Source organism: Eptesicus fuscus, chromosome 3 (assembly GCF_027574615.1).
Source record: "Eptesicus fuscus isolate TK198812 chromosome 3, DD_ASM_mEF_20220401, whole genome shotgun sequence".
Classification (NCBI taxonomy): domain Eukaryota; kingdom Metazoa; phylum Chordata; class Mammalia; order Chiroptera; family Vespertilionidae; genus Eptesicus; species Eptesicus fuscus.
Window position 1 is genome coordinate 22,859,012 of NC_072475.1, and position 71,051 is coordinate 22,930,062.

Here is a 71,051-nt window from a genome sequence, read left to right on the forward strand (position 1 = left end):
GGAACTGTGACCTGTTGAAGACTTGCACTCGAGAGGCACCTTAGAAGACAATACCCCAAACAGGAGAGCCTTTGTGTTATTTGTCTAAAGAAACCATGTTATTTATATAAAAGGCCACACATTTTTATTTTCAGGGCTTTTTAACGATATGGCTTATATTTAAACTCCTCTCTTCTTGAATAGGGAAGGCAATTAGCCTTTTACAGAAATACTTTCATATTTGTATTATTAAATTAATTAAACATTAGTTTGAGGCGGCTTTAATGCCTTAGTAGCCCCTGAGAGCAAAGCAAAACCTGAGCCTGCAAGGCCTTAAGGCTAAGAAATTGAAACCTAAACACAAACAGGCTTTCCCAAATAAGACAACTGCTTAAGCCGAAACCGTTTTGGCTCAGTGGATAGAGCTGCGGACTGAAGGGTCCCAGGTTCGATTCCGGTCAAGGGCATGTACCTTGGTTGCGGACACATCCCCTGTGCAGGAGGCGGCTGATCGATGTTTCTCTCTCATCGATGTTTCTAGCTCTCTATCCCTCTCCCTTCCTCTCTGTAAAAAATCAATAAAATATATTAAAAAAAAAAAAAAAGACAACTGCTTAAACTATTGCCAATCAGTGAACCTCCTTGCTTTGCTTCTGCCTCCTCTTTTAAGTCTTTCCCCTAGCTCAGTGGTCGGCAAACTACAGCTCTGTTGACTAATGAGTTTGCCGACCACTGGATAGGGTCTTAATCACAAGGAACAACAACAGCCTGTAATTATTGGAATCAAGAATCTAGGTCAGTGGTTGGCAAACTCAATAGTCAACAAAGTGGCAAACCAAGCTCCAAAACACTTCCAGAGTGACACTGCACTATTGGAATCGATTTTGCTCAAACAAAATTCTCGCTATGCCTCAGTTTATCTTTTAACAGTATACAGATGGCTCTAGCTAAATTTTAGCTAGAACTTTAGTTTTCCAAATCCTCATTTAACTTCTCAAAACTTTAGAAATGTTAAATTGATCTTTAGATATTTGGACAATTTCTAAGTAAAAGTGATACAAAGTTTTGGCTACTGAAGATAGTTTCAATTTATCTTTATTTTTATACATTATAAAATGACTGAATTAACACTATGTTCAAATATTTTGGAATATATATATATATATATACACTGAGTGGCCAGATTATTATGATCTCTGAACACATAATAATCTGGCCACTCTGTGTATATCCTATATAATAAAAGGCTAATATGCAAATTGTCCCTTGGACCAGGAGTTCGACCAGCAGGCAGGCCGGCCAACGGCCCTTGTCCCCTCCCCCTGGCCAGGCTGGCCGGACCTCCACCCATGCACAAAATTCATGCACCAGGCCTCGAATATGTGTGTGTGTGTGTGTGGCTGTGTGTGAATGTGTGTGTGTGTGTGTGTGTGTACACACACACACACTGAGTGGCCAGATTGTTATGTGTTCAGAGATCATAATAATCTGGCCACTCAGGGTGCCAATTTAAAACCTAACATACCACTTTAAAACCTAACAAAGGCAATTGTATGTACTCATAAAAATTGAGCTAAATAGTGCTTGGTTTTCCATGTTTCAGTTTTCTATGTTAACAAAACAAAGTTGATTACTTTGGCTACAAGTGGTATTAATAAAAATAAGAATATACTTGGTTTAATTACAGAAAAATAATATATATACACACAAGATAATGAGTATGCATTTTTAGTGAAGGAAATTTTGTTAAAGTGGTAATAGATACACTTTTATTTAACACTAGTGGCCCAGTACATGAATTTGTGCACATTGAAAGGAAATTAAGTAGAAGAAATATTTTAATATCGATATTCGCCCTTTATAACAGAAGTATCAACCAAACTTACAATTAACAATAACAGATCGAAACACACGTGTGTGATTGGCACCAGCGAGAGCTTTATATGTATCGCGCATGTGTGAGTCATCTTAGCCTTTTATAGATATAGAATAAACTTACTTAGACCTGCTTTCTGATGTAGCTAAGCTTTTTCCAGCCCAGTGAAGCACCCCAACTTTTCTTTCAGGTAATTGTCAGCAACACAGCAGTAAATATCAACATGAAGCAGATTATTATTGTAGATCATGCAGGGAGAACAAAGGATAAAATATTTAACTGCAGCAGTGTTTGACTATATTCTGCGCAGTGAAAAAACCTGAAGTCATTTTCAAGGTCCACCATTTCTTTTCAGTTGGGTCAAGTTTCTAAACTTTCTAAATCTCCATTTTCCAGCTAAGGAAAAAGAAAAGAGGATTCCACCAAATCTATTATCTACCTACTCCAGGAGTTCTGTGAGGATCAAATGAGATGAGGCATGGGAAAACACTTCACAGATATTTGGTTAAAGTGTAAAATGTTTGCACCTGACTATAAAGCAAGTCATGTTTCTGGGCTGAAGAAACTCCAAGGGAGAGGAAGTCACTAGGGAGAGGAAGCTGGGCATTGCTACATGACATCATTATCCAGCACCCACAGCGACTGTTTCTGGGCTGGGCTGTGGGCCACATTTTGCTCCATGGGGTCTCGGCAGCATCAGCTGCAACTTGGTGGACTGTCGCTCTGGGGTGGTGGCAGGGCCTGTGTCCCACTTGGGGGAAGCCAAGTATTGCTTTGTGGGTGCCAGGTCCGTGGTGGTGTTTCTCTGTAAATGGCCAGTGTGCATCATGGAAGCTCCTGCGTTGAGTGTCTGCCCCCTGGTGGTCAGTGAGCGTCATAGTGACCAGTTGGACGGTCAGACACTTAGCATATTAGCCTTTTATATACAGAGAAGAGATAATTATCTTAAAATTAAAAACCTTAATTTTATTACCACTTACAAAATTATATATTTTAACATATATTTTAGCCAAATATAAAAGCTTATAAAGACTAAATTTTTAAAGTCTATAAATGAAAAAGTTTATTTAAAGATATATTCAATTTTAATGAATTTATCAAAGCAGCTTACAAATCATTTATTGTAAATTAATACATAGATGGCATGCAAAAAAATAGGTTCAAAATTCATCATTGAGTCTGATTTCTTTTGTCCTTGTAATTTATTTCTATTTGACCTGATTCATTCATTCATTTTAACAAATACTTATTGAACATCTAGTACATACAAGGTTTCAGCAACTAACAAATCCAAATCACTGTCCTTATGGAATTGGTATTCCCATTGGTAGCCAGACAATAAATAGGTATGTCAAATATCTGGATATATCTAAAGTGCTCTGCAGGCAAATGAAGCAGCATGAGAAATGGAAAGGGAGGAGCTTGCTGTTTTAGAAGAGTTCGTCAGGGAGCATCTCACTGCTGGAGGCTCTTGGAACTGACAGAAGAAAGTACGGGAAAGAGGCACGCTGCTATCTGGGGAGGAACGAGGACCCTGGTCATGTGAGGGTAAGCGAAGAGGCCCATGTGGCTGGGGAGTAGAGCTGCGTTGGCCTAGCAGCTCCAGCGGGGCCGTGGGTGCTTACCCTGACAGGGAGGGGATGCCATTACACTTAAAAAAAAAAAGTTATGAGAAATTTCAAATTACACAAAAGTACAGATAACAGCAACGATGATGAATTCACTGGATGGAGTGTTTGCAGCAGGAAATGACATGACCTGGCGTGGTTCCTGCGTTGAGAATAGACAGCTATCTCCTGCAGTCTTTCTGTCGAGGTGGCAGTGCTGGAGAGGGGGGGAGAAGCGGCAGCTTCGGGTCTATTTTTGAAGGCAGTGCCTATAGCATATGTTGACAGATTAAGGGTGTCAAAGAGTGGTGTCAGAGTGACGAACATTGGTGATATGGGCAACTCAGCGGAGTTTCCATTTTTACAATGAAGACTGCGGAAGGGTTTGGGAGGAAGATCAGGAGCTCGGTTTTGGGCGCTAAGTCTGAGATGCCTCGAAGAGATTCACGTGGAATCATCAAGGACACTGTGCTCCTTGGACTGGACATATAACATTGTTTAATTAACAACAAACAATGGCGGGACATCTCGAAATGAGAAAACGCACAAATAATTGATAGTTCTTATCTTTCCTTGTTCCCTCCAGGTCATGTTTTTCAGATAATTATTTTTTTATGTTTGTTACAGCATAGATAAAAAGTTTGCATCTTTTTCACTTACATTCTGTTATAAACATGTCTCCACATTGCTATACGGGGAAAACTTGCACGTTTAAAGGCTTGCATCTTTCTGGGAATACGCAAAAGCTTGATTAGAGCCGCAAAGCGGTTGCACTTTCTCTTCCAACCCGGCAGAGGGCGCCCGGTCAGCGGAGGGCGCTGCTCTGCTCTGAGGTCCGGAAGCCCCGCCCTCTTTCCCTTCTGTGCCCCCTCGCGTCCTTCGCCCCGGAAGTGCTCCTCCGGCCCTGGTCGCCGGCGTGACTTTGAACGCTCCGGCTGCGGTGCGGGTGGCGGAGCGGACCCGGAGCCGCGGGACCTTCGTACTTGTTCTGTGTTTGCCATGAGGCTGCTGGGGGCAGCCTTCGCCACGGCTGTGGGCCGCGGGCCGCTCCCGCGGGTCCCGGCCGCCCTGGGCTGGCAGGGGAAGCAGGTATCAGTGCCCGGCGAGGCGAGCCCGAACAGGGGAACGTCCCTGGGACCTTGCGGCCCTCCGGGGCCGGGTGGGTGCTGACACCCCTTCCCTCCCTGGCGCCTCCTCACTCACTGTGCTGACGGCTGCTCGTGCCCTGGGAGGTTGGGCGTGCCTCCATGTATGATGGAGCCTCTTCTCTTTGCTGTACCTTCCAGAGGAGACGTGCCTGGAGGGAAGGGCCAGTCAGCTGAACAAGGAGTGTGTCCAAGGCTCGAACCCAGGGCCTCCGCCTCTTTATCAAGTGCTCTTTTCACTCGCGTGTGGCGGGGCCGACCGCCCCCTCTCAGCCTGCCCTGGGGGGTTTGACCAGGCGCGCGAGCCTCCGGGTACTTCCCTGCGGTCTGGTTGCTGCCTTTTGCCGGGGGCGCAGAATGAAGTAGGGTTGGGCAGGAGTTGAGCCCTTCCCGTCACGCAGACCTGCTCTGCTTTGCTCCCTGGTGTCCCTGGGGTTGACTCAACTACGCGCCTGTCACCCAGATTCCACCTAATACTTGACCCGCCTTTTCCAAGGCCTTCTGCTTTCCTTTCCCCAAAGGTGGCTGCAGTGCATTTTGGATGTGCAGTCCTATAGGAAGAGGTTTATATTGTGTCTTGATTCCACGCATGCAAGATTTGACCCCCCTTCCCCGATTAATATAAAGTGGGTTTTTGTTTTTTTAATGTCATTGTTTGGGGGGTAGAAGGAATTGGAAACTTTTTGTAGGCTGCCTGGGAGCTCTTGGCACCAGCGCATAGAGCACAGAAGGCCTCGAACATTCTTGCTTGCTGTGAACCGCAATACAGGTGGGGTGGGGTGGGGTGGGGTGGGGTGGGGTGGGGTGGGGTGGGGGAATCAAAGTAAAATTTAAACTAAAAGCTGTTTCCTAGTAAAGTAGCTGTTGGGAACTGTCTTTCTGATTTTATCAGCCCCAGTGTATGTTTTCAAACTTGTTTAATTAATTTAATACATCGTTTTTTGATTTAATTCTTTTTGAGAATATATATTTTCTGTCCTTTCTTGCATTCTCTCCTTTGATTGCAAGAGTTGCAGGTTGACACATTTACTCTTCCTTTCCCGATTATCTCAGATGATGTTTTGTGTCCATTGAGATTCCTTGGAGGAAAGATGTCCACCAACCCATTTTAATTGCCTGTTGTTACCTTGTAAAATGTGCAATGAATTGGGCTTTTTTTTTTTTTTTTCTCTCTCCAGGTTAATTGGAAGGTCTGCAGATGGTGTTCATCAGGGAAGATTCCTAATGAAAGGATAAGAAATATTGGAATCTCAGCTCACATCGATTCTGGGAAAACGACATTAACAGAACGAGTGCTTTACTACACTGGCAGAATTGCAAAGATGCATGAGGTATGTGGTTTGTGTTGATTCCGATGAGTTAGAGCTTGGTTTTAATTGTTTTGTGGTTATGATTTAACAAACTTTACAAAACCTGAAAGGTTTAACCTTTTTCACTCAGATGTCGAGTGTGACTCGACACGGTTAGCATTAGAATAAAGGAATCGAGGAAAAAGCAAGCGAGTGCAAAGGGTTAAAGAATGGTAGCAGTGGATCTTTAATCAAAATCATATTACACAGTGGATAGCTCGAGTCGGCTTGAAATATTGCTCTGAGGAATCGATCTAGTGATCATGATTGTGGGTATACTGAGTAGGTGGTCTTTTGAGAATGTTAAATTACGTAATGTGATGTATCCTTAAGCAGCCATTAAAATAGTATTGACATAATTTTTTTAATGTTACGGAGAGATGTTTATAATGTTAAGTGGGAAAAAAAAGATTTAAAATGATGCATAGTATGAGCTTAATACAGTCCGTACTCGGGTTACGTTGGACTCGACGTATGTCATTTCGTGGTTACGTCGCCATCTTCCATTTATTTATTAAAAAAAAAAAAGTTCTGTCATTTCAACATATGTACTTATGGCTTTATGTTTTTTATTATTTACTATATTTACCACAAGTAAAGGTCAGGTATTGTTACCTTTCTTTTAAATTTTTTTACTGTTTCACTTCATTACTGCTGTGCATGTGCTCCATGTGAGTGACGTAGGTGCTTATGTAGGTGGGTTCTGACTTACTACGGTGCCGTAGGAACAGATCTCCGACGTAACCTGAGGACCTGCTGTAGTTTAAAAACTATCTGTATCAGGAAAAAAAATTTTAAAGAAAATCTCGAAACTCTCCTGAAGAAATTACATATCAATGAGTAACAACTCTCCATTCAAAAATATTTCTTCAGATGAAGATCATCTTCTTAAATCGCATACTTTAAAAGCTGAATCCTCCCCTCCTGGGCCTCAAAATCCACATATAGCAGAGCAGGCAAAGCTGTTCTCTGAACATCTCCGCACAGACCAGCAGAGGGCTGGCGGGCAGGAGCAGTGCCGAAGGAGCAAGGATGGCTCCAAGGATGGGTGACTGCTCTATGGCAGTAGTTGCTGAGAACGGATGAAAAAAGGGTTAGGCAGGTAATGGAGGGCAAAATCTGTGTCAGCTTTCTATTTCATGAGATGATATGGTTTGACAAATGAGACTTCTCTGCTAATTGCATCATTTAACCACCTGTGCTCTGGTTCCATCTCTGTAAAAATGTCTCTGCTTCTTGGAATGCAGGGACAGAGAACTCTGAATTGCTGTCCTTGTGTCTAGGTGAAAGGTAAAGATGGAGTTGGTGCTGTCATGGACTCCATGGAACTAGAGAGACAACGAGGAATCACTATTCAGTCAGCGGCCACCTATACCATGTGGAAAGATGTCAACATCAACATTATAGATACTCCTGGTGAGGTTTCTGTTTTATTGCAGCTTGTTTGGGCAGAAGCACAGTGAGCTCTTTCCTCTACTGTGACACAGCTTATATTATATTTGAGTATCAAATAACTAGAGGCCCAGTGCACGAAATTCATGCACGAGGGTGGGGGGGGTGTCCCTCAGCCCAGCCTGCACCCTCTCCAATCTGGGACTCCTCGAGGGATGTCCGACTGCCCTCTCACAATCCAGGACTGCTGGCTCCCAACTGCTCGCCTGCCTGCCTTCCTGATTACCCCTAACCACTTCTGCCTGCCTGCCTGATCACCCCCTAACCACTCCCCTGCCAGTCTGATTGATGCTTAACTGCTTCCCTGCCAGCCTGATTGCCTCTAACTGCCCTCCCCTGCAGGCCTGGTCACCCTAACTGCCCTCCCCTGCAGGCCTGGTCACCCCTAACTGCCCTCCCCTGCAGGCCTGGTCCCCCCAACTGCTTTCCCCTGCAGGCCTGGATCCCGCCCCCCTCCCCCCCCAGTTGCCCTTCCCTGCAGGCCCGGTCGCCCCCAACTGCCCTCCCTTGCAGGCCTTGTCCCTCCCAATTGCCCTCCCCTGCTGGCCTGATCGCCCACAACTGCCCTCCCTTGCAGACCTGGTCCCTCCCAACTGCCCTCCCCTGCTGGCCATCTTGTGGTGGCCATCTTGTGTCCACATGGGGGCAGCCATCTTGTGTGTTTGTAGTGACAGTCAATTTGCATATTACTCTTTTATTAGATAGGATACTCAGAGGTGTAACTGAGTCTCTGTTAGAGAAGTTTGACTTGGGGCCTAGCGTGCCTCCCTCATCCTTTCGTGATTTCCCTGAAAAATAGTGCTAATAAATGGTGAGTAGGAAGATTCGTGCCTTTTGCATGTTGTAGCTGATTCCAGAGGTTCACATGCCCATGTATCTTTTTGAAGTGATCTTGTTGGGCCCCTGGACCTTATGGTGAGTGAATGGTATTGGTGATTTTAAAAATTTCATTCTAATTAGAAGCCTTATGTGATGAGCAGAGATACAGAAACTTTTAATTGTGCATGTTACAAAACTTCAGGCTGCTCTTTAAGACCCTCACACACTTGTCTCATTTAGGGCATGTGGACTTCACAATAGAAGTTGAAAGGGCCCTGAGAGTGTTGGACGGCGCGATCCTTGTTGTCTGTGCGGTCGGAGGGGTGCAGTGCCAGACCATGACTGTGAATCGGCAGATGAAGCGCTACAATGTTCCATTTCTCACTTTCATTAACAAACTGGACCGATTGGGCTCCAACCCCGCCAGGGCGCTGCAGCAGATGAGGTACTGATTCTTAGAAGAACAGAGGGGTGTGATGATCTGCATGATAAACTTGATATCCAGAACAACTAGTGTCATTAAGCTTTATCCTTACATCCCCTCACCCCTTTATTTAATTTATTGAGTGATTTAGTAAATGGAGCATTAAAGTCAGTAGTTTGGTTTTGGTTTATGGTGTGATCTCATCAACTGCCTTCTCTCTAAAATGGGGAAAATATTACTTGAATTGTAGGGATGCTGAAGGTGAAGTCAGAAAATAATCTGGCAATTTAAGCTGTTTTGCTATAATTAGAGAAGTTATAATCTAAAGTAGATTCTAAAAGTACTTTGTGTTTATTTAGAAAAATCTAGAGGATCCCCTTTAGTTTAACCTTTACTTGAGGAATTTAAAATATATTTTATTGATTTTTTTACAGAGAGGAAGAGAGAGGGATAGAGAGTTAGAAACATCGATGAGAGAGAAACATCGATCAGCTGCCTCTTGCACAACCCCTACTGGGGATGTGCCCACAACCAAGGTACATGCCCTTGACCGGAATCGAACCTGGGACCTTTCAGTCTGCAGGCCGACGCTCTATCCACTGAGCCAAACCGGTTTCGGCTACTTGAGGAATTTAATTAATGCCCTGAAGTAGTATGCTGTATTTCCTTGCTCTCATGGTCAAATACCTGCTAAGATAACGGGAACACTTCTGCTCTGTACCAGGGGTAACCCAGTGGTATTTGTAGTGTGCTGCATTGCACAGTTATGTATTTCAGATAGCCTTTGAAAAGAGTCTGTCTCACTTTTCACCGCTTGTGGATGTGTAAGTGGAGCTCATTTCACAAGAGAGAGCTGATAGACACAAGAGAGACATAGGCAGCAGAGTTCGTGATAAGGGAAAGACTAAGAGTGATGTGTCTGATGACAAAAGATCCGGTGTTGAGGAACTTTAAGTGACCGTATTGCTGTGTGCACTTTGATAAAAGTGATGTATTTGAGAATATGAGAGTGAAATTTGTCCTTTATGGATACCTGTAAAATTTTCTTGGTAAAATGAAACATTTTTACTTTTCATCTTTATTACTATATTTTAATTGTGGTTGGCAATATAGGGACTCTTTCTACTAAGTCTCTTTCTGAATTTTAGGAATATTCTCTTCTAGCATCTATTTGGCTAGTTTGGTTTGCTTCACTCCCTTTTTACCTGTTTTCTCATTTTGTAACTCCCATTAAACAGATTTTGAAACTTGTGCATCTGGTGTCTGTGTTTTTAACTTCTGCATCTGGTCTCTCTGCCATACTTTCTGTCTCTGTTTTGGACTGGGTAATGAGCTAATGCTTGAGGTCAGTCTTCTAGTTCGCTAATCTGCTATTCATCTGCATCCCTTCAGTTATTTAGCCTGTTTGTTCTTTTTAATTTCGGCAATTATATATAGTTAATTTCCATAAACTTTCTCTTTTATTGGAATATTTTTATTAATAGAGATAGTTACTTCTCAGAGCTTTACATTTTATTTTCTTCTAGTATCTCTCTCCTTGGAAGTTAGTACTATTTCTTGAGCTTATACCTCTCTTTCAAGCTATTTATTGGTTTCCTTCAAATATTTGGTGATTCCTAGTTATCTAGCCATAATCATAGATGGGCACATAGAATCTAGGTAGCTAGAACATATTTCTCCTTAAGTGAGAATCCCTGTCTATGAGTAATTTTTATTCAGTAGATGTGGCTGATGGAGTTACAGGCTGATAATAAGGGTCTGATTTTAACACCTGCTCTGAGAGTTTTCTTCCAAGAACTTCTCTTCAGGTAGCTATACTCTGTTTCGCTAGAGTCAGCTGATTCAAGAATGATATGTGGACATAGTTATCCTACTATCCTTTTAGAGTTCTTTTTATTGCCTAAATAGGGTTGTAGCTTCGTGAGCATGATGAGTTTGGCTGTCAGTCTGTTCTCAACTGCTTTATATCGTCTGTTCTGACTGCTGATGACACCCTCCCAGAGCTACAGCATCTGCCCATTGATTTCTTCTTACTTTTTTTTTTTTTTTGTAATTTCAAAGGGATTTGGGGAGAAAAAAGGATTTAAGTATATGTATTTTTATTTTTCAGGTCTAAACTAAATCATAATGCAGCATTTGTGCAGATACCCATTGGTTTGGAGGGTGACTTTAAAGGTATTATAGATCTTATTGAGGAACGAGCCATCTATTTTGATGGAGACTTTGGGTAAGTATTAAAAACATACCGTTAAATAACTCTTACATTTTAGAAAGTATTGAAGAGAAGGAAAAGGATGAGTTATTTAAATAAACAACTTTTTGAAATGTGGCTGGAAGAATAGCCTTTAAGATGATTTTGTTTTAGTGCCTTTAATCCTAGTTGCTTCCCATTTTGCTTATTCCAAGGGAGAGTATGTTACTTGTTGGGTAATATATTTGCATCGTATTATGACCTGCATGGTGTGGTGGAAGGAGGCCTTCAGCCTCAGCTAGTAATGTAATGTTGCATTCATTCATCCATTCATTCATTCTGCAGACTTTTGGGGGAGCAACTACATCATGGATATTGAGATAAAAACTAGGAAGAAAATAGGCATCATAAATATTCCCTCTACCTACTTCATGGCATTGCAAGGATAAAAAGATTAATATGTAAAAAGCAGTTACAGATTGTACAGATGTGGTTTAGGCAATACAAGAAGCAAATTGGTAACTGATATGGTATTTGGTTCATCAATCAACTTTTGAGTGACTTTCACATACAAATCACTATAGTTTCTTAGTGATTATCAAACCTTGGCATTCAGGAAAATCACCTGGAGAGCTTTAACAAACACCTATTCTTGTATCCACCTCCAGAGATTCTGATTCAGTAGATCTTAGGGTGGGGCCTGCCATGTGCATTCTGGAAAGCTCCCAAAGACGCTGATGTTGCAGGTCTACAGACCACTTGAGTGGCACTAATCTCGACAGTGTGGGGGAGTCATAAAGGATCCTTGTTCTGAGGAGTGGCCTCAGCAGCCTGGCAGTTTTTCCAGAGGTACTTCTTGGGGGTTTCCTTCCTTTGCTATGGAACTAGGATTGCTGATCTGGCGGGTAGGTAAAGGGTGTCGTGATCAGTTAAATACAGAATTTATCTGGATCAGCCATCTTGTGGGCAGGAAAAAGATGGGAGCTGTCCAGCAGATGAAGGGTTTCTCACACTTCTTGTGTGACAACTGAGTAATGACTGCAAGTTTGTCTATTATTCCTTACAATGTAAGGCTCAAGAGCACAGGGATTTTTATCAACTTTATTCATTGCTATTTTCCCCAGCCCTAGAGGTGTCTGGTATATAATAGGGACTCAAAAAATGTTGGTAAATAAACAAACAAATCCACTTCCCCAGAGTTACCAGGGCACAAGTTTCTGTCTTCTAAATTAGAGGCTTTTAAACTAGTTGTACATCAGAACCACAGGTGTAACTTCTTAATATACCTGCCCCCTTTCCCAGCGCTGGACTACTGGGTTTGTATATTTTGTTTCTGACATAAAAGTCTAAGCACTAAAGAGCTTAACAGAAAGGAAGAAATTAAGTTCTAAAGACTATTGAAGAACATTCTTTAGAAGTATTTGCAATTGGCTTTTGCTTTTTCATTTAGGTACATGTTTTCTGAAAAGATTACTATTTTTTTGACATTAGTTTCAATTTTAAAGATACTTTGAGAACTTTCATACTAATATTTCTAAATATCAAGTATATTCACTTCTTGGTTGTATATATTTTATCTGTGTCTCTTACCTATTTGGCCTCTATTAAGGAATGGATAACTGGGGCTAAGGTTGAAGAGTCTGTCGTATTTAGTAAACTTTTTTTTTTTTTAGTATTTTTTTCCCTTTATTGATTAAGGTATTACATATGTGTCCTTATCACCCCATTGTCCCCCCCACCCCCCAACCCCCACCCCCCACTCATGCCCTCAACCCCACTGGTGTCTGTGTCCGTTGGTTAGGCTTATATACATGCACACAAGTCCTTTGGTTGATTTCTCCCCCTTACCCCCGCCCTCCCCTACCTTCCCTCTGAGGTTTGATGGTCTGATCAATGCTTCTCTGTCTCTGGACCTGTTTTTTGTTCATCAGTTTATGTTGTTCATTATATTCCACAAATGAGTGAGATCATGTGATATTTATCTTTCTCTGACTGGCTTATTACGCTTAGCACCGTGGTCGGCAAACTGCGGCTTGTGAGCCACATGCGGCTCTTTGGTCCCTTGAATGTGGCTCTTCCACAAAATACCACGGCCTGAGCAAGTCTATTTTGAAGAAGTGGCGTTAGAAGAAGTTTAAGTTTAAAAAATTTGGCTCTCAAAAGAAATTTCAATCGTTGTACTGTTGATATTTGGCTCTGTTGACTAATGAGTTTGCCGACCACTGGCTTAGCATAATGCTCTCCGGTTCCATCCATGCTGTAGCAAATGCTAAGAATTTCTTCTTTTTTTACTGCAGTGTAGTATTCCATTGTGTAGATGTATCATAGTTTTTTAATCCATTCATCTGCTGATGGCCACTTAGGCTGTTTCCAAATTTTAGCTATGGTAAATTGTGCTGCTATGAACATTAGGGGTGCATATATCCTTTCTGATTGGTGTTTCTAGTTTCTTGGGATACAGTCCTAGAAGTGGGATCACTGGGTCAAATGGGAGTTCCATTTTTAGTTTTTTGAGGAAACTCCATACTGTTCTCCACAGTGGCTGCATCAGTCTGCATTTCCACTAGCGTGCACGAGGGTTCCTTTTTCTCCACATCCTCGCCAGCACTAGTCGTTTGTTGATTTGTTGATGATAGCCATTCTGACAGGTGTGAGATGGTACCTCATTGTTGTTTTGATTTGTATCTCTCGGATGATTAGTGACTTTGAGCTTGTTTCATATGTCTCTTGGCCTTCCTTATGTCCTCTTTCAAAAAGGATCTATTTAGGTCCATTGCCCATGTTTTGATTGGGTTGTTTATCTTCCTTTGGTTAAGTTGTATGAGTTCCCTGTAAATGTTAGAGATTAAACCCTTATTGGAGATAACATTGGCAAATATGTTCTCCCATGCAGTGGGCTCTCTTGTTTTGCTGATGGTTTCTTTTGCTGAGCAGAAGCTTTTTATTTTGATATAGTCCCATTTGTTTATTTTCTCTTTAGTTTTCATTGCTCTAGGAGCTGTATCAGTTGAAGATACTGCTTCGACATATGTCTGAGATTTTGCTGCCTGTGGATTCCTCTAATATTTTTATGGTTTCTCGTCTTATGTTTAAGTCCTTTATATCCATTTTGAGTTTATTTTTGTGTATGGTGTAAGTTGGTGGTCTAGTTTCATTTTTTGCATGTATCTGTCCAATTTTCCCAACACCATTTATTGGAGAGACTGCCTTGACTCCATTGTATGTTCTTGCCTCCTTTGTCAAATATTAGTAAACTTTTTTTTTTTACTACAAAATTGAGTATTCTGTGTTAAAATTGTGTGATTGGGTTTTTACTTTGGGAAGGTATAATTGGGTCTCTAATCCTGCCTGTAAGAGACTGATGTTTGGAATAATTTGGTTAATAGAATTTTCAGGTGCTCACATGAAGCCAGGTTGGCTCTGCATCTTGGCTCTTCTGTTTACTAATAGTACAATCTGGAGCAATTTGCTTTGCCTGTTTTGCCCATTATCTGTCTGAATTTTAAAGATATCCATTAGTACTATTTGCCATATTAATACAAATATGTCATAGCTCTTTCTCACTAAAAAGGTATTTTAGCTATTAGTTTAACATTTTCATTGGTGCTTTATATATTTAATTGTACATCCTTAAAGTAACAATATAAACATTTCTTAGTCAGATTGTTCGCTATGGGGAAATTCCAGCGGAATTCAGGGCTGCAGCAGCTGACCACCGCCAGGAGCTGATTGAAAGTATTGCTAATTCAGATGAGCAGCTTGGTGAGATGTTCCTGGAAGAAAAGATCCCCTCAATTTCTGATTTAAAGGCAAGTGCTCTCAAAATAAGTCATATGTGTATGTGTGTGTGTGTATGTATGTTTGTGTGTGTGTGTATATATATATATATATATTCTTTTGATTAATTCTCACTCAATATTTTTCCATTGATTTTTAGAGAGAGTGGAAGGGATGGGGAGAGACAAGAGAGAGAAACATCGGATGTGAGGGAGACACATCCATTTGTTGCCTCCCGCAAGTGCCCTTACCAGGGCCAGGAATTGAGCCTGCAACCGAGGTACATGCCCTTGACCGCATGCATCCCAACTGGAGATCAAACCCGCAACCGGAACATGTGCCTTAACTGGAATTCCAATCAAGTGACCTTTCAGTCCATGGGATGATGCTCAGCCCCAAGTCACACCAGCCAGCGTTGTATATACGTTTTTTTTTACCAAATTAAAAGTTAGTGACATTTCAAGAGTGTTAAAAGCAGCTTCCTAGGCCTGAAAAAGGAACTGTTTTGTTTTTTCTCCTTTGTTTTGAATTTTGACCTTAAGTTATAGAGGACCTACCTGATCCTAGTCTCCACTAGAGCCAATACTCCAAAGAATATTACCGTATTTTCCGGCGTATAAGACGACTGGGAGTATAGAAGATTTTCCTGGGTTAAAAAGTCATCTTATACGCCGGAAAATATGGTAATTCATTCATTTGTTGGTTTGTAATTGATCTGAAACACAGATGTAATTTTTAAGAATGACTAATCTTTACATTATTTTTCTTTTGTAGCTTGCAATCCGCAGAGCTACTTTAAGCAGGTCATTTACTCCTGTCTTTTTGGGAAGTGCCTTGAAGAACAAAGGAGTTCAGCCTCTTTTAGATGCTGTTTTAGACTACCTCCCAAATCCATCTGAAGTCCAGAATTATGCTATGCTCAAGCAGGATGAGTAAGTCTTGGAAACTGATTCTTAGTTTATGCAGAAATACCTTTAACATTTGAGCACTATGAAAGAATGTAAGAATGATTCTTCTAGTTATGTTGTATTTGTGTTATTTTTCATAATTTATAAAAACAATCACCATTTCTATTTGGGTAACAATTTTGGCATATACAAAAATATTTATTATACCACTTCCCATATTATATTTTATTTGTGAGTTAGAAGTGTGATATATTATCCCTCAAGATGTAAATCTTCAGAAAATTCTCTACCAGACCATTTCTGTGTGGTTTTTTCCCGTTTCCTCTGATCCTATCACAATGTAGTAACTGGTGTGCTTTTTCTCAGATAATACTCTGATGAAACAAATTGATATAAAAGAAATATTAGTTGTTACATCTCACAATTATATTTCTTTTATTTTAAGTGACTCAAAAGAGAAAACCAAAATCTTAATGAACTCCAACAGAGACAATTCCCACTCATTTGTAGGCCTGGCTTTTAAACTGGAGGTAAGTTGCTTGCTAATGTATTTAACTGCTATATATAGAAATTTTCTTTTAGGCTTTTATTCCTATTACTAACTGACTCTTCTGACAGATTTGACTATAAGTTTCTCCACTATTACTCTTTTTCCCCCCTTTCCATACTGACTTTTTAGAAGGAAGTTAACTATGCACATCTCATGCTCTACCTCCTTGAGGGAGCAGTATCTACTTCTTTGATACTAGAGGCTCGGTGCACGAATTTGTGCACCAGTGAGGTCCCTCGGCCTGGCCTGCGGGATCGGGCTGAAACTCACTTTCCAACATCCCCCAAGGGGTCCCGGATTGCGAGAGGGCACAGGCCAGGCTGAGGGACCCCACTGGTGCATGATCGGGGCTGGGGAGGGACACGGGAGGTTGGCCAGCCAGGAAGGGACCACAGGAGGGCTCCAGGGCATGTCCGGCCTGTCTCATCCAGTCCCGATCGGCCAGACCCCAGCAGCAAGCTAACCTACTGGTTGGAGCATCTTCCCCTGGTGTTCAGTGTGCGTCATAGCTACCAGTCGAATGGTTGAACGGTCACTTAGGCTTTTATATATATAGATATCAGTATGAGCTTATGGGTATTTATTTTTTACTTTGAGTTACAGTCAAGTAGTATGTTAGTTATTTTGGTGCCTAGATTGACTGATTTGGCCATTGCTGCTCTTTCACTTGGCTCCTGAGTCTCTGATTCTCCAGTGTTTGCTTTCTGACTACTTTCTCACTTCCTGGCACTACAGGATGCTCCAGGCTTATCTGATATATTCCCTGCCCCAGCCCTAGAATCAGCCATTTCTTTAGGGGTCCTGGTTCCTTTTAAGAGAGAATGGTTTTAGAAACCAAGATTTGATCACTGGGTGTGCTTTTTGTTGGGGTATTGTTGCTTCTGTTCATAATATTTTATGTGAGAAAATAGGCAGAAAAGTTGGAAGTATTAACAGTGGTATAGATGGAATTATATTTTGGGGGCTTTTTCCTAGATTTTTATTTTTAAAACTTTACAATATACTTCTTATTACCTCTAAAATGAGGAAAAAGTAATTTTAAATTAATAAGTACAAGTAACATTGCAGTGACAATTGTGCATAAAGCTTTTAAAAATGTATTTAGGAATATTTTCTTAGGATCCCTAGACAAGCGATTATAGAATTAAAGGCATGGAATATATTAATATCTAATGATTTGTATTGCCACATTGTTTTCATACTTCTCAGAATTAATGTATTGGATTATTTCAGTGAATCTTTATTAGCAATAAATATTATTTATTAAAAGTTATTACTGACTTCATAAATGAAAATATTTCATCTTAATTCCTAATGATAGAGAATATTTTTTCATATACTGTTTTTATTATGCAGTTGTATTTTCTCTTTTGTAATTGTCTATTTCTTTTTCTAAAATGAGGATCAAAGTATTTTACTTATTTGTATAAACTTTCTCTAATAAACATGATTTGTCAAAAACAATTTGAACTTTAAAATTTATATAGTCAAGTCTATCAGTCTTTGTCCTTAGTCATTCTCTTATTTTTAACCTTAGAAACCCTCTTTTTAAAATATATTTAATAAATATTTATTTTTATTTTTCTAGTTTTTTTTATGGTGGGATTTTTTTTTCATTGTTAATCTAACTGGAATTTGATTTGCTGTGTGCTGTGAAGCAGGATCCAAGTGTTTCTCCAATCCAAGAACAGTTGTCCAGTTACCAGTTTTGAACAATACTTTTCCATTGACTGTCATGCTTTCTTTATCATTATTGATAAATGAATTAAACATTTAGACATTTGTACTATATTCTATGGGTTGTTTAGTCTAATTTGTGCTAGTTCTATACTTTTCAAGTTTTGGATTATTTAATATGTTTTTATATCAGTCTTAGTTTCTTTTCATTACCATAGTTTTTCAAAACTTTTTATTTTTATCCATTCTTCTAAATGACTTTTAAAATCACGAATTAAATGTTTAAGATTTTATCTTGGGATTTTGATTACTATTGTGTTAAATTAATATGGGAGGCATTGGCAACCTTTAAATACATACCTTGTTGAAATTGATCCTTAATTATTCATTTTATATTCAGTCACTTTACAAAACCCTTAATTGTGTAGCTTTCCAGGTGATTATCAAAGTATTTTAAATGTCTTGCTATTTCTAATGATGTTTTTGTTGTCTTTACAATCATTATACCTTATTTTTATATCTATGTTAAACTGAACTTACAAAATAGTATTCGAAGACAAAAGGATAATTCCTTACATAAGTAATTTTAAAATTTTTTCTAATAACTTTTGCTTCAGAGGAAGCACAAGTAGTATCTTGGATTGTGATACCAAAAAGAATAACACAATCGTTCAACTTACCTGTGTTGAAAACTTCTAAAATTGATAAGGGAATGTTTGGAGATAGTTGTGAAGTTTTCCTCCTGATTTTGGTTTCTTTTTTATTCTTTCTGCCCTTACCCAATCTTGACTTCTAGGCAGGTCGATTTGGACAATTGACTTATATTCGCAGTTATCAAGGAGAGTTGAAGAAAGGGGACACCATCTGCAACACGAGAACAGGAAAGAAAGTGCGGGTGCAACGGCTGGTTCGCATGCATGCTGACATGATGGAGGCAAGTGCCTGGTCACTGAGAGGTCAGAAATTCTCTAGGCAGGTGAAATAGATCTACCTTCTTGGTATTCTGGGCCCCACAAGAAAAGCACTTCTAGTTGAATGTGTTTTCTTAGCTTCTTCCTTTTTAGTTAGGTGTGCTGCAGTTTTGATGTAGGATTTTAGTTTAGGCTAAATTAGTAGATGTTAAGAACACAGTTTATATCATTATTTGTGAGTTAGCTGTATTTCCTCAATGGCCAAGGTTAAGGAGAAAGGGCAATTAGTTCCCTATAACTCAGAACCACAAATTCAACATTTTTCTCAAGAGCCATCATTACAAAGAGGATAATAGGTTTCTGGACAGTGGAACTGTGCTTCTCAAAGGTAAGTGAGAGTAGTAAACTCACATATAATTTCACACATTGTTCAGTGAATTTACTTTCTAAAATATGGCAGGTCTGAAAGTTCTGTTTAACACTAAAGCTTTATATTTGTAGAACCAACCCCAAGAAGGGCCATAATGGTGTTAGACTCCATCCGAAGATTTAAAACCTTCCAAGGTCTGGTCTGGGAGATAAATTTTGGCTTGAATTCTTGAATTGGCTCTGAATCTGTCCTAGCTTTCTGTGGTCCACAGGGTGATTAGGCCTTGGTAGGAAACTGAGTGTGCAAGGTTGTCTCCTACTCTCATCCTTTCCCAATTCAGCTCTGTATTGCTGGGAAATTTATTAATCTGAGCAGAATCTTAATATGTTCAGTAATTTTTGGTGGCCATAACCTTTGTATCTCCTGAAAGATGAATAAGCAGTCTTTCAAAATTGGACAGAATTACTGTTTTGAGAGGTAGGCAGTAGGGGGCAGCCAGAGGGATTAGGGATTGTCACAGCTGTTATATGGGCCAGAAGCTAGGAGAATTGTACAGCTGTATAACCATTAAAGTACGACACACACATACTTGCTCATTCACAGCCGCAGCTGTTATGAATGAACTGTTCATATAAAGGACAAAAACAAGGAAGTTTAGAGGTACAATGCTTTGTTCTTTGATTTCCTGTTTTTTTAACTGCTTGAATCTATAAGAAATTAAGATTATTTTAAGTAAAGTGGGCTCCATTCTCCTGCCTTTGTTTTCAAAACTTCCTTTGTAGGTTTTTCTTGTACACCTTTGTCATACACATCTCATTGTTGGACTGTGGCAACATACAATACATGCTTTAAAAAAAAAAATACCGTATTTTCCGGCCTATAAGACAACCCCCAACTTTTCCAGTTAAAATACAGAGTTTGGGATATACCCGCCCTATAAGATGACACCCAGCGTATAAGACGACCCCCGACTTTTGAGAAGATTTTCCTGGGTTAAAAAGTCATCTTATACACCGGAAAATACGGTATATTTTTTTTATTAATTTCGGAGAGGAAGGGAGAGGAAGAGAGAAACATCAATGATGAGAGAGAGTCATTTATCGGCTGCCTCCTGCACGCCCCCAACTGAGGATTGAGCCTGCAACCTGGGCATATGCCCTGACCGGGAATCAAACCATGACCTCTTAGTTCATAGGTCAATGCTCCACCACTGAGCCACACTCATTGGGCTATAGTGCATGCTTTTTAATTCCATAGAAATAACTTTAGAACTGTGAGACTCTGTTCTGTCAGTACTGCAGATACTCCAAGTAATGATGCCATAACTCAGTTTCCGTTTAAAGTAAAATCTTGTCTATTGAGAGGTGGCTTAAATAAGGGCCCAGTTTAAGGTCTGTCTTGCTGTGGTTGATAGTTGATGTTGCATTGGTGTGGCTAATTCATTCTTTATAAAATCCATGGTAAGATTCTGCCATATTTATTTATGTGCAATGTGTTTATTGTCAAGTACTCTTTAGTCACCCTGTTCTGAATTGTATTACTTGTAAGTATCATTTTTGTGTTATTTCTTTATTTAGGATGTTGAGGAAGTATTTGCTGGAGACATCTATGCATTATTTGGCATTGACTGTGCTAGTGGAGACACATTCACAAACAAAGATAATAGTGGACTTTCTATGGTAAGTCATTTCAAAGCTGTGTTTCAGTTGAGTCTCAAAGTCTGTGTTTTTTGTGATACATTTAACATTTCAGAAAAACAACCACAAAAGTTTTCACTGAGTAGTGCTGCAGGCATCAAGTATAGATTGGTTGTGGCTCTTTAAATGTCAGGTGAACAGGTGTTCTGTGTAAACTAACTTATCTGGGTGTTTTTTAGTAAAGTCATTCCATGATTCTTCAACATTTAGTGTGGAGGGAAAATCTCCACTAGATGCACCTGACTATGTAGCTCTGACTCTACACTGAGATCTTTTCCCATTGTGGGTACTTCTCTAATTTCTATCACCATCGTCAGGCTGGTCCCTGTGGGATGTTCCTTCCTTAGTAACTCAGCAGCCAGAGTAGACCATTCGCTCAAGAATTGTAAGACCAGACTAACATTTAGGCAGGCGTGGGGGTCACATAACAGAAGGGCACCAAATGCAACTAGACAGTCTTGACTTACTGCAGACAACCTGCTCTGTGGAACTCATAGGTCCCTTTTCATCACTGAGGGACCCTGAAGGGAAGAGCATGCTCTTAATACATGTAGACCCTAGGAAAAGCCCTGACATTGAAAATCTACCTCTGTACATGGAGAGCAGAGAAAAACTGAAGAAAGAGGCAGGCCACTCCATTCTGGCAACTAACAGAGTTCCTTAAGGGAACCTTACATAGGAGGTACTTCTTGGGCAGCTGCAAGATGAAGTGAACAATCTCCACCCTCCTGACAGGACCCAGAAAATTATCATATGGGGTCAAAAGGGGGGAATAGTCACAGTTACTAGTACATGAGTGTTACCTGGTGTGGAAATTACTTAACATGCATGACCAGGTCAGGACAACAACCTGTTCCGGGAACCAGCTCATTGCTTATTTATGTCAGAGTGAACATTAATTACCATTAGATAGTCTCTAAGGCGGGTTTGCGGTCAAGCAATCTCCGTTCTGGCCCAGTTCAGCTCGTGGTCCAGACAGTGGTCACATCATGGAATAGTCTGTCCTCCACACATGCTTAAGCAGTTCTGGCCTTTGAATTCCCTCACTTTCCATTTGTGCCCCTTTAGGAAAGCAGGCTGTGCTATAGTAAGACCCTCTACTGAATTCAGTAAAGAAAGAATATACTGTATGAGTACTTAGGGGATAGGTAACTTGCAGTGAACAAATTCACAATGGGTCATTTATGTAAGAATTGGACCATTTATTTAAGAACAGGTACACATTATAATGTTTCCTAGATCATATGACATGACAAATCCATAATTTTATAATTTAGTGTTTTTGCATAAAATATTCTCTAATGTCTGGTTTTAATGTTGATTTAAGACACTATAGAAATCATAAATCTGTACAGGCTTTTGGGGTTGTACATAAGAGGAATGCTTTATGAGTATGATTATAAGGTTTTCTCTCCAGGCTTGTCATGAGCAATCATAAGGGACTGGAGGCTGTGGGAAGTACTGAGGCTTTGAAGCAAGTAGACCCTGGTTAGAGTCTCACCTCTGCTATATATTACCCACTAGCCTTTGGTCACATTACTTTATATTCTTTCCATGCCTTTAATATTTTATTTGTATAGTGGAGGTAATATCTGCCTCTCAGAGTTGTGGTTGATTAAATGAGGTATCACATATAAAGAGTCTAGTGCCCTTTTTCTGTTTCTCTTATCAGTGATCATAATAAATTTGATTAAATAACTTACCAGAAGATACCAACAGTAAATGTAGCTGCCAGCTGATAAGAATTCCACATCTCAGCATTTGGATTTATTAAATGATTATGTTAAACTGAAAGTGTCAATAAACTTAAGGGTCTTAAACAGTTAAGTAAATAAATAAATACTTTATTTTTGTTGTTTTGGGAGGGAGGAGATCACCTTTATTAAAATATTATATTAATATATTCATTTACTTAATGCAGAGAGACCAAGATATATATATATATTGTCTAGCCTAAAGATATTTAGTGCTTTTGTTCTTTGTAAAGTAGAACATTAAAATTAATCCATCCCTGCCGAAACCGGTTTGGCTCAGTGGATAGAGCGTCGGCCTGCGGACTGAAAGGTCCCAGGTTTGATTCCGGTCAAGGGCATGTACATTGGTTGCGGGCACATCCCCGGTAGGGAGTGTGCAGGAGGCAGCTGGTCGATGTTTCTCTCTCATCGATGTTTCTAGCTCTCTATCCCTCTCCCTTCCTCTCTGTAAAAAATCAATAAAATATATTTTTTTAAAAAATCCATCCTTGACCCTGACCCATAGAGTGCTATATTTGAATTCTTCTCTTTTTTTTAAACAATATTTTAGGAGTCAATTCATGTTCCTGATCCTGTCATTTCAATAGCAATGAAGCCTTCTAACAAGGTAGGAGTTTGATTTAACACTCAGTATATCACAGTAAAGACTTGAGCTCTTTTTCATCTGTCTCCACAATGCACATGGTACCTTGTGATAACCAGCAATCTTATGGTCTCTATTTCCTCTTTTGGTGTGGGGAAGCATGGGACTTGGTTAGAAAGTCTGTAAGGAGGATTCTCCAAAAGGTCGGGGGCTTCTGGGGGGACCTTGCTGAAGGCAGCAGCCTCTACCTTGACTTTTCCAAACAAGTCCAAGCCCCCTGGTATTTTGCTGGAATCTTTATGTTTAGTCTTTAAGACCCGACCTTGTAGAAGCATGAGCTTTCTCAAGGATACTTACCCTGCTGGTTGTGTCTAGAGGTTAATTTTAGTTCAAGCTGTTGTTACAATAAAAGCCTAACGAGGCAGGCAATTGGGGCAGTTTTGGTTCCTAAAGTCAAACAAGCCCCTTAGCCTTCTCTTTCACAGAAATGAGTGTCAGAGTAATCTATTCATCCGTCGTTCACGGTCTGCTGGTCAGCCCCGGCATTTTGGTATTGAGATCACCTTTTATATAAAATTTGCCAGTCAATCAGTAGTAATTACTCCTCAGTATTTTGAAGAATTAATGGTACTAAAGAATTTACCAGACTGTGCTTAATAACACTTTACTAAGTAAAGGTATAACATTTGCTCCAGAATGGTAAGTTAACTTCCCAGATTCAGATCATAAAGGGATGGAAGAGGGGAAATGGGCATTTGTCCTAAGTTGTAGAAAAACCTCACTTTAAAGTACTTTAGAATATTGCATAGATTAACTGCCTCATGGATTATAATGCTTCTCTAAATTTGTGGTAGTTATAAAATAAATGCCTGATTATAACATGGAGAGCCTGCAAATAAGACTGTTTTTCTCACTTTCATAGCAAGTTTATGATTGAATTTGATGTCGTTTAGCTTTTTCCAAAGTCAAGATGACTTGAATAAGTTCTGTATTCCCATTAGCTTGCCCTTAGAATTAGTCCTGATCTTGAACTGGAATCATTTAGTTCTTAATGAATGATTTGGATATGTCTTAGTTTTGACATTTATAGCAATCATGTTAATATGGTGTATTGAAATGAACTCATTCATGCATTGAGTGAACATTTATGACCTCTTGTCATCTGGGAAATGTCATTTACAGAACATACTCTGGTTTGTCTTATAGATGCATTAACAGCTTCTACTTTTATTTTGAGGAACTTGAGGTTTTACAGAAACTTTTCATTGTAGAAAGGAGAATGTTGAGGTGGCAAGAAACATTAAATTACTCCATCTCAGAAATCTGAGGAAAGGCAAGTCTTATACCTGATGCCACAGTTTGTTCTGAGTGCTTTGTTAAATTGTTTGTTTTTCCCTTCAGAATATACAGGGCTAGAAGGTAAAGATGTAATGCTCTTCATTCCTAAATTCAGAGTTTATATGAGACTTTTGTCTTGATAGTTATAATAATGGAGGGAAATCAAATGTATCAATATCCAAAAGGTGGTTTTGGTTTGTTTGGTTGGCTTTTTTGGTGTCTCAGGATTATCTGCTTGCTGGAGTAAATTAAGTTAAAGGAAGAAATCACTGCACAAAGCTGAGAATCTCAGTAGTGGAGGCAGGGATGATCTAGTAAGTTGAGATAGCCTGCAGGCGAGTGCAGGGAAAGGGAAAAGGACTTTGGAGATAGACTAACCCAGGATTCATTCTCAGCTTTGCCATGCACTGTCTGTGTAGCCTTGAGCAAGTCAGTTATCTGTACCTACTTTCCTCACCTGTAAAATGTGGATAATTCTATCTTGCAGCATTGTGGTTAGAATTTGAGGTAACATATACAAAATACATGACACACAGCTCCAGGCATATGTAATATCTTAATGCTGGTGATTCAAGGGTGTGTTAGTTTTCTGTTGCTGCTGTAAAAAATTACCACAAACTTAGTGGCTTAAAACATCACAAATGTATTATTTTATAGTTGTGTAGGTGACAAATCTGATATGGTTCTTAATGGGCTAAAATCAAGATATTGGCAGGGTTCCTTTCTGCAGGCTCTAGGGGACAATTTATTTCCTTGTTTACTCAGATTGCGGGAAGAATTCAGCTCCTTGTGGTTGCAGGACTGGGGTTCCCATTCCTTGCTGTCACCTGAGGGCTGTTCCTAGCTCCTAGAGACTGGCCCCCTTCTCCTGTCTTCAGTGCCAGCAACAGTGAAATGAGTCTTGTGCTTCAGATATTTCCTGCCTTTTTCCCTCTTCACATCTCTTTCACCTACCCTTCTGCATTCCTCTTTCATTTTTAAAAAAAGCCAATGTGATTACATTGGGCCCACCCAAATTATTCATGTCTGTGACCTCAATCACATCTGCAAAGTCCCCTTTACTATGTAAAGTAGCATTCACAGGTTTGGGAGGGATTAGGGCATATCCTTAGAGGACCATTATTCTGCTTACCACATGAGGAGATTACATCTAAGGAGAATAAAGATGCATGAAACCACATCCAAGCAGATTGTTTTTAAAGTCTCAATGCAGCATTTGCCTTACTGTTGGTCTTAATTGTCCTCTTGAGTCTACAATAGAATCTTGGTAAACATGCTGATTCCTTTGATTATGTAACAGTAACATATTCTACTTTCTACTCTATGGGCAATTTTCCACAAAGGGACAGTTTTTGTCAATATAATAGGAAAGGGCATAGAGTTAAGTCTTGGATTCTTATATCTTGGTATGGAAAGAAAATGCTATCAGCTAGCAGTATCCTCCCTGTTCGCTGTGTGGTGTCCAAGTTCACATATTCAGAGGGTATGGCCTAGGAATTAGATGGCAGAGTACCTTTACTTCTTCACTACGTATGTATTTAATTTCATTCAGGACAGTTCTTTCAACATCTCATTGCATATCACGATTAGTAAAATATGTAATGACTTTCTTTTTTTAAAGAATGATCTGGAGAAATTTTCAAAAGGTATTGGCAGGTTTACAAGAGAAGATCCCACATTTAAAGTCCACTTTGACACCGAGAGCAAAGAGACAATTGTATCTGGAATGGGAGAATTACACCTGGAAATCTATGCTCAGGTAATGAATAGCATGGAAGTTAAATTAAGTTCACTTTATGTCTGTGCTTTGTTAAGAACAAAAGTCAATAATTCTAATGTCCATAACTAATAGCGGTTGTTCAAGCTCACTTTTGTTTATATCCAGATGTGGTATACTGCTTCCTCTACCAAGTATTACAAATTAAGTATTTTTGGTCTCTAAATCTTTTTATTTGTAAAACATGGCAGACTTCCAGAATCAAGGACAGGGGACTTGCAATTACACCATCCATCCATCCCTAGGTCATGGTTAGTTCGGTTAAGTATATCCTGGTCCCAGCCTTAGGAAGACAACCTATAGGAAGAAACTTGCTGAAACGTTGGCCCACCAATTCCCACTCTTCAGGACATTTCTTGTTTGTTTTATTCTCTAAGTCAATACTTGGAGATTATAATGTAGATAAAAGAATGGATAGATGGGGCACGCACTTTCCTAGGAATGATCTGTATAACTGAATGAAAACAAGATATATGACTTAAGATTAAAAATTCTGGTTGTGATCATACCTTTGAAGTTGAGAGAGTACAAAATTCTGACAACAGATTCATATACTATTCCAGTATATATGTAATAAGATGAAACAAAGATGAAGTTTTAGTGGATATATTAATTGGGTATATGTGTAAATCAGTCTAAGTTAGAATTCACTTATATAGCAGTTTGTATTCTTTAATATCATGAATCTAATTCTTATAAGATACTTGAATGATGTAAGATTGATCATTTGCTTACCTATTATATTTAAATGAATGCTTCTAATAATTAAGATTCTTAGGATTTTTCTTCTGTTTATTTTTTAAATTTAAATATACCAAAGAAATTATTTCTCCCGCTATTTTTAGAGGATGGAAAGAGAATATGGCTGCCCTTGTGTCACAGGAAAGCCAAAAGTTGCTTTCAGAGAGACCATTACTGCCCCTGTCCCGTAAGTATGCAACACAGTCAAACCTATTATGAGGGTGGAATTGAAGCTTTTTATTGTGGGATATACATAATACTATTACTGTTATTAAGACACTTGTACATCATGACTCTTTATTATGGAAGCTATACAGTTCTGTGCTGTAGCTAAGACATTTATACAGAGTGACGTTAGGGATTTGTTTGGCCCCTTCAGCTAGATATCAGTGAAGGTTGACATACACATCTTTAGTAAGCATACTGACACTTCATCCAATGTTGGGGGTCTTCTTTCATTCCAGTTGTGCTTCCTTTGGCAGACGGCTATTATGTTTTACTTTAGTGCCATATTGTGGATGCCAGAGAACTTGCATTTGCCAAGGAATAATCTCCTGCAAGTAAAGGAAACTAATGCTAGGATAAAATTCAGAAAACCCTTAAGAAAACAGTGTTGGGTTTATGTCTTGTTATAAACAAAATAGTTCTCATAAAGAAGAGCACAAAAGTTAAATTGCAAATATACTTTAACCTGGTGCCTATTGAATTTACATGAATTCTGATTTAGAGTCAAAATTAATACAGCATACTGTGGTTATAAAACAGGTCTCAATTTTCAAAGTGGCATCAAATAAAAGTAAATAAATAGTACTTTACCTGAGATGCAATGTCATGAAGTAGAATGGTGTAGTCTAACTCAATGAAGTCATCATTTCTTTGCTATAATAAATTAAAAACCTGGTGTATAAAACAATATCATTGGCAAACGATATTTTAATTTCAAAAATCATGTTTCATTAGATGATTATAATATTCCCACTTAAGTAAAAATAAAAATTGAATGTCATAATTTAGCCTATCAGAAAAACTTTCTCTTACAAATGTTTTCTTCAAACTACATTTTAAAATTATGACTTTTCATTTGTTACTCTACTTTCTGTTTTTAGTTTCCTAGCTGTGGTAGCTACTTAAGAGTATTACAGTCTATAGTTGGTCATTTAAAATGCCTTAATGTTTCATTGTTCAGAAAAGCACGATTGAAGGGATAAACTACTGAAATAAGTGTTTACATGCATGGAAACCAATTTTATTATAGAAATTCTCTTTAAAAAAACTGAAAATAACCCTGGCTGGATGGTTCAATTAGTTGGAGTGTTGTCCTATACACCAAAAGGTTGCAGGTTTGATCCTGGTCAGGGCACATGTGGGAGGCAACTAATTGATGTTTCCCCTCTCACATCAATGTTTCTCTCTCTTTCCCTTCTTTTCTCTCTAAAATCAAGAAAAACATATCCTCAGGTAAGGATAAAAACAAACAAACACAGAAAACCCTGAAAATAGTAAAATGTAGTGAGTGTAGTTATCTGATTTTGTAATTAAAGCTTTAATCTGTGCTTATTGCTTTATGCATATAAAGTATTTATACCATCAGCAACACAAATATTGCATCTACATAGTTAAAACCACAATCACCAGAGACAGGACTCTTTAGAGCTTACATAATCAGTATACTGAAATAAGCCCTGGACTCCAAGCAGCACAAGCCCCTATAGCCCCTTTGGTGAACAGTGATTATAAATGTGGCCCCAGGGTCAAATAAAAGCATACAATTCTCTCCTTATGGTATCCTGAAGTAATTCTTTCTTTGAGTATATCAGAAAAGAATGTCCTTTAAAAGATATGGTAAAATCAGTATTAAGTTTTCTTACATGTTGGGTCTTAATAGGTAAGATATCCTCCTATATAATAAAAGGGTAATATGCAAATCAACCAAATGATGGAATGACCAGTCGCTATAACACACACTGATCACCAGGGGGTAGACGCTTAATGCAGGAGCTGCCCCCTGGTGGTCAGTGCTCTCCCACAGGAGGAGCACCACTCGGCCACAAGCCAGGCTGAGGGCTGGTGAGCACGTGGCAGCTGGCAGCGCTTAGGCCCATGGAGAGCAGGCCTAAGCCACAGTCGGACATCCCCCAAGGACTCCTGGACTGCGAAAGGGTGCAGGCCAGGCTGAGGGACTGCCCCCCACCCCCCAGCCCACACGAATGTTGTGCACTGGGCCTCTAGTATAATATATATAGCCTGAAGCACTGGTTAAACTCTTCAGTTGAGATTTTCATTAATGCCTTAAAACTACATTTGGTGAAGGGTCATAGGAGTTTTCTTTCATAAAAACTACTAGCCCCGTCTTTGTGCATATTATGCTATTAAGACATGGCTTGAAAAATTATGATTATATAGTCTCTCTAACCTGGACCAGTTATGCAGTTATTTGAGGCCTCAGTATCCCGATAGGAGCGTTGTAATCAGGACTGAGGTCTACAAAAACGCAGTAGACCTCCGGCGCCTATCGGGATCTAGTAGCTGCTGCAGAAGCCTTTGGAGTAAAGGTGCTCCAAGAGCTGCCTGCAGTTATCAACAAGCTGGAGAGTCTGTCCTTTCTGGAGCCGACAAACTGCTGTGGTGGTTTCTTTGCACACGGTCTTCCTTCTTTCCATTAGATACCACAAGTTGACTTTTTTCCTTCTTCTTAACCCCTTAATAAAGCTAAAATCAAAGAATTTCTTTTTATCTCTTTAAGGTCTAGAAAGAGGCAGTTCAGAATAGTCAGACTTAAGAAAACACAAGGCTAGCAACAAGTAAGATAAGAGGTTGTAAACTATGACTCATTGGGTTATAAAAGAAAATTACATACAGCAAGCCCCACAAAGCCTAAGATGCTAATATTTTTGGTCTGGCTGATCCCCAGGGGAGAAAACGGCAGCCATGTTTCTAATAGCTCTGGTACTACCATTTCAGTAGAAGAAAACAGCAGAGGTAGTTTCAATATTGCATGGCTAGTAATTTGCATACAAAACTCAGGTTGCCAAACGAAATAATCTGTATTAAGCTGAGCACAGAACCTGGATGCCAAATTATTTATAACAACACTTCACTCTCTTGAAACTGCAGCTTCACTTTCTCTGGCCTTGACTGTAACCGACCTCTCCTTCAAAATACTTGGTACACTATTTTAAATGCAAAATTACTAATGGGGCACTAATGATCTAATAATGAATCAGAGCACTTTCAGTAAACATTAACCCTATTACGAGTGAATTTTATAGACATTACTTACCACTTGCTTGACAGTTTGAATTTTTACCATTTTATACCATGTGTTTTCAGTAGAATTCTGCCATATTATATAACCACAGGCAACCCAGGCTAAATGTCGGATTGGCTTCATTGCTGGAGATATATTTCCAAAACTGTCTGGAGAGGGAAGCATGATAAATGGAATTACTTTATACTTACAGTATTAACCATTTACAAAATCTAAATTCTAAATCATGTCTTCGTTTCCTTCAAATGTGTTTAGAAAATAATTTAATTAGGCCATGGGTCTATAAAGTTTCAAGAGATTTTGTTGTTGAATTAGATTTGTAATGGATATTTTTGCAAAAGCCAATGTTTCCAACATAATATTAACATCTAATAATTTTGAGCATAGATCACTGACATTCACCCTAAAGTTGAAAAAAATATTTCCCCATGCCATATTTATATACCTGGAATATTTTGTGCTTCTAGTGGTTCCTTCATGGACTTGAGTTTTTGATAAAATGTGTTATCTTCTTCATCTGGATTCTTCCCAATTTCTCCTTCAAATGTGAAGTTGACTTCTGGTGCAGTATCTTGTCCCATTGGAGGGTAAAGAACTTCAGCTGTGCAGTTCACTGTCACTTGCTGTTTGAGACATTTTGCAAAAGATCTTTACGTGTAGATCCATTACTATTGTTCTGAGATACAACATTTAAAGCATATGCCCCTAACAGTGTTGTTTCAGTCTTGACTTCAGAGTGACTACTCCAGAGGTAATCTAATTAGGGCTGGCTTAGTAATTTTCTTAGATATATCTAAAATACATCTAAATGTGGTCTCATTATCTTTTAAATTTGTCTTAAAACTTAGAATATATTTCAGTATTAATGAGGTGTCCATTTTCAATTCTAGATTTTAGTCTGACTATATCCCAACTCCAATCTCTGGTTATTTTTTGTTGTTGTTAATTCTCACCAGGGCATATTTTCCCATTGATTTTTAGAGAGTGGAAAGGTAGAGATGGAGAGAGAGAAACATGGATGTGAGAGAGACACGTTGATTGTTTGCCTCCCACATGTGGCCCAACCAGCGCCAGGGATCAAGCCTGCAGCTGAGGTATGTGTCCTTGTCCGGAATAGAACCCAGGATCCTTCAAGCTGATGCTCTATCCACTGAGCCAAACCGGCTATGGCTCTGGTTACTTTTTAATTCTTTCCATTACTCTTACTCTCTGCTTCAGGAATAACAGTAATTTTCTGAAACTCAGATACAGCAATCTGCATCTAGATGTAAAATGAGAAGATTGTAACATTGGTTCTGCTTTGTAAAGATGGTTGTCTAGCAGCTCAGATGCCTTTTAATGAATCTCCTTATGTTAACCTGTATCTCTTCTCTTCTGAATATGCTCAACAAAAGGGCAAGCTTTTTTAAATTTCAAGATGGTTATGGTACAAACTGCAAGTCCTTTCTTTTAAATTTGTCTCATTAATAATTTGAGAAGTATGTAAAAATTTCCCTCCCCCATTACTGAAAGATTCCCATGTGAACATGACAATATCAGTTGGCCATTATAGTTGGCCATTATATTGCTCATAAATATCTAAAAACACTTGCTTTCTTTAATTACAAGAAATTAAAAGCAGAATGAGAAAAAAGGCAAAGAGGTGATGATTGGAGAGTAATTTATTTCACTTTTTAATATTTGGCATGAGATCAGATTGCCCTATGAGTACATAACATTTTAAAGGGAATTTATTTGAATTGAAGTATATAGAGTCTACTTTTTAAAAAGCTCAATAGAATTACTTAATGTATCTCAGAATACACAAAAAGAGTAAAAACTGACCCTTGTATGTCTTTTTTTTTTTCAAGGCAGGGTTTCACAACTTACAAATTTAACCACTTACAAAATACAAATTAATCCTATGATTTGATCAGCCAAGGTGATCTGGGTTATTTAGAATGAAACTTTATTTAATAATAAAGGACATTTCACTTACTTTTTGGATAATTTCTTCCACAGACAACTTAAGGCAATACTTATGTCCTCTTCCTGGAATATCCTAAAATTAAGAAAATATAGTGAGTTATTATAACAATAACTCAATTTTCTGCATTGTTAGAAGAACCCATTCTTATTTGATTGGGGGGGGGGGGTGCCTGACTGGTGGGGGTAAATAATTAAAGTCTTAGATCGTAAAAGCATATTGCCATGTATATAACATATAATTTCGCAGGACCCCTATCCAGTTTATTTTGGATGCTAACAAAAGGGTGGAATAAAAGCACATATAAATAAAATGGGTTTCAATTCACTCTCAGTCAGAGGACTTCAGCCTCTGAATAGGTGATCCTAAATTTCTATAGAAGAAATTTTGAAACAGCTTTTAAGTCTAAAGATGGCAAACAGGATACATCATTGAAAAGATTTTTCACAAAGTCCTATGGGTACTTTATGTCCAAACAGTGTTCAGTCATGGTGAATTCCATTTTGAGGCAGATTACTGCAAAGTGATTAGATATGTTAAGTCCTGTTTTTACCTGTATATTATTGGGCCAGAAAAATGATACTTTAGTAAATTTTATAACAGTAAGACCAATGTTTAGGTATTTCACTTTTGAATCAAGATACAATGGGCACTTATACCTAATTATGTTATCTAGTGCAGTTAACACTACTCCCTGTCAGCTCTTAAAGGCTGTTAAACTAATGTCAGATAAATAATGAAAAATCTCAAACCCATTAGATTTTAGTAAAATGGAAACAAGACTAGTGATTGCTGAGCTCCTCTGCATTTAATTTAACCCTTTAGCCAGAGAGAGCAAGCACATCACTTATGGTTGGTTGTACTAGTGTTTTGGGTGGTTAAAGCGAAGCTTCTCACCGCGATGATACTGGTTGTCAGTTTCTCTTGCTCTTCGTTTCCCCCATCATTTTGGCCAAAGGGTCTAATAAGGATTGGTCGTAAAATGAAGAATCGTTTGCAAGATAGGAGCTCTTGTTGATCCAGATGGTGTAGTAGGTGAGCAATGTCATAGCATTTTAAAGATTCTTTTGAATGGTTCCTACAGGTTTCACTCGGAGGAAGGAAAATGCTGCCTCTCATTGGGAACATTCTCCCCATTTCCTTGTAACAGTGCCCATAAAAATATCTATCGTGTCTCTGCCTTGCCTGGAAAACAAACAGGCCCCAGGCTATCCCCGGAGACTGGATAGCCGGCTATTCCCCAGAAATGTTAACCCCTGTAGACCTGAGGCCAGCAGCCAATCCCGAAACGAAGAGGGAGGGAGGGGGCCCTTGGGAGTACTGCGAGCCGGGGTCGGCGCCGCTACTCACCTCCATGCTGGCCTGTTGGACAGTCTGCACCAGGAACACCTTGTTGGGGGTCCCTTGCTGGTAGTTGATGCAGTTCTCCACCACCGAGGCCGCCCTCGAGGCCGGGTAGTGGGTCGGTGGGATTTCCATTCTGGCGAGCGCAGCCGGAGAGCACGGGTCTGTGCGTACGAGTGCGCCGCCTTCGCCTCCCAGCCTGCAGCGGTTGCCGAGGAGGCAGAGCAGTCGGCTGGCCCCGCTGGGCTGGGCGTGGGCGGGCTCGCCAGCTTCTTCCCTCCTTCCTTCCTTCCCTCCTTCCGGTTCAGGAAGCTGCGCCAGGGCGCCGGCTGCCGGACTGGCAGCTCCTGTGCCCCGCCCTGCTCTGCGTGCTTTTACTCTGGGTTTCCGCCGCCTGGAGAGCCCCTTCATCAGCGGGGAGGGCCCCGGGTGGGGAGGGGCTGGGGGACTGACTGGGCGGCCCGGACTCCATCCTTTACCGAAGGGCGGGAGGGGCTTTTTGGCCTTGACCTTTATGGAGCCTCTAAATTCCTCTCCACGGAAAGACAGTTCGGCTGCTTCGCTTGCAGGCTGGAGCACAACTTCCTTATACACCACCCACAGTGTCACCCACAGGACAAAGTGCAAAGGAGCGCCCTGCAGTGAATAGATGTCTCTTCCTTCTTAACCCCTCCCACTGTGAGTCCTGGAACAGGCTTGCTCTTACCCAGCTTTTGTGGGGTTGGGCCAGTTCTGCCCAAATCAGGGTATGAGAGACTGCAAACTATAGCATTCATTTGGAGGATTATGTAATTTGGGTCAGGGGAAGTTTAAAAAATGCACTTGCACCCCTGTCTCCCTTCACTTAGATAAGATTTTGATACAACACTGCTTCCAACTTCCTCTAGTCACTGAAAACTTAAGGATTAAAGCACACTTACAGACCGAACTTGAAGCTTCTTCAGTGTCCTGGCACCATACAAAAGCCGGGGTTTTTAAAGCTCCTTTCTTTAAGCAAGCCCAAACTTACAGTAGTCAGTGCATTTTCACCCTAGATTTTTTAATTACCTTCTTGGGTCATCTTTAAAGAGGCTATCATTTAGGCTTTTTGGATTTTCTTTAGGTCAGAAAGCTAAGGTTTCTTTTCGTCCGATGTATGGTCAAACCTGCACTTTAGCTTGTTGGCTTGGAAATAAAGATTCTTTTGCTCTTTTTCTCAAAAATGGGTTTTGGAAGGGGTTTATTTTTGTTTTTGTGTTTTGCCAGGCATGTGTTGTGATGGTACTTTAAAAACGTGAAAAATATATTTGTAATGTGTTGTCTTCCTCAAATGCCCTTTTCAATTTACTTATAGTCTTTCTTTGGAATAAATGGATTTTTAAAAAAATAGGAAGCAGTAAGGCATTTCCATCTTTTTTAGTAATATTAGCCAACAACTGTCAAGTAACTAGAGGACAAAGAGGTTAGCTTCTCCTCAAGACTTTTTCTACAAAATTGAAGGTTGTTTTTCTTTTGAGGGGAAAGGGTATGAGTCATTCATCTATCAGCCAACCTCTTAGGGTGTGTGTGTGTGTGTGTGTGTGTGTGTGTGTGTGTGTGTGAATTGTTTGAATTGTGTGCTCCTTTGATAGTGTCCAGGAAAGAGTGACTATGACCTTTTGATGATGCAGAAAGAGCTTTTTCCTGAAAATGAACTTTAAAGTTTCACAAATAGCTAGTTAATATCTGTGTTAGATAAGGTCACCATTTGGAAGTTTTATGAATACAATTGCCATCTCTGTAGATCAAGGTTAATAGTATAGGTTGTGATGTAACCAGCATTTATTTATTCTTTTTTTATTTTTTAATATATTATATTGATTTTTTACAGAGAGGAAAGGAGAGGGATAGAGACTTAGAAACATCGATCAGCTGCCTCTTGCACACCTCCTACTGTGGATGTGCCCGCAACCAAGGTACATGCCCTTGACCGGAATCGAACCTGGGACCCTTGAGTCCGCAGGCCGAGGCTCTATCCACTGAGCCAAACCGGTTTCGGGCTAACCAGCATTTATTAAAAGTACACATCAATTTTTAAGTTTTTTAAAATATAGTTATTGCATTAAAAAATAACTATTTAAATGTTAAATAAACTGCATTAAGAAAATCTCTTTATATAATTTCTGTATTTGAGTCCTTGAAATCTTACTAAAGCTTCATGGATGGTTAATCAAGAGATCATTATCCTCAAATAATGTATGGGTTATCTTGAAAGGAACAATTATTGGTCTCGGATCAGATAAATTAAACTGATTTTATATAACTGTATAAACATAAAACTAAGTAAAAACACCTATGACTTAAAACTTTGGTCCGCCTATTAAAGTTTAAATGAATCTATAAAGTAGAAATAAACAACAAAACCAGCACAATTCTAACTAACATTAATTTTAATGTGAGACGTGATGTTTTGCCAAAACTAAATTGCCTTTCGCAGCATGTGGGTGAGCTGACCACAGGCGCCCGGGTTCTCCTCTCAGCATGCCTATGCTCTCCACCTGTTCTCTGTTTGAACTAGTGTCCAGTCTGTTTGTGCAGCACCCTCTAACGGCTCTTGAAGTGAGTGCATCATGTGCAGATTAAATCAGTTTATGGTCTTTTCTTATTAGCCTTCTAGAAAAATGTTTGATGAAGAGCATTGGATTTTGTACAAATCCTGGCTCTGCCACATAATACCTATATCATGTTTGGCAAGTTACCTACCTTCTATGACCCTTAGGTTTCTCATCTGTAAAATGGTGATAAAAAACAGTACCTATTTCATCCATTTGTGGTATAGAACAAGTTAAGTGCTTGGTACAAACCTGGCACACAGGTGTTTTGTTATTTGGCATCCACTTGATTTTAAATTCACGTGGTCCCTGAAGCTGCGTGGGTGACTAGTTTGTGAGTGGGCCTTCCACAGCAGTTCTGCCTTAGAGCTTTGAGCGGTGATGGGATTGTTCTGTCTTGCTGTTCTGTACAGTAGACATTCTCCACAGGTGACTGTTGCCCACTTGAAATGTGACTTAATGTATCTGAGGAACTGAATTTTACATTTTATTTAATTTCAATTAATTTAAACATAAATATCAGCGGTTATGGATTACCATATAGACAGCACAGATCTAGATTATATTGTGTAGATGTTATATTATTATCAAATTGAAAACAAAATGTAAAATGTCTCAAAAACATTTTGAAATGGAATAGGCATAACAGGCGTCCTCAAATAATAGGCATAACAGGTGTCCTCAAACTACGGCCCGGGGCCACATGCGGGTGTTTTTGCCGTTTTGTTTTTTTACTTCAGAATAAGATATGTGCAGTGTGCATAGGAATTTGTTCATAGTGAACTGGCCCCTGTTTAAAAAGTTTGAGGACCCCTGCCCAAGAATGTCCGTGGACCACAGTTTTGGAACCTTCAGTAAACCTGTGGTGACTTGGCAGTTGTTTCTCTTCGGCTTTCCTGCTCTTCGCTCTGATGGCTGTTTACATCCCTCCCAGGAATTAACCTTTTAGCACTTTGTTTATCCCAGGCCATCCTGAAGCTCTTGACCATTATTTAAAGGCATTTCATCAGACACTGTTGGGGCCTCTTTATGAAATCTGCTTATTCTAAGCTAGCATCACCTACCAAGATTAATATTTACATCTTCCAAACCACTCAAAGATGTGTATGCAGGAACACGCACTCATTAATGTCCGCCACTCTACAGTTATCTACAGACAATTTTGAAAGGAGCTGATCTCTTCTACTTAACGTCTTGAGGAAGGTTTCATTTTAAAGAAAGAAATGCCTTGTAAACAGTAGATACTCATGAAATTTTTTTTATATGAAATAGCCTATGTAAATATGCTTAGTATTGCCCTAGCTGGTTTTGCTCAGTGCATATGCTTAGTTTGTATGTAAAATGCTTACTTTGTTCTATTTATATTGCTCTTAGTGGTTTAAAGTAGACACCAACCTGTGTTTATATACGTGTCTCTTTGAATGACTTATGTTTAGTCATTATCTTTTTGCTATTAATCATTTTGGGGTGTTATTTCACCTGAAACTCCCTTCTCTTGTATTGCATCAGTCCATAATGTCCAAGTAATAAAACCAGATAGGGACTATCTGAATAAATTAACTGATGAGCTTCCATTTTCAAATAACTGTGCTTGGTTGTAGAGATTTAAGGAGAGAACACTATCCTAGAAAGGGAGGCATTCCCAAAAAATGGGTAAGCTCTTCGGAATGTCGGTTACTAGAACAAGAACCTTAGACTGACTTATTATTTTCTTTTCTTCTTTTTTTAATCCTCACTGGAGGATATTTTTCCCATTAAATTTTTTAGAGAGTAAAGGGAGGGGAGAAGAGAGAGAGAGAAATATCAATGTGAGAGAGACGCATCAATTGGTTGCCTCCCGCATGCACCCCAACCAGGGCTGGGGATGGGAATCAAACCCGAGACTCTTCGGTCTGCAGGCCAACCAGAGCTCTAACCACTGAGAACAACCAGCCAGGGCCTGACTTATTTTTTTAATTACTTGACTTTTATTTTTCTACTTGGGGAACAAATTCAGAATTGGTGGAATTTAGGCCATGGATTATTTTGGTGGTATATCCTATCCTCACTTCTTAAGTAAAAACAGAAAGGAAAGAATTCCTTTCTAAATAAATTCTATAATAAAATTTTATAGCAAGGCCACCATATTCAAAGAAAAAAAGTGAAAATAATGAAATGTGGTTTTTCATTTCAATCGGTATTAGTAATTTAATTTGGTAAGTACATAATGCTATGTTGATTTTTTTTTTTTCCTCCTAAATCTCTTTTAGGTTTGACTTTACACATAAAAAGCAATCGGGTGGTGCAGGCCAGTTTGGAAAAGTGATAGGTGTCCTGGAGCCTCTGGAGCCAGAGAACTACACTAAGTTGGAGTTTTCCGATGAAACATTTGGGTCAAATGTTCCCAAACAATTTGTGCCTGCTGTAGAAAAGGTGAAAACAAAGCAAAAAACACATATAAAAATAAAAAGCATGAGTTTATTAGGTATCAACTCATATTTCTATCACATTGTCTTCCCTGGTTCATTTTTAAGTACTGCTTCTTAATCTAACTGCTAAGCTTTCTATCCAATTTAGAATCTTCAATTCATTAAGTTCAAGAGCTATAAATGTATGTATAACAATGAAGGGAAATCATTTTGTTTCTTAATCATGATTATTTCTCTTGTTAAGTTGATAAAGTTATATATTTCTCTTGATAAGTTGAAACTACTCCATTGATTGTAAACAGCGATTCAAATTTGCAGTAGTCATTAGGGATTTATGAAGATTTTAGGTGACTTTGTAGAATGATCATTCATTAAGATTCCCAACACCTGGTGCTGCTGTTAAATAAATCTGTTCCGGTTACTGTGCTCTTTGGTAAATCACAGTGTTCAGAGCCAGTTTCTTTATCTGTAAAGTGAGAGTGAAATACTTAAACTTGAACCCCTCACAAAACGGGGGATCAGATAAGACTGTGACATTTCTTTGCCAGTTGTGAAGTGCTCTGCACATGTCAGTGGTTAGTGTTTTGTTTGCTTTCTAGGTCACTGGCTGTAAGACAGCTATAAACTTTTAACCACTATCTGTTCTTATAGATTGAGGTTTTTTGTTGTTTTGTGTTTTTAAAACATTTTATTGATTTTTTACAGAGAAGAAGGGAGGGGGATAGAGAGTTAGAAACATCGATGAGAGAGAAACATCGATCAGCTGCCTCCTGCACACTCCCTACTGGGTATGTGCCCGAAACCAAGGTATATGCCCTTGATCTGAATCAAACCTGGGACCCTTGAATCCGCAGGCCAACGCTCTATCCACTGAGCCAAACCGGTCAGGGCTTTTGTTGTTTTTTTAACCTTATAACTTATATATCTTAATAACAGATTATAATTTTGATGTCAGTGTTGATAGCATTTTTTGTGATTGGTGTATTTTATTCTATACTTTATTTCAAGACAATATTTTGTCATTCACACACTTTTTAAATTATCTTCTATTCCTCAAGATTAATGTAGATGAACGAGAGCTAGATTGTTTTTTAACACAGAGTTTACAGTTTTTAAATATCAGAGAAATATATTGTCGTGTATGTGCAGTCGTGTGATTGTTTTGCCAAGAAAAACTAACTTGACTTGTAGATGCTCTACAAATATATTTTAAGTGATTGGATGAAAAAGAACTGAACGTATCAATTGCACTCTTTAAATATGTATAGTTTATTGTATGTCATTTATACCTCAGTGAAGCTAGTTTTTTAAAAGAAGAATTGCAGTTGTTTAATAAATGCCAGTTTTGTTGGGGTTTTCTTTTGGGGAGTTCCTTTGATTTGCATTTCATCTGTTTCCTCCCTGTAAAATTAAGATCATGCTGTCTCTATCATGGGTTATGAGGGTTATATAATTCCCGAAAATGAGGTTTTGAGAAAGTGATTGTTATCACTCTCAGCATCACTTTCAAACCAACTCACACCTTTAACTAATACTCTTTTGCAAGAGATTATTCATCTAGATGCCACAATAATTAAGCAGGTGCTCAGCTTTTTAAAACTTTTTTTATGAGGCATGAAATATAGCATACATAAAAATGTTAAGCTTCTGAATACTAAAATGTTTGGGGGCTCTTGGTAATGCATCTGCAAGGGAAATCCACTCACTCCAGAAGTGGTGTTCATTCATTAACAGGGGTTTTTGGATGCCTGCGAGAAGGGCCCTCTGTCTGGTCACAAACTCTCTGGGCTCCGGTTTGTCCTGCAAGATGGAGCACATCACATGGTTGATTCCAATGAAATCTCTTTCATCCGCGCAGGAGAAGGGGCGCTCAAACAAGGTATGCTGTGTCCTAGCACTCGCTGCGTCACTCGCTGTTTTCGCTTGCTGGTTTGGTCAGCCCTTCCCGGAGCATGGGGTGGCACACCAGAGAACCTGGCTAGTCCTGAGCAAATACTCAGAACAAAAGTGAGGCTGGAGTACCTTGTAAAATCAAAAGCCTATCTGTTCTCCTCAAGTACCTGTTCATTTTTATATATTTAAAATCACAAATAATCTATATGTTGTTTTTCATAGAAAAGACAGAAATATTCAGACTTCTAAGAAATATTTTAAAGACACATTAACTACAGTCACAGTATTTTGTGTGTGTGATTTAGTCAGATATTAGGAACTCCATAAATTTATAAATAATTTTTTCTTGTAGGACATTGAAGGCTCTTAGGCATTTTGAGGATGGCACAGTATTTTGAAAGAATTCAGTAAACCTTTTTCACAGTGCAGACTTCTTGCTAAACTGCTAAAATTGCCAGCCTTCTTCACACAGAATAATATGTATATTAAAACCCGTATGAAACAGCCCTAAGCAATTGCAAACATATCTGACTCATTGTTTTTAAGAGAGAAAAGCAAATGACAACACAGCAGTTTGGCTTCAGGGTTATTTAACCAAGAAACTTCAAAGTTGTGTCCTGAAATCAGGTGGGGGACAATGGTTGGAAAAGGTTGCTCATACTTTGACTAGGTTGCTAATTTCTTATTTTACTGAAACTAATGGAAGACATTAGTAATTTGTGTTTTTGTTTCTCAGTTGTGAAAGAATCTTCCCATTTTATTTATGCCAGCTGCCTATTAAAATTGCAGTTGAAATCTGTGATCTAGAAATCCTGTCAGTCTGAAGATTATGTTAAACTAGAGGCCTGGTGTGTGCACCAGTGGGGTCCTTAGGCCTGGCCTTCGGATCAGGCTGAAACCAGCTCTCAGCCATCCCCCGAGGGGTCCTGAGGGTGCAGGCCCAGGGCTGGGAGGGACTTGGGAGGTTGGCCAGCTGGGAAGGGACCATGGGAGGGTTCAAGGGCGTGTTCACCTCGCTCAGTCCCGATCAGCAGCAAGCTAACCTACCAGTCAGAGCATCTGCCCCCCTGGTGGTCAGTGCACATCATAGTGACTGGTCGACCAGTCTACTTGTCTGCCCCTGGTGGTCAGTGCACGTCATAACGGGCAGTTGAGCGACCTTAGCATATCATTAGCATATTACACTTTGATTGGTTGAACGGACGACTGGACACTTAACATATTAGGCTTTATTATATAGGATAGGAAAAGGGAAATAAAGTTACAAAGAAAATAAGACTTTTTTAACCATGTTTGAGATTAAAATACCTGCCTCTTATCCTCTAAGTTTCTACCACTTTAATCTTAAGCTGATAGCTTAGTTGGATTAATTTAATATTCTTTTCAGCTTTATTGGAGTATAATTGACAAAATTGTAAGATATTTAAAGTGTGTAACGTGATGATTTGGTAAATGTATGCCTTGTGATACTTCTCAAAAGTACAGTTAAACCAAATTAGAAATCACCAATAGTTCTATGCTGGTTCTCAACTGGAAATTGGTAGCTTTCCTTGAGATAGAGGTTACAGGTTACAGGTTACATAAAGCAAGAGAATTGGTATGGTTATCAATTAGCAATTGTTCCTATTTGAAATATAAATATAGATGTATATGCCTATAATATACACATTTATATCTATGAGAAAAGCCTGTATATCTATGAATATTAACTAAAATATGTACTATTTAAATTTGTACTATTTAAATTTTAATTATTTAAGTGTATAAATATGATAAGATAAGCAAAGGAAAAGCACTAGATGGTAATTGAATTGAGAAGTTTGCGGGGGGGGGGGGGGGTTGTTATTTGCCAGATAAACGTGCAAATAGGCAGGGTGTTAGCATGAAAAATGAATTACTTTGCTGTTTCTTCATCTAATTCTTATTTCTCCATGAAAGACAGAAATATAAAGGGTAAAATAAAGTTTTTGCCAAGCTCAGTAAGAAAATCAGCTTTTAAGCGTATATCTCCATTGAATGCCATCTGAGAATTTTAGGGTGAACATTTTGGGTTACCAAACTTCTCAATTCAATTATCATCTATTGCTTACCAACAAGAAAGAATTGGCTTACCTTGGTCAAAGACTTAACTGTTAGTGTCTTTACACCTGCAGAGTTTCAGAGAGAATAAGTAACTCTCAACTGCATGATTGAAATGGTAAAGGACTTTAATGTGGTTTTAAGACGCCTTTTATATTATCCTCTGTAGCTTAATGATTTTTAAGGTTAAAAATGCAGTAATGGAAATACTAAAACTTAACTTTGTCTTATTGAAATTTCCATTTAGAAGAGTGACTATTACTGATATCAGAAAAATGAGACCAGATTAAATAATTTAACCTTGTCATTTCTGTGTGTACCTTTGGGAGAGTTATCTCCCTTTTTGTATATCTGGATGGAAAAGTGTTCCAGTTTGTTTAAATATTAATAAACTATTTTTTTTTAAATCCAGCCTTGGCAAATGCAACATTATGTATTCTTGAACCCATTATGTCTGTGGAAGTTGTCGCCCCGAATGAATTTCAGGGAGCAGTGATTGCAGGAATTAATCGGCGCCATGGGGTAATCACCGGACAAGATGGAGTTGAGGACTATTTTACACTGTATGCAGATGTAAGTATTGTTGGTCACTGCCAGTCTTGCTTTTATTAACCACAACAGGAAATTAGAGTTAGCTTTTGTTTTGGGAAATTGTAGAATGAATTGACACATTTCCCTGGCTATTTGAGTGTTGAATTTGTGGCTTTTATATATATATATGGCAATTTCTATAATTTGCTGTTAGAGCCACTCTTAAGTGCAAAAGCTGAAAATATAGTTCATTTCATGTAGGCCTTTTGTGAATATGTTCTTTTCTTAGATATTTAATTATCTTTCTCATTATAGCTTTATTTGCAAAGGTGCTTTATTTATGTTCTCTCTAATTTATTGGGCTAATATTTAATTTCCTTTCTTGACTTAAATCTCCTGGGAGAAAGTCTTTTATCACGTTCCATAAGGCTTCCTAGAAGACAGTGCGGTCAGCATGTCATCAAGGTGTCCCAGGAAAGTTGTTTGAACAGTTTCACAGAAGAAACACTTTGGAGTGCTGAGCTGGCCAGAGAGTGGAGTGGGGATGGGGGGAAGGCTGGCACTCTGTGCAACTGAAACATTTTGTCTCTAGTTGTGACTGTCAGGTGAAATTATATTTAAATAGGATTTCTACTTGCAGTAAAACAAAAATAAGTTTATCTTTGGCTAAAGTTCTTTTAAAACAGGAGTTGTTAGTAGAAACCCAAGTCTAAAGGAATTAAATGGCTATTCTCTGTTTTTTTCTCTCAAATATATTCAATAAGCACTGCTAAAATATCTACTGTGTTTGTTTCCAGGTCCCTCTAAATGATATGTTTGGTTATTCCACTGAGCTTAGGTCATGTACAGAGGTAAGCAAGTGTTTAAATTTTACTTTAGTGCCCTTTAAGAGACTACTCTACAAAAGGATCGAATTTGTGAAATCTTGTCTTTGCATGACTTTACCTGATAGTAATAAAAAGCTTTTTTATATCTCTGTTATTTTTTTTTTAACTTCCAGGGGAAGGGAGAGTACACAATGGAGTACTGCAGATACCAGCCATGTTTACCAGCCACACAAGAGGACCTCATTAATAAGTATTTGGAAGCTACAGGTCAACTTCCTATAAAAAAAGGAAAAGCCAAGAACTAACTTGACTCATTTACATTAGCTAACTTTAACTGAATCTGCAGGGCTTGGGTACTTTAATGGCTCCTAGTGGAATGAGTTCAGGCAGAAACAAGAAATTTTAGAAGCCCTTTCTATTACATTCAGGAGCTCCTATCATATCAAAGTTAATTCTATGTATATATCAACTCTATTGAATGGTTTTATAGTTCACTGAAAAAAACTCAAATAAAATACGATTATTGCTGATATATATTTTATATTTATTTTAAGCGGGAAGAGACATATCAGTTACACGTCAAGGCTTAGGATGTGTGTAACCTTCCTTTTGAAATTTTTATCATAAGAATTTTTAACAAAGCAAAACTGAAAGAACAACCATATACCTTCCATCTAGTCTCAACAATGAGCAATTTTGTTAATTTGTTAATCTGATAATTTGTTTTGCAATATTTATTTTATCTGTTTGTTGTCTATACCTCTCATACTTTTATATTTTTAATTTTTTAAAAATTATTGTTTTGCTAAACACTTGAAAGTGAATTGCACATATCATGACACTTCTTGGAGTGTCATCTTTAACAGGCATGCTTTTTTATTTAAGAGTAGGTGGGTTCCATATGGTCTTAATAGAGTACGTTTTTCAGATTCTTCATTGGTATATTAAAATGCCAGCTAAATTTCTAGCTGTTTTATGTGGAGCTGATTGTTTTCATTTGTGGGCTCTGTAAATGTGTAGCTGCCTTCTTTTAGGAGTGTTGATGTTTCTTTCTTGTGGACCAGTGAGGTAAAAACAGACCCTTGCACATGCGATTCTCATTTATGTTCATCTGAAGCTTTCTGCAGCTCTAAATAATGAAATACACGTTTCAGAGTTCCTGCCTAGTCAGTTCATTCACCTACTAAGTGCTAGTTGAATTTGGAATTTATCATATTATATTCACTGCGGTCATGAAGGAACAAATATTAAGCTTTTGGTTTTGAAATAAGTTGGATTTCCCTGGCAATTCTATCATACTCTTCAGAATCACTTTATCCAGAAATCATGTGATGTACAGACATATCCAAATTATTTTCCTTAGTTAATAATATAAATAAAATAATGATTAAATTCTTTTGTTTCTCTTGATGTATAGATTTGGTTTTATAACTTAAGGTTTTGAGGAAAAAAAGATTTTTTACAAGTATTGAGCACATGTTTTCAAGGCATTTGCTAAGGGCTTTAAATGCATTATCTAATTTAGTTTTCACTCTCCTGTGAAAGTAGGTACTATAGTGTCCATTTTGAAATTGTGGAAGCAAAAGTGCAGAAAAGGTAAATCACTTGTCTAAGACCACGAAGCTCGGTCAGTTTTCAATTGATAACTTAAACTGATCACTCATCATCTCAAGTACATTTTCCCCATGATATGTCTGTTGCTACAATACCATCAAGCCTGAAAATGTTGTTTCATTGGCATTTCATCAGCATCTCATGCCATTCAAAATCACATAGAATCTTGTTCCTGAGGAAGAAATTTTTTCATGGAATTTAGCACAGTTCCTCTGGCTATTGACAGCAGTCATAAAAATTAGAACTAAGATGGGCAAATGTTGATGTTTTTAACTTGTTAAACATTCTGGTCATAAAGATAGAGTGTCAGACCTAGGCCCGGGTGAGCCCAAGTGGCCCTGGGTCTGGGAGAGGCCAAGCGTCCCTGGGTCCGGGTGAGACCATGTGTCCCTGGATCCGGGTGAGGCCTAGTGCACCTAGGCCCGGGTGAGCCCAAGTGGCCCTGGTCTGGGAGAGGCCAAGCGTCCCTGGGTCCGGGTGAGACCATGTGTCCCTGGATCCGGATGAGGCCTCGTGCACCTAGGCCCGGGTGAGCCCAAGTGGCCCTGGGTCTGGGAGAGGCCAAGCATCCCTGGGTCCGGGTGAGACCATGTGTCCCTGGATCCGGGTGAGGCCTCGTGCACCTAGGCCCGGGTGAGCCCAAGTGGCCCTGGGTCGGGGAGAGGCCAAGCGTCCCTGGGTCCGGGTGAGACCATGTGTCCCTGGATCCGTGTGAGGCCTCGTGCACCTAGGCCCGGGTGAGCCCAAGTGGCCCTGGGTCTGGGAGAGGCCAAGCATCCCTGGGTCCGGGTGAGACCATGTGTCCCAGGATCCGGGTGAGGCCTCGTGCACCTAGGCCCGGGTGAGCCCAAGTGGCCCTGGGTCTGGGAGAGGCCAAGCGTCCCTGGGTCCGGGTGAGACCATGCGTCCCTGGATCCGGATGAGGCCTCGTGCACCTAGGCCCGGGTGAGCCCAAGTGGCCCTGGGTCTGGGAGAGGCCAAGCGTCCCTGGGTCCTGGTGAGACCATGTGTCCCAGGATCTGGGTGAGGCCTCGTGCACCTAGGCCCGGGTGAGCCCAAGTGGCCCTGGGTCTGGGAGAGGCCAAGCGTCCCTGGGTCCGGGTGAGACCATGTGTCCCTGGATCCGGGTGAGGCCTCGTGCACCTAGGCCCGGGTGAGCCCAAGTGGCCCTGGGTCTGGGAGAGGCCAAGCATCCCTGGGTCCGGGTGAGACCATGTGTCCCAGGATCCGGGTGAGGCCTCGTGCACCTAGGCCCAGGTGAGCCCAAGTGGCCCTGGGTCTGGGAGAGGCCAAGCATCCCTGGGTCCGGGTGAGACCATGTGTCCCTGGATCCGGGTGAGGCCTCGTGCACCTAGGCCCGGGTGAGCCCAAGTGGCCCTGGGTCGGGGAGAGGCCAAGCGTCCCTGGGTCCGGGTGAGACCATGTGTCCCTGGATCCGTGTGAGGCCTCGTGCACCTAGGCCCTGGTGAGCCCAAGTGGCCCTGGGTCTGGGAGAGGCCAAGCATCCCTGGGTCCGGGTGAGATCATGTGTCCCAGGATCCGGGTGAGGCCTCGTGCACCTAGGCCCGGGTGAGCCCAAGTGGCCCTGGGTCTGGGAGAGGCCAAGCGTCCCTGGGTCCGGGTGAGACCATGCGTCCCTGGATCCGGATGAGGCCTCGTGCACCTAGGCCCGGGTGAGCCCAAGTGGCCCTGGGTCTGGGAGAGGCCAAGCGTCCCTGGGTCCGGGTGAGACCATGTGTCCCTGGATCCGGATGAGGCCTCGTGCACCTAGGCCCGGGTGAGCCCAAGTGGCCCTGGGTCTGGGAGAGGCTAAGCGTCCCTGGGTCCGGGTGAGACCATGTGTCCCTGGATCTGGGTGAGGCCTCGTGCACCTAGGCCCGGGTGAGCCCAAGTGGCCCTGGGTCTGGGAGTGGCCAAACGTTCCTGGGTCTGGGTGAGACCATGTGTCCCTGGATCCGGGTGAGGCCTCGTGCACCTAGGCCCGGGTGAGCCCAAGTGGCCCTGGGTCGGGGAGAGGCCAAGCGTCCCTGGGTCCGGGTGAGACCATGTGTCCCTGGATCCGTGTGAGGCCTCGTGCACCGAGGCCCGGGTGAGCCCAAGTGGCCCTGGGTCTGGGAGAGGCCAAGCATCCCTGGGTCCGGGTGAGACCATGTGTCCCAGGATCCGGGTGAGGCCTCTTGCACCTAGGCCCGGGTGAGCCCAAGTGGCCCTGGGTCTGGGAGAGGCCAAGCGTCCCTGGGTCCGGGTGAGACCATGCGTCCCTGGATCCGGGTGAGGCCTCGTGCACCTAGGCCCGGAGAGCCCAAGTGGCCCTGGGTCTGGGAGAGGCCAAGCGTCCCTGGGTCCGGGAGAGACTATGTGTCCCTGGATCCAGGTGAGGCCTTGTGCAACTAAGCCCGGGTGAGGCCACGTGCCCCTGGGTCTGGGAGAGGCCAAGCGTCCCTGGGTATGGGTGAAGCCAGATCCTGGGTCCGGGTGAGGCCGTGCGCCCCTGGATCCATCCGGGTGAGGCTGGGTCCCAGGCCCGGGTGAGACCACGCGCCCCTTGGGTATGGGTGAGGCCACGTACCCCTTAGTCCGGGTGACGCCGTGCCCCTGGGTTCGGCCGAGACCAAACCAGAGGGAGTCGGACCTCCATTACCACCATTTGTCCACCATCCAGAGCTGAGGGGTCAGTGCTGACATGTACACATAAGGAACTACTGGACATCGAAATTGGGTCTCAAAAGAACTGTTGGTCCAGGGGGAAGCTCGCTACAGATTGATTCATTTGCCTGTCAGCATAAATATTATTGCTCGTCTCACATTCAGTTCTTATTAGTATATATCTAGTGACATATGATCTCGTTCATCTAGAGGAAATGATGAACAACATAGACTGAGGAACAAGAACAGAACCAGAAGCAAGGAGGCATCGATCGGACTATCGGGCCTCAGAGGGAGGATAGGGGAGGGTAGGGGGAGGGTGGGGGGGAGGGGGAGAGTTCAACCAAAGGACCTGTATGCATGCATATAAGCCTATCCAACGGTTAAGTTCAACAGGGGATTGGGGCATGCGTGGGGAGAGGGGTGGGATGGGAATGGGGGGATGAGGACAAATATGTGACACCTTAATCAATAAAGAAATTAAAAAAAAAAAAAAAAAAAAAAATAAAGATAGAGTGTCAGAAAAGAGCATAGTTATCTAATCCAACACCAACATTTCATAGGCAACGACACAGGTCCAGCTGGCGGGAGTAACTAGAATAGGATTTCATAGGGACAAATCCAGGACCAGAACCCACATTTCTTGCTAACTCATTAGGTTATAGTTGATTAAAGACTACTTATCAGCCAAAGTCGGTAACGAGAAAGAAATTAATGGGGACTTTTTAAAATACTACAGTTGTGAAGGATAATTGTTGGTTAATTTAAAGAAAGACAGTATTGCTTGTATTGAAGAATGGTAGCAACACAATCAGTATTGCCCTGATTCCTGTCCCTACCACTCTTCGAAAGTCACCTGGGGAGCTTTGAAAGAAACACCCAGGCCAACCCCAGGTAGTCTGATTCTCTGGATTAAGATCAAAAGTTTCCCAAGTGATGATAGTAGCAGGTAAGATTAAAGATCACTGCAGTGTTGCCTGCACCTTCAAGATGTGAAATGGAAGATTGATTCAGATGTGCCCTATAACTAATATTCTTTTGTGTGATGTTAGAGCTTGGGCTAGTTCTTAGTTTGATAACTTTACCTTAAAAGAAATACAGGCAATTTTCTATTGTTACTTTCCTCCTTGCTCACTCTCAGATTGTTTAGTTTTGAAATTTTGTTAATTCTGAAGTTTTATTTTAATATTTTTGAAATACGGATGAGTCTTAAAATTTATGTCAACGAAACTAGGCAGCCACGAGGTAGTGGTAAATTATGACATGATGGAATACATCTCTTTGTAGAAGACAGCTATTTGTATTGCTAACACTATAAGTTGTTGAATTTGAGCTTTAATTGCTGCTTAGTTTTCAAATAAATAACATTGGAATGCATCATTGAAACAGTTAATTGTATTCAAGACAATTTATTGTGAACATTTATTCAAGTAAGTGCCAGGGAACATTTATTCACAAAGTTAGGTAACTAGCACTCTGAAAGCCAATGAAGGCCACAGAATAGGTTCTAAGCTGAGAAAAAATTGATGTAATAAACTCATGTCATGAAGGACTATCATTCAAGGGCAACTATAGAAACTTCCAACTGACTCTCAAATGAACTTGTTTAACTTCTAACAATTTATAATTCAGGTAAGAAAAAATGAAACTGAGTAGAATCAAATGGAATGTAGACAAAATCCTGGTACTATTTGGTATGTTTTAAAGTTCTGAAAGAGGCTGAGAAAATGAATGTGATGCTGTATATAACTGTCATTGGCTCAGAGTGATTCAGAATTTAGACTTAATGAAAGAGGGCTTGGGGAATTTAGAGTTTTTCATGTTATGTCACAGTCAGTGAAGTAATTTTCCGCTGCAGTAAGCTAGCAAAATCAGTATTACTAAAATCAAATCAGCAATTCTTAGATTTTTTGTTTGAAAAGATGTTCTAATGTAATACTGAGAAATTTTTAGTAGGTTTAAGTTCTGTGGGTCTTGTAAACTTACAAATTAGGTAATAGTGTTTGTATGTTGTCTCTGTGTGTATAATTCCCCTTCATAATCAATTACACTGAAATAAACCTGTTAAAGGGTTACCTTAGAATTCTTACCTGCTTGAATGATGGTTATACTTGAGTGTAATCTCACTAATTAAAAATGCCTTTATGAGGGTGAGGTGAGACTCTGGAAAGCTGAAACCCTTCTAACCCTTAAGCTAAAGGTCACGGGGCATTGAATATGCCATTCTAATGCTCTGGCACCATTTTTTAACATTATGTAGGGAACTTCAGTTAGAAGAGTTTATCCTTTGGTTTTGGCATGATTTAATCATTATAGATTGCTATTTTAGAAAAATATTTTCTCTGCATTAGGACACAGGTGGGGAATCTGATGTTTTCTTTAAATGACTGTCTCCCAGTGCTTCAGAATACTTACTGTTCTTTAAGGCGAGTGGATGTTGGGAAGATGAATGTAAAGGGTTGGGGTTTTAAACAGAAAAATATATAAACTAGATCTACTAAAAAGTAACAGTATCATCCATCTTTCATTTTGTAAGAATCCATGACTTTAAATGGTTTCTATTCTGTGTGAACTTTTCCAATTTTCTAATAGTGCAGACTTAAAATGAATGATTTGGTATATTTTAAGGCTGATGCTTCCTAACCAATGTACTAGCCAAGGAATCTGGCTACCGGTTTTCACACACAAATGTAAGTGTTCCATTAAATGATACTAATTTTGAGAGGCAAGTGGTGGCTACATTTCCTGGACCAATTCTGCCTCCCTTTGGGGAAGTAGGTACTCCACTGAATAAGATTATGTACATATTGTGTCTGTTGTACATTTCCCCCTTTCTTTAAATTTTATTGTTGAGAGTATTATAGATGTCTCCTTTGTGTTTGTTGTTTTTTTTTCCCATCGACCCCCTCCTCCCCACACCCACCCTTCGCCACCCTATTGTCTGTGTCCATGGGCTATGCACTTATATGCATATAAGTTCCCCAGTTAATCTTCCCCCGCCCCCCATTGTTGTAAATTACTTAGGCCAACATTGGGTCCAAGTTGTCCTTAAAAGTGAAAATTGTAAATACTTTCTATACTTACAGTTACATCACTGTCCCATTTAATACATGTTTGCAAACACTAGGCTTTATCTGTGAGATGCTCTAATTTTATTGGTAAAATATGAATTAAACAATATTAAGAGTTCATTTAAATCCATCTTAGCACAGAATTTGCCTACAAATCTCTACAAATAGACTTAACACAGTTTATTTAGAAATGTAAACATTTATTTAAAAGTAGCTATCAAGTTATAAAAGAATACTTGCTTAAGATCATAAAAATAGTACAATTCCTTTTAAACAGATAATATTTTCCCTACAATTGGCTTTCATTGAAATATATTATATTTTAAAAACCCCAGCATCTTTTCATTGTTGAGCGTCTCAGGCTTTCTGAATTATTAGGATGCCTTAGACATTGGCTATTTTACTAGGATAATGACCGAGGCTACTTTGTCCAGTCATTGTGTTTAGAATTTGGGATAGGCAGGTCTTTTTCTTTCTTTTCTTTTCAGTAATTGCTAAGTCCCATCGGGGCCACCGCTGATCCTTCTTCAGTTCCAGAGGCTTCCTCCGGTGCCTGCGGCCCCTGACAGCGGTACTTCACTTTAAGGGGTTTGCTCGGGTGCCAGACCAGGTGAATATGACAGGGAATGATTTCCTAGGAAATAGGGGTTTAAGAACATTAAGAGCTGCAAAAAATTCTGGTAAAAACAAGTCTATGTATAATGTTGTGTTTTACCTGTGTTGAGAATTCATGAAGTAGGACCGTATAGTCAAAATCAATTGCATCCTCATCTGTTTTCTAGAGGAAGGAAAAAAGAGTTAGGGTAACAAACAGGTAGATGTAGATTAGGTCAGAATTTGGAAGGTTTATCTTTTAAATCGGGTGGCTGCCTGGACTCTCCTTCTGTCTCTTGGATTTGAGCCTTGTTTCCCTTGGGTAGGATCCTGCATCAACATATGGAAGTCATGGATTCTTATTGTTTGGTCATTGAGTTCTATGAAAATCTATTGACTGTCTTTCTATACCTTTTTCTCTATTATTTATGGTTTTTGATGGAGGCTGAGGTCGGTGGGGATAGGGAGAATCTTTTGGCAACCTTAGCAATTAGGTATGCATATGCACCTCAAGCTGATAGGGTAGCCCTGATAAGCCAGGCAATCAGACACGGGGCAGGGCAGCCAGTCCTTCGTGCTGCCACATGGGCCAGGTTCTGTGCTAAGCACTGGAGTCATGTTTTCATGTAATTCTGACTGCCTTACAAGAGTATGTGTTATGAGCCTGATTTTACAAGGGAGATAGCTTGAGGTTGCAGCTAGTAAGTGGCCAATGGGGATTCAAACCCAGATCTACAGGCTTCGCCGTCCACACTGCCTCTTCAACCAGTGCACTGCTTATTTGTAGAGTGGCAGGCAGTCTTCCTCAACTCTTTTTTTTTTTTTAATATATTTTATTGATATTTTACAGAGAGGAAGAGAAAGGGATAGAGAGTTAGAAACATCGGTGATAGACATCGATCAGCTGCCTCTTGCACAACCCCTACTGGGGATGTGCCCGCAACCAAGGTACATGCCCTTGACCGGAATCGAACCCGGGACCCTTCAGTCCACAGGCCGACGCTCTATCCACTGAGCCAAACCGGTTTCGGCCTCCTCACCTCTTATTCACTTGATTTCTGTAAATTTTACTAGTAACTAAACCAATTTCCTATTTTATTTTTGATACTTCCTGGTTTTTTGGTGTTGTGTGTGTGTGTGTGTGTGTGTGTGTGTGTGTGTGTGTGTGATAGGGGGATTGGAAGCTGGGGTCCTTATCTATTGTAAAAATGGAAGGAAAGAAAATAAATTCAATTTGGATTATAATTTTTTAAAATATGTTTTTATTGATTTCAGAGAGTAAGGGAGAGGGAGAGAGATAGAAACATCAATGATAAGAGAGAATCATTGATTGACTGCCTCCTGCACATCTCCCACTGAGGATCGAGCTCGCAACCTGGGCATGTGCCCTGACTGGAATCGAATCGTGACCTGGTTCATAGGTCCACACTCAACCACTGAGGCCACTGGCCGGGCCATAGTTTTAATTTCATAATTATAAAATTTGAGGAGGTTTTTATTGAGACTATTACAGAATGTAAAAAAGCAAAGTCAAACAAAAGGACTTGATATTAAATTTTGCTTAAAATGATGGAGATTTTTACAAACCATGAAATTTCCAGCAGGTGGGGAGGGTGCTAGAAGGAGAGGAAACGAGAGGGCCTGGTTTGGTCAGAAATTGACTGTTTTTCTGTGTGTCTGCCTCATGTGTAGGTTTCCTTCCCTCCTGCCTGGCAGTGAACATGCGAATATTCAAAGCAAGTATCTGAGGCACAGGCTGTGAAGTCAGAGAACTCATGAGAGAATACTCAGTGTCTCTTTTATAAAGAAACAGTGTCTGGAGACCCCAGTGGTCAGTTGGGCATTGTTGGGTCTGAGGGTGTAGGTAGCCTTGCTTGACCTTCATCTGGTAACTATCTTGACCTTGGAAGGAAATGGTGGCCTCAAGATGGCCCATACCAGCAGGCCACTGTGTTTTATGACTTGTCTCAAGCTTTTGTGCTGCCCGACTATTTCTCAAGGCCTCACTATTAACCATGTATTCTATCATAAAACAGTTGGTTTTACTTATAAACTTAACGTGTTTTTCAGGTCAATGCCTTCTTATTCTGTTTTTGCAAATAGCGTTTCTGAAGGAAATCATGGCTGTCTTCAGATTTGAAGCAAAAGAACACACACACAAAAAACAGGGATTCCAACTCCATTTGACAAACTATTCAGCTACAGTATTACCCATTTTTTCATACAAAAATGGATTTTTATAATGCTTGGAAACCAGGTACCATTTCATGAAGACCCTCCTCAGTGAGGTCACAGAAACAGACCCTTGCATTTCTGTTTTATGGGTTCCTCCTCCAGGTGGAAACACCCTTAAACCAAACCAAACAGCGGGGCTTATTACAGAACTACAGAGGGGAGAGTGTACACCCCAGCCGGCAAGGTATTCCAGGGTTAGACTGTCCTCGCCGAATGGAGCTCTGCCAAGAAGTCATTATTTTGAATATTATTCAGAAATAATCTCCTTGGCGTCTATTCAAATCATCACAAAATGCCAAATCATTATAGTCCAAATTGATGATGATTTTCTGTGACATTTTCTGGTAACTCAGCACTTTAATCTTCCTAGAGGCAGACTGGAAGTATTTTGTTTGTACCCTTTTACTTTTGTGCCACCCCTCCCCCTCCACCCCTACCCAAATCCCCCCCAAAAAGAGAGTGATCCTTAGAAGAACCAGTGTGGTTTTAGTAGAGAGTGAGTAAGCTCAGGCTTTTAATATAAAGTAGATTTCTTAGCTGAGTAAATAAGGTAGATAAGATGTTTCTGTAATGGGCCTTGGCCACGGGGGCCTCTTTCGACAGCAGGACTTGAATTGATTGATAGTGACGGGCCGCAGGTTCGGTGGTTTGGGTTGCTGACAATGTCTGGTGTTGATAAGAGTTGGAACAATGCTCAGATTTGCTTTTCTCAATTCGTATTAAAGGCAAGAAAAGTCAATTCGTATTAAAGGTAAGAAAAGACCTTGTCCTTTTTCTTTTTCTCTAGCCAGCAAGTATCTCCCCTGCCCTTGGCATAGTCCTCATGGTATTGGGAATCACATCCGTTGTTCGGTTCTAAAGCAATAACTCTGCCAGTAAGATGGTCTTACATTTTTATTCAATCCTTTCTTTCATAGCCCACGTGCACCTCAAACTCTGCTTATATGAAGCTGTGGGTTTATAAGCCTGCACTTCCTTACACATTTGCATTGAAATGTGAGTTTAACCCTAAGTGTAAAGATGGTAAATTCCTACCCAGAAAGCATTTGGAAAAACGATAATCCCTATACTTTCCGAGCTACCAAGGGCCACAGAGCACCTCCAGTCACTTGCTGTTTCTGTACTGGACGGCCGTGGCTTTTATCAGCCCTGCCATCCTGCTACTAGTCTCTTGGGACAGTACCTAGATCTTCTGATCTTAGTGACTTTTTAAAAATTGTTGCTTGCCCTACCTGATATGGCTGAGTGGGTACAGTGTTGGCCTGTGGACTGAAGGGTTGTGGGTTTGATTCTGGTCAAGGACATGTATCTTGGTTGGAGGCTCTATCCCTGGCCCCCAGTCAGGGTGTGTGCAGGAGGCAACTAATCGATGTGTCTCTCTGGAATTGATGTTTCTCTCTCTGTCTCTCCCCATCCCTTCTACTCTCTCTAATAATCAATGGAAAAATATACTCAGGTAAGGATTAACAAAATAAAATAAAAATTATTGTTTGCCCTGGCTGGTGTGGGTCAGTCAGTAGGAGTATCATCCTGTACACTGAAAAGTTCCGGGTTTGATTCCCAGTCAGGGCAAATGCCTAGGTTGCGGGTTCAGTCCAGTCAGGACCTGTGATTGGTGAGCATGTGGGAAACTACCACTCAATGTTTCTCTTTCTCTCTCTCTTCCTCTCTCTAAAACGCAGTGAAAATCATTGCTTGTTGTTACGTTGCTTCTTTTGCTGAAAGATCACAGGAATCTTTAGTGACCACCAAATGGCAGAGTTTAAAAATAAGAGAACTCTAAGCTGAAATGGGTTATCAACCTTGAAACCAAATTTCCCAATTCAGTGATTTAGAATTATGTTAGCTTCAAGGACTTCAGTAAATCTGTAAATCCTCCATTAATGGGCCCTAAGAGATGAAGTGAATTTGTCTTGGGTGACCCAGCAAGTCAGTTACATATTCACTTATTCATCTAAAACACTAACCCCACAATGCAAGAAACTCTCAAACTCCTAATCTGGGACACTGTTTCTGATGAACCAGCATTTTTGTTTTCCATGGCTCCATTGTTCCTACTTTCCCACTTGCAGGGTGGTTGAGGGACATGGATAGACAGATGACAGCCTGGCTAGAACGGGAGAGAAATGGGCTGCTCCTGCACTGTGGTATGTCCTGGCGCTTAGTTTGGCAATGTGTCATACACAACTGTAAGAGAGAGGAAAACACTGACGTTAAAAGATCCTAATTTTCTTTCTGTTGTCTCTGTGTTGATTGGCCCCTGTTGAGTTTTCCTCTCGTTATTTCCTTGAGTTCATTATCGTGGCACCGCCTTCCACACCGTAAACAAAGTTTCCCCTGACTTCTCAGTTAGGGTGGAAGACTCTTGTTAAGGATATGATTGTCTTGGGAGATGAGAGAGAAAGAGGGAGAACGTTTTATCTAGTTATATAGCAACAATCAATTAAGTGGTAATTTCTATTAAAAAGCACTATTTAAAGGGAAAGAAGTGTGTTCATTTTGATGAGTAAAGAGGAAAACTATGTATGTAGTTGTCTGATCTACAAGTGGCCTCTGGAAGGCCCACCAGAGTGTTACGGGCATTCCTAGTGCTGACGTGATGCTGGGCAGTGCCTCGCACTCACAAGAGTGCAAGGATCCCTCCATGGGTGCATGCCTGAAGGAAGTGATTTTTAGACATTGACTAGTATACTTGCGGTCGGCTCATCTTGCCTCTCACAGTACTTGATTCTGTTTACTCTGGAAATGCCTCTCTCTACATCACACTTGCCTGACAAGAACTCCAACCCTGGCTCACTCCATGCCCTCACCACCCAGCTGAGAGGGACTGGTCCTCCTCTAACTCCACGACCACAGATCTCCCCGGGGCCTGCCGTGCCCTGTGATGCTGACGTCCTCGCACTCCCAAACCTGTCTCACGCTTGCTCGCAGCTGGTGGCTGCCTCACTTTTCACTCAGAAGACAGAAGCCGTTGAAATAGAACTTCCACACCTACCACCGTGCCATCCACCCTCCTTCCAGCATCTCAGTCACTCTTCTCCGCCTCCTGCCCTGGTGCGCTCTCCATGGTCCTGCCTCAGATCATCTGGATTGACCTTACCTGCTCTTGCCTGTTCAGAGATATTAACACCAACAATCTCATTCCTCCAAGTCCACTTTGCCCCCTCTCCTGGATTTTTCTCATCAACGTATAAATCTGGTAAATCTCCTAAAATACAACTGAAACCTAAAAATACAACTGAAAGAAACGTTCTTTCAACTCTTTGCTTGCCCATCCTCCAGCTACAGGCCCTCCCTTTCTTTTATTCCATTTATAGCCAAACTTTAAAAAGAGATGGAGTGTCCACTTCTTTCCCCCCTATTCTCTCCTGAGCCCACCCCAGTCAGGCTTTGCCCACGCTGTGCTGGGCAGACAGCGTGATAAGCTCCCAATTGACTTCCCACTGCCTGAATCAAATGGTTAATTCTCAGTCCTCATCTCACTCCACTTTCCATCCGCTTTTGATACAATCAGTTGATCCTCATCCTTGAAACACTTTTTCTGTTTCCAACCTCTAAAGTTAGAAATGTTCCAGGGCTCAATCCTTACGTAACTTCTTTTCTATGTAACACTCATTCTCTGTGATATCCGGTCTCCTGGCCTAAAAAACTACCTACAGGGTGACGAGTCCAGCCCCGACCCTTCCCTGTATCTGAGACTCCTATGTACAGATGACTACATAAATTCTCTACTTGGACATAGAATTTAGTATGCCCCAAATCAAGCTAGTTTCTCCCCAATTCTGTTTTTCCTGTAGTCTTTCCCAATCAGTTAATGAAATCTCTCCAGTTACTCAGGCCAAAATCCTACAGAATCACCCTCAATTTTTCTCACCCTCTGCTGTCCATACCCAACCCATCAGCAAATACTATCTCAGTCTGTCTTCAGAACGTATCCTCAGTCCAAGTGTCTCGCCACCTGCACTGCCACCCCCTGGCCCAGGCTCCCGCCAGGCCGTGCCTGGATTATTGCAGTGCTTTACTGGCCGTCCTGCTTCCACCTTCGCGTCTGTACAATCTGTTCTCAACAGAGCAGCCAGAACGATCCTATTGTAAGTCAGATCATGTCACTCCTCAGCTAACGTTGCATAATGAGAGAGAGAGAGAGAGAGAGTTCTTCTAACAGCCTCCAGGCCTGACATGAACTGGCCCCTCCTGGCCCGCTCCCCCTCACCATTCCCGCCACACTGGCTTCGCTGATCTTTCTCCCACCCATCGGCCACGCCAGGAAGTACTCTTCTCTGTGGAAGCACCTCTCTCACTTCTCCGGGCCTCTGCTCCAGTGTCACTTCTGCTCAACTCAGAGGGGCCCTCCTTTAGACTAGACTTCATTTTCCTCCACAGCACTCACCACCATTTGATACATCTTTGCTTGTTCATTCGTCCACTGTATTCCCTCACTAGAATTCATCTCCCTGTGGACAGCTGCACTGTGTTTTCTGTCCACTGCTATATCCGTCCCTAATCCGATGCCTGGCCCATCGCAAGCATTCGAATATTTATTGAATGAGTGAAATGCAGTTAAAACTCTTGCCGTAAAATTGGAAACTCCCGTTACTTTAGTCTGAGCACACTGCATTTGGTTTTATCTCTTGTGGCACAAGTTAATTTTCCGTTTTTCTTACCCACTGCTTCACACTGCTGAGCTGTGCCACGTAGTAGTGTAAGAAGCGCGTTGTCTTTTCCCACATCACGTAAGAGCTGCCAAGAAAAGCTAAGTCCCAGATGGGTCTAAGAGAGGGATCAATATGTCCATGACTGTCTGAGAACACACACAAAAAAAATGGTATTGAGCATTTTGGGAACAAAACTTCAGAGATTTCAGCAATTAAATAAGGGCTTAGTCATATCAGTCATCTCTCTCACAGCAAGACCTTTAGCAATATTTGTTTCTTTCTACATCATACTGAGATTTACGTGCTTCAAGTCAAGTTGCTATAAGTCAGTTTCATGGCTATGTGCTGTACTATATAAATGCAAAGGAAGAGCTATAATGATGCTCAGAGTTTATCTAACACCTTGTAAGTTGAGAAGCCTTTCATAGTTAGATCAAAACATCCCTCAGTGATCTTCGACACATAACCTGGTTGGGGGTCTACAGTCATAGGAAGTTCTCTGCCAATCTGCCTGCCATCTTTGTCCATTTCTGACAAATGCATTGGCAACATTTCGAAAATTTATTGACACATCAATCAGGGGGGGTTTTCCTGTGGCATTGTTTTTGTACCTGCAATCTTTTCAATTCAGCAAACATTTGCCAAAAAACTCAATATCAGACACTGCTAGAGGGAGGGATACAGTGATTAATAAAGGACCTCTTATGACTTTTAGGAACTCACATTTTCGCAAGTAATTTATGTGATTCAGGAACTCACAGTTTAGCAAGTAATTTCTGTTGGTGGACTCATGAGATGAAAACCCATTGGCAGAGAAGATAAATTAGCTGCACTGAACACGGTGACTAATAAGGACATTTGAACGTATCAATGCTGGTGGCCCTGCCCTAGAACCCAGAGAAGGATTTCACCTCAGTCCCTTTCCTTCGTCTGCAGGATACTTGGGCTCATCTAATGGAAGCTTATGAATTCATTAGAAAAAGTGAAATTTTTACACATCATAAGATCCAGACAACTCTTTTAGGGGGAAAGCTGTGTGGAGCAAGGATATCCTGAAATGGATTTGATAGTCTCACATCAATGGTAGAGAAACTGCTCTACGATGGCCCAGAACTATGGACTGATGAACTGCTCAGGAGAATCCGCTGAGATTGGAACTGGCTACTCCACGGTTATCTCCATGGATTTTATTCACTTCATCTAAAGCCAAACTCTTTTTTCAGTTCTAAGGAGATAATTTTATATACATGGACAGGCTATAAGCAGCACCATTAAATGTCTCTGCTAAATTGAAAGTGACAAGAGAACTTGTAAATTTTGTGGATGAAAAGGTACCTTCTGTTAAAAAATTTTTTTTTGATACTTCATAGTAGCCACATGAGTTGGCTTGTTACAGAACGACCCTTGTGGGCATACAGGCTTTATTAACCGAACGTGAACCAACTAGCCTGCACTACTAAAGTGTCCGAAATCTAGTGACGTTGTGGCAAATCTTCAAAGAAGAGGTCCTCTACATTTTCTAAAGTTTGTGTTTTAAGGAGGATATATAAAACCCTATTTCCACAACTAATGCCCAGGGGAGAAAAAAAAATCCCTAAATAACTATATAAAGTATTTGCCGTTAGCCCATATATTTCAGGCAGTGCTAAATAGAAGCACATTCTGTAACATGGGATTTAGGTTGTTCCTCACAATTATTTGGAACAGGATTTCATCTAAGTCATCAGAGAGCTACAATAAGAGTTAGCTGAGCTTCTGAACTTGAGGAACACGAGGATCAGTGTCCACTTGGGTGTTAGGAACATTGACGGGGCACAGACAGCTCAGGAATGGAGACCGTGGGGCCTGTCCCGGTCTCTGAGCGGACAAGTGAGCCGTGACAGGCTGTGGGATGGGAAGTGCTGCAGCACTGGTCAGATGTCAAGCTTAATACCCCAGTGCAGATCCAGAGATGACTCTTGTGGTTTGGAAATTGAATTTGCCGGTAAGAGCTGAGCGTCCATGCTGCCCGCACCCTGCTGAGTGCCAGAACCGATGGGCTCTGCTCCATTCCGCTGAGTCACTCAGGGCAGAGGGCAAGTCTCTTATTAGAGATGGCACCGCTGCCCATTAGCTCTCGCTCTAAAATAAGCTCAACTCGCCTCCTCTGCGGCCCCCCAGGAAGGCCCCATGACGGTCGGCTCGCTCAGCCCTGGGGCGGACGGCCACGATGGGCACAGTGCAGGCCCTGGATGGGGTCACCTCGAGTTTCCAAAGCCACCGCCAGGAACTGCTAGCAGTGTCACTTCAGGTTCTAGACTCTCCCCGGAAAAGTGCACCCCTACATGCGTGTCCCGTTGCAAAGACTTCTACCCATTCCTTGGAGAGGCACCTGGCCTTGCCCAGGTCCCAGAGAGCACAGACCCTATATTGCACTGGAGGTGAAGAACAGGAAAACGTACTTCCGAGTTTTGTTTAAATAACAAGGTGTACCACATTCTATAGTTGGATTAAAGTGCCATTTGGGGGATAAAAACTTAAATGACCATTCCTTTTTAAGACTTCATCATTTCATACACTCCTGGATAGAGACATTCCAGATCAATTGGTCCATACCAGGTATGCTGCTGACATCCAAGGGGGTTTTGAGCTGCTTCATGTGCTTGTAGAGCAGGTAATCCTCTTGCTGTCTTTTGCTCTTCTCTATGAACCGCGTACAGGTGACATTGATGGCGGGCCTGGGTTTCTCATTCCGGAAAAACACTTGAGCGGAACAGTTCCCCAAACGTTCCTCGCCTTCCTGAAATAAAGAGTTTGGAATTAAATAGCTGGGTTCCTTCTCCCCACCACCCCGATACACAAACACACAAAATTGAGAAGTTCCTTGTACATGGCAGGTAACTCAACAGATGTAGTGGCCTTTGCTTTATAGAAAGTGGTTTTTGTGCGCATAGCTGAACACAATTGTCCTTCATTCTTTGCTGTCATTTCAACTCCTGCTTTCTGCCTGGCCAGTATGGCTCAGTGGTTGAGAGTCGACCCAGGAACCAAGAGCTGGCCGGTTCAGTTCTGGGTCGGGGCACATGCCCAGGTTTCAGGCGTGATCCCCAGTAGGGGGCATGCAGAAGGCAGCCGATAGATGATGTTTCTTTCTCATGGATGTTTCTCTCTGTCCTTCTTCCTTCCTCTCTCTAAAAATCCATTAAAAAAATGAAGCCCCCAAACAACGCTGAGGGCGTTGAAGAAACACCACCGATGCCCGTGAGTACTGCCTGCTCAGGCCTCGAGGAGAGCGGGTGCTTTACTCTCTGCTGTGGACCAACATGCCGAGTTGGACCTCCGGCTTTCTAACTGGAACTCGAAGGTGAAGCTGGTTCCTATGAAAAAAAATGGCCACATCTTCATGCTGCCCTATGAACTCGGTCTTGTTCCAGTTTTACAGATGAAGATGCCGAAGTTTAAAGAGGAAGCTACTGCATGTCACACCAGGAAGTGGTGAGCCAGGGCTTGAGCTCATGTCTGTCTTGCAAAGCCCTGGCTCTGTACTAACTCAGAGTCTACTCAGATCTAATCCGGATGAAGTGGAGGCCGAGGTCACCCAAATGGAACTAATGCAACTGCCGGGGTGACCTCGCTGGGCCTATCTGCGTTCACATGTAAACGTGCACGTGCTGAGCATTCTGGGATCACCCTTCTGTTCCACCCAGAGACAGCTGGGGCGGGAGTGGGGGTGCTTTCAGGGGACTCGGGTGTCTGACTCACTTCACCCTTTGACAAAGGTCACACAGTCCAAAACCCCAGGGAGCCTAGTCCCAGAAAAACCCCATCAACACGGTCTAGAATTTGAGGAAGTTCCTGGGCCACTAGCCACGGCCCCACTCACATCCATTCGTGGTAAGAACTTGGTAACGATGTGGTTGGTTAAGCGGTTGAATTCTTTTCACGTTTTCAGTCCCTTTAAACTGGGTGGCATTTCAAATGGCAACAACAACCCAAAATAAACTTAAAAAGAAAAAAAGCCCCCAAGGAAACAAACTGTTATTAAAATTGGATCTGCTTATGGGCTTCCAACGGGCAACCGTTCCTCTGGTGAGCTTTGAACGAGAGGCAATGTCTGTGGTGCGTGAAAATCCTAATAAATAGTGCAACGCGGAGAAAGAGGTGGCGAGCGTCAGGAAGAGGATTAGCAAAGGCAGAACACAGCCTGCTTTGATGTCAAAGCCATTTCCAAGGAAGAGAGAAAACCAGGTATCGCCCCTGTTTGTTTTCCTTTCCTCTCTCTACCCCCCAGATCAGCGCCGCAGAATCAAAGCTGTCGTCTGGAGATGAAAGACTCCTCACCCCCTGACATGGACACTTCAATTAGCGAGCTGTGCTCGTCAGAGACACACATTGTTGATCAAAATAATCTAGTAATTGTTTCCCCTTCAGCTTTAATCTAATGCTTTCAGTTTGCAGCTCTAAAGTGAAAGGCATCTTCCTTAAGCTTTAAGAAACATTTTAATTCTTCGGTTAATTAGCCAAGTGAGAGCATATTGTTGTCTTGTTAGGGCTTGTTTCTGAATACGGGCAGCGTTGTTCCGGAAGCATCGGGCTGGGGGTCACGACTGTGCCCCCCTGACCCCCCAGCTCTGCCACCGAAGATTCTGCAATGCTGGCCGCCAGCTGGTCTCCCTCCTCCCTGCTGCTGCCTCCCAGCCTAGCCCAGCGCACAGAGGTTCGTCTGGTCTAATTTCTGTATGTTTTCTGTTTACTCTCTTCTGGAGGACGGGGAAAAGGGAAAAGGGAATTGGCAAACCCTGGCTGCCTGGTCAGAACGTGGGGGCTGGTGACGCCTGTGGCGTGCACCGTCCCGCGCTGTGCCGCACAGAAAGCCTCTATGTAAGGCAGCTTCTGGAGCTGGCCACACGCTATGCGCTCTGCTAACGAGAAATGTCACCAGCTGACGGGCAGAGGAACAGGTTGGCATTTGAGAGTGAGTCATTCGGAGGCCTCTGAGGTGCTAGGGAGGGGTACCAAAGGGAGCTGTGAAATTCCCTCCCGGGGCCCAGGAAGGAGGGGTGATGCTGTGTGCCCTGTTCTACATGCTGCCCCCCAGAAGGCCGTGACGTGGCAGGAGTGGAATCAAGTTCCTGCCTCGCTCTGCTCCTCCGTTCTTGAAAACAAAGGCAGGAAAAATCCCACCTCTACGTCACTATATATTCGTATTCTTACTCAAAAAAATAAATTCATACCAGTGGCTAATAAGATACCAATTTGGATAGAGTAACAGCCCCAAGGACTGAAGCGTCCCAGGTTTGATTCTAGTCAAGGGCATGTACCTGGGGGCAGGCTCGATCCCCAGCCCTGGTCGGCCTGTGTAGGAGGCAACCAACTGGTGTGTCTCTTTCACATCGATGTTTCTCTCCACCCTCCCCCCCCCCCTTCTACTCTCTCTAATAAGCAATGGAAAAATATCCCCGGATGAGGATTAACAACAACAACAAAAAGACTCCACGAATGACAGCAGCTTACCTCTGGGTTGTAGCGCTCTGTGGTGAACTCCAGGTCAACTTGACATTCCTTCTTTGAATTAATCTGAAATATAGAAACTGACTCTTAGCCAGTGGAAGCTCTGCTAACGTCTGCGTATCCAAAAATCACTCTCCTGGGGTAACGTGGCACGGAAATGGTCACTGTCTGTCGCAGCCGCACCTGAATAATACCGGTGTTTTTTAGGAGAAAAGGTCTCGTGTTTTGGTCTGATCATGGCTTATTGCCGGCTAGCTGACACCTACTCACAAGAGGGAGGCTGGGAAAGGGAAACGGTTGCATTGAGGCTGGAAGTTGGCTGTGTGAGAGCAGCTACAGGAGAACAGATGTGTGCAGGGCTGTGGAGGGAGGACCGGTGTGCCCCAACCTCAGTCCCGTCCATGCCCTGTCCTGGGGCCAGGGCTGCCACTGAGGGAGACAGGCCCGGTCTCCCTCCCCTGCTCCTGGTGGAACAGGTGTGCCCAGGAATAAATAATGGGTTTTCAGATGGTGATAACGGGAGAAATGGAGTGGTGGGGGCAGAGTGACTGCTTTTACTAGTACAAGGTGGGGTGGAGGAGAGGCTGTTCCATGGTACAGCCATTGCCAGACCAAAGAGCTAGATCAGGGCCAGAACACGGGTTGTCTCCCTAAATCCCTCAGAGACCGTCTGATGGACCCTCTCCCTGTGCCCACCACAAGCTGGTTCCTGCCCCGGGCAAGCATGTGAAGCAGTTTCCATCCTCTGACACCAGCACCCCATCCATCCTGCCCGGCTCCATATAATTCTTTAAGCCCAAGACTTGCCTCGTGTGTAAATTTCCCGTAACAGACTCTTAACTGGCAGACTGGAGCGGCCTGCCTTTCCTCAGTGTTTCCCAGCCTTCCTTACAGAGGTGGCCTTTCAGTGTCAGGGCTTTTCCCTGTGCCTGTGTGTACCAGCAGGTGGCCGAGGAAGGTGCCTGGGAGGAGATGAAGCATCACTGAGATCCAGGGGCCGGAGGGAGCCAGCCACACCCGTGCTCAGGAGTGGCAGAGGGAGCTACCAGTGAGGTCGGAGGTGGGACAGGATGCAGTGCCGCCACCGGACCAGACCTCAGCTGTTAGGGGCTCTCCTTCCCCGGCAGCTTCCACAGGCAGACCTCCTTCTACACTTCGGAAATGCATGTTGGGCCTTTTTACGCTTTTGAATGGATGCCAATGCATATTTTTAGAGTATATATGCCCAGACCATTAAAGCAATTTAAACTGTTTCGGAGGCCTTTATATTGTTTGCCATCATCTATTTATTTATTTTATTTTTTTTTTCAGAGAGCTGACTCCTGCACGCCCCACACTGGAGATCAAGCCCACAACCCGGGCATGTGCCCTGACCAGGAATCAAACCGTGACCTCCTGGTTCCTAGGTTGATGCTCAACCACTGAGCCATGCCGGCCGGACGCCATCATCTGCTTTTGTGGCTATCATTTTTTAGCGCGAAATGATCATTCAGTAAAAGGAGAATTTTCTAGAGAAGAGAGAAGTCTGTGCTGCATGGAGCTGAAGTTATTTCACATAATTCTGATGAAGTTAAATTCTGGAAACATCCATTTCCTTTGGCTCGTTCCAGGAACATAATAACCAGTCAGGGTTATCTTATCTTAACTAGACAAGATAGCATCCGTTACTGTTATAGATTCTTAAAGGATCCCGGGAAACTGGAGAATGGAGGGATAGGATCCTGTGGCAGGTATTTGTGTAAAGAACATGTAAACACATGAGTGTATCTATCAATGTTTCTGGGGGGAGGGGAGCACCCAGCACCCAGGAGCAATTTGCTTAGGGCTCATTTTCAATCTTAAAACAAGTTCCAGTGTAAATGGAAACACTGACCTCAATTTACAAAATTCATACACGTCTGTCTGCTCACTCATTCACTGTGTGCCTGCTACTGCGGCAGGCACCCAGGAGATGTGACATCCAGGCCAGCCTTGCCAGTACCTGCTGCTTGAGTGGACACGTGGTGTAGCTAGCTCATCAGTGTGGCCGAGTGCAGCTTACAAGCAGGCTTTCCAGGGCAGGTGAGGCCTCAACTAATTCTCTGAGAAGCAGGTGCTGGCCAGGCAAAGGCGTGGGAATGGAGCTGTGGATTCAAAGGGGTTCTATGGCAGGAACGTCACAGGATGATCTGATCATAAATTCCTAACGGGGCAGGTCATGGTGGGTAGTCACGCGCCAGGCCTGTCACTTCTTTAGTGAAAGGTTTTAAGCCATTTAAGGTGTGCGTCTAGGTTAACACACCTTTCAAATGCCAGAAGCAATACCCCTTGAAGGGGATACTACCCCTCAAAACACAATCTCCTTAAGTATCCTCTGACCCAATCCCCGCCTTGCTTTCTCCCACCTCCACGTTATCTTCCTGATATTCCCTCCTTAATTTCAAATGCATAAAAGAAGCTGCAAAACTGTTCGCTGGAGCATTTGAGATCTTGCTCCCCAGCATATGTGGTCAGTTTGGCTCAAATCAACTCGTACAAAAATTCCCTATAGGTCTGGGCGTTTCTTAAGTGGACAGAGTGTAGGGGTGGCAGTGAGGGAAGGCAGTGACGCTGGGAAAAGGCTGTCTGGGGAGTGTGGCCCACGGTCAGGAAAGACTCTTTTTTTTTTTTTATGAAGGGGATTTAGAACTTGATACCAAAGTCTGTGGGAGCCCCAGTAAAGTACACCTAACTACAGTACTCAGGGTGTTATGAGGAGTAAGACGTGGCTTTAAAACAGTTAGGATGGCCCAGCCAGCGTGGCTCCATGGTTAAGCATCGACCTATGAACCAGGAGGTCAGGGTTTGATTCCTGGTCAGAGCACATGCCCAGATTGCAGGCTTGAGCCCCAGTGGGGGGCGTGCAGGAGGCAGCTGATGGATGATTCCCTCTCATCATTGATGTTTTTTATCTCTCCCTCTCCCTTCCTCTCTGAAATCAATAATTTTTTTTTTTTTAATAAAACAGCTAGGACAGTGCCCGGGTCAGGGTACAAGTTCAATGTCTGTTCACTGTTTTTACCATTATTGAAATCTATGGAACCTGCGGGAGAGAAGGCCCTGGATTAGAACCCCGAGCCTGAGGCCAGGGAAGAATAAAAAGGGGTATTCCCAGCAAGGCTGCTTTGACGGTGGTTTGCTCCTGAAGCTCCCAATCAGGGATGAAGGGTATAAAGGGCCACCTGTGTGACAGGCTACCCACGGCGTCTGCCTCTGTCTCCTGGTCTTCACGGCCCCCGCCCAAGTTAGAGGAACACAGACCCCTCAGCCACACTGGCTCCCAGGACAACCCGTCCTCACGGAAGGCAGCCCTGCCTGCAGGGTCTCAGCCTCGAGTACCCCTGAGTGCAGGCCTCTCACACAGGGGTCAGGGACGCCCCTCAGGCTGCTAGTTGGGTGGATGGGGTCAGGGCCATTCCTGAGAAGAGGAGGAGGAAGCTGAGTTGTCAGGTGCAATCTTTGGTGCAGGGGGACATGGCAGCCGCCCCGGAGGCAGCTGAGTGTATAGAAGTAGATTCAGAAGGAGCCACGGAATCTGATGCCATCGGCTCGGGAAGATGTGCCCAGGGAGAACTCTGAGGACCAGCGACCGGCGCATCAGGATTAAACGGGCTCGCCCATCCGAGGACGCGCAGTGCTGACAAGCAAGATCTGATCAGACATTCCTGACTGGGCAGGTCATGGTGAGGGCCCGCCCCAGGCACGTACCTTTTTTTAGTAAAAGGTTTATCTTTGGCCAAAATCAGTTTGGCTCAGTGGATAGGGCGTTGACCTGCGGACTGAAAGGTCCCGGGTTCGATTCCGGTCAAGGGCATGTACCTTGGTTGCGGGCACATCCCCAGTAGAGGGTGTCTTTTTGGAAGCACGGGGAAGCATGCATATCCTCTGGGGGGGGGGGGGGGGGGCGGGAGAGACCGGGTGGCAGAGCCTGTGAGCTATTTGCCTCGCCGATTTGATTTCCTTACTTCGTTTTAATTAGGCCTCTTAAAAGCATCTACATTTTGTTCCAAATAAGATGTTTATATTTTTGATGGCACTTTGTCCTTTATCAAGATGCAGCCCTTTTATCTCCTCTGAGGCCTCTCCTCTCTCCCTTCCTCTGAGTCACAAGTTCCCCAGAGCCGCTGGCCCGTCTCCCGAGATAAGTGGCATCTCGGCCTGCGGGCCTTCATCGGGGACACTGTGTGCAAAGTGTCTCAGGCTCCGGTTTCTTTAGGACTGGGCTCCATGTGGGTTCAAATTATTCTGCGATCAAGAGGTCCTTGTTGTCCAACATCCGCCCTGGGATGTGTTGGGTGTCTCCCTATGGGAGCGTGTGCGAGGCGCGGAGTCCAGGGAACAGAACAGAAAGCCCTGCCCCAGAGCAGTGAGGTCCGGAGAAGGCCGCAGGGCCCACCACTGTGGAAGCTGACTGTGGATGATGTCAGAGCTCTGGAAGGGTCACTGGAGAACGGACCCAGCCTCGGGATGGGGAAGTTAGCTGAACTTTGGAGCTGAACTCTGAAGATTAGAAAGGAATTGACTTTGGGGTTGGGGCTTGGGGGAGGGGAGCTGGGAAATGGTTCAGCACAGAAGGAGCAGACGGCTGAAGGCGGCGGAGCAGCCAGGGGCTAAGGACGGGCTCAGGAAGCGGCAGGAGCGGCCCCTGCAGGCTCCAGTGAGGGTTTGTCCTTAGAGAAATGGAAAGCCCTGGGCGGGGAGGAAGCCTTTTGAGAAGATCGCTCTGAGATGGAAGGTGAAAAAGAAAAAGAAAAAAAAAAAAAGATGGAAGGTGAGAGCTGGTGCTGCAGCGAGGAGGTGTCCAGCGTGAGTGCAGGGACTGCAGGAGGCCAGGTGACCAAGGGGAACCAAGGGGGTGACTGCAAATGGAGAGAAGCATGTGGTGGGCAGACAGAACTGTTTACATTGTAAACACAAACAGTTCTGTAATTCAAGATCAGAAATTATCGCTAGAATGCACGTTTCATATTAGGACATTATTAAACCAACCACATTGAAAGGATGCTTGCATTACAGAAGGCCAGCCAGCCAGCCTGCCAGGCCCGATTGGACCGCCGTGAGCACTGCACGGGTCTCGATGCCAAAGCTCTGAAGGCCAGCTCAGCCCCATGAGCACCTGAGAAACGCAATCAAGGAAGCAGTGAGGTACCCCTGCTCAATGAGCTGACTGGCAATGGATTAGAGAGTGGGCAGGGCCAATCGTTTGCCGGAACTGGGGAGATTGCTCCTGCGTGGCTGGTGGGAGGGTGCCCAGAGGCAGCCTGAGGGGGCGGGCAGTCTGGCCCACTGGGTCAAATCAAGTTACCTGCACCCTACGATTTGGCTACCCCACTTCTGGTTCTGTCTCCAGGGAAACTGGCACAGGGCCTCACAAGGGCCTCCCAGGAGGATGCTCCTGGGAGCAGTGTGTGTGTGTGTGTGTGTGGCGGGGGGGGGGGCGGGGGGGGGGAGTTGGAGGCAATCTGGTGTCCCCTCCTGGGGGCAGGGGAGGGCAGGTAAACGGGGGGTGCCTGCCATGGAGTGCCATGCAGACTGGCCACACATATGGCAACACAGACAGACCCTAAATGCTGTGCTTGACAACAGGAACAACAAACTGCATGGCATACATATCACGTACAAACATTTTTTAAATTAAAGTTTGCACACAAACCAGCAATGTCTTTTCTAAGAGCACTACAGTCAGAATCATACACATAAGACCGCTTCCAGTGGTTGCCTCTGGGAGGTTGGGGTGAACGAAAAGAGGCACAAAAGAGAATAACTACACAAACACAGACCGAACCAAAAAGTTGCTCCCTCCACTTTGTACCTGGATCACAAGCACAGCACCAGGCTTTAAAAAGGATAGAAAGTCCCCGGCCTGCGTGGCTCAGTGGCTGAGTGTGGACCTATGAACCAGGAGGTCACAGTTCGACTCCCAGTCAGGGCACATGCCCGGGTTGTGGGTTCAATCCCCAGTATGGGATGTGCAAGAGGCAGCCAATCAATGATTCTCTCTCATCATTGATGTTTTCTCTCTCTCTCTCCCTTCCTCTCTCTGAAATCAATAAAAAAATATATTTTGGTGGGAAAAAATAGAAAGGAAGTAATTTAACAGCAAATTAAGTCCAAAGTAACTCCTATGGATGTCCCCTCCCCGTATCTTAAACTTGGGTCTTTGTTTTTTTACACAGATTCATTAGATTTGAGGAGTAAACTGCCCACTGTGTGTTGGCTTCAAATCTAGAAGCTCAAGGTCAGGTGGTCCTCCCCCTGTGGCTTGTACACCAGTTGCTACAGCCACATGGTGCAAAGCTATTATTAAAACACAAAAGCTAATCAGACATTTTTTGCTAGAGCCGACCTGGTGCTGGGGGAAGGGGACCGGGCTGGCTCCCGAGGGAAGGAGCGGTCCTGGAGCCGCCGATCACAGCCCCAGTCCCTTCATCCCCAGCTGCCAGGACTGCCCATCTGTGAAACAGATCAGGAAGTTTCACATCCCTTTCTCAGAGCGCAGCCAGCGGCCCCACACATTGTTCTAATACTTTCCAGAATTAAGGCTCTTTATAGAAAGGAAAACTCAGCAAACAAAGCACATGACCATGAGACTGGATACCCTGAAGAAATGAGTAGCTCTTTGCCTCAGATTTCTTTTTAATTACAGTCCTTATCTGAGGAGATACCATCCAAGACCCCCAGTGGATACCTGGAACCCCATATATATGTTATTTCTATACCTACCTACGATGACGTTTAATTTGTAAATTAGGCACAGGGAGAGATTAGCACCAATAACCAATAATCAAATAGAACAATGTGCTGTCATAAGAGTGAGGTGAATGTAGCCTCGCCGTCCTTCTCTCTTAAAATATCTGATAACGGCGGTGGCTGCTGAGTGACTGGCGGCAGTGTATACAGCTAAAGGATGATTCATG

The 71,051-nt window shown here is 42.1% G+C and overlaps 3 protein-coding genes across 5 annotated transcripts in view; 1 reads left to right on the forward strand and 2 right to left on the reverse strand.

Moving 5' to 3' along the window:
- The first annotated feature begins 4,357 nt into the window (after positions 1-4,357).
- Positions 4,358-44,343, forward strand: GFM1 (G elongation factor mitochondrial 1). 2 transcript variants are annotated; one of them, XM_008142239.3, is made up of 18 exons: positions 4,358-4,551; positions 5,786-5,938; positions 7,240-7,372; positions 8,468-8,672; positions 10,762-10,878; positions 14,501-14,651; positions 15,394-15,551; positions 15,973-16,057; positions 18,551-18,688; positions 20,613-20,714; positions 23,037-23,093; positions 26,029-26,166; positions 27,030-27,112; positions 38,323-38,485; positions 40,216-40,360; positions 42,866-43,026; positions 43,782-43,835; positions 43,985-44,343. In XM_008142239.3, exons 1-18 carry the CDS (start codon positions 4,462-4,464, stop codon positions 44,114-44,116), a joined length of 2,265 nt encoding a protein of 754 aa, XP_008140461.2. In that variant the 5' UTR covers positions 4,358-4,461; the 3' UTR covers positions 44,117-44,343. The 2 variants fall into 2 exon arrangements, with proteins under 2 accessions (XP_008140461.2, XP_054569650.1); XM_054713675.1 differs by lacking the exon at positions 10,762-10,878.
- LXN (latexin) lies at positions 27,139-34,083 on the reverse strand. 2 transcript variants are annotated; one of them, XM_054713676.1, is made up of 6 exons: positions 33,510-34,083; positions 32,172-32,234; positions 30,639-30,816; positions 30,206-30,342; positions 27,742-27,804; positions 27,139-27,495 (listed from the first exon to the last, which is right to left on the reverse strand). In XM_054713676.1, the coding sequence occupies exons 1-6, from the start codon at positions 33,912-33,914 to the stop codon at positions 27,427-27,429; spliced, it is 915 nt and encodes a 304-aa protein (XP_054569651.1). In that variant the 5' UTR covers positions 33,915-34,083; the 3' UTR covers positions 27,139-27,426. The 2 variants fall into 2 exon arrangements, with proteins under 2 accessions (XP_054569651.1, XP_008140460.2); XM_008142238.3 differs by having other exon boundaries at positions 27,139-27,479; positions 33,510-34,075.
- A 6,959-nt stretch (positions 44,344-51,302) lies between the features above and the next one.
- RARRES1 (retinoic acid receptor responder 1) overlaps positions 51,303-71,051 on the reverse strand; it is a 30,636-nt gene continuing 10,887 nt past the window's right edge. Inside the window, exons 2-6 of the mRNA XM_054711011.1 lie at positions 64,120-64,182; positions 61,222-61,405; positions 58,636-58,772; positions 51,858-51,920; positions 51,303-51,776 (exon numbers count right to left, since the gene is read on the reverse strand). Coding sequence (XP_054566986.1) covers positions 51,627-51,776; positions 51,858-51,920; positions 58,636-58,772; positions 61,222-61,405; positions 64,120-64,182 — 597 coding nt within the window. The 3' untranslated portion in view covers positions 51,303-51,626. The remainder of the gene's footprint in view (positions 51,777-51,857; positions 51,921-58,635; positions 58,773-61,221; positions 61,406-64,119; positions 64,183-71,051) is intronic.

Bases quoted from the DNA above. Each gene is read 5' to 3' on its own strand.
- GFM1 (XM_008142239.3), top strand. From the start codon at position 4,462: ATGAGGCTGCTGGGGGCAGCCTTCGCCACGGCTGTGGGCCGCGGGCCG. The intron at 4,552-5,785 runs GTATCAGTGCCC...TTCTCTCTCCAG, and splicing joins TGGGCTGGCAGGGGAAGCAG to GTTAATTGGAAGGTCTGCAG. The intron at 23,094-26,028 runs GTAGGAGTTTGA...CTTTTTTTAAAG, and splicing joins CAATGAAGCCTTCTAACAAG to AATGATCTGGAGAAATTTTC.
- LXN (XM_008142238.3), bottom strand. From the start codon at position 33,914: ATGAAGGGGCTCTCCAGGCGGCGGAAACCCAGAGTAAAAGCACGCAGA. The intron at 32,235-33,509 runs GTGAGTAGCGGC...TCTTAATTTTAG, and splicing joins TCCAACAGGCCAGCATGGAG to GATATTCCAGGAAGAGGACA. The intron at 27,805-30,205 runs GTAAGTAATGTC...AATTTATTATAG, and splicing joins TTCAAACTGTCAAGCAAGTG to CAAAGAAATGATGACTTCAT.